Here is a 72089-nt window from a genome sequence, read left to right on the forward strand (position 1 = left end):
CAGAGTTAAACCATACTTATGATTGAGCAGATCTGAACACTCTTTCTGTAGAAAATGCAACTGGACATTTGGAGCGCTAAGAGAGTAGTAGTGGAAAAAGGAATATATTCAAATATAAACTACACAGAAGCATTCTGTGAAACTTCTTTCTGATCTGAGCATTCAGCTAACAGAGTTAAACCATACTTATGATTGTGCAGTTTTGAAACACTCTGTCTGTAGAAAATGCAACTGGACATTTGGAGCGCTAAGAGCGTAGTAGTGGAAAAAGGAATATATGCAAATATAAACTACACAGAAGCATTCTGTGAAACTTCTTTCTGATCTGAGCATACAGCAAACAGAGTTAAACCATACTTTTGATTGAGCAGTTTTGAAACTCTCTGTCTGTAGAAAATGCAACTGGACATTCGTAGCGCTAAGTGGGTAATAGTGGAAAAAGGAATATGTTCAAATATAAACTACACAGAAGCATTGTATGAAACTTCTTTCTGTTCTGTGCATTCAACTAACAGAGTTCAACCTTACTTTTGATTGAGCCGTTCTGAAACACTCTTTCTGTAGAAACTGCAATTGGACATTCTGAGCGCTAAGAGGCCTATATTGGGAAAAAGAATGTCTACAAATAAAAACTACACAGAAGAATTGTGTGAAACTACTTTCTGTTCTGTTTGTTCAACTAAAAGAGTTGAACCTTAGTTTTGATTGAGCCGTTCTGAAACACTCTTTCTGTAGAAAATGCAAGTGGAGATTCGGAGCGCCAAGAGGGTAATAGTGGTAAAAGGAATGTCTCCAAATATAAACTACACAGAATCATTCTGTGAAACTTCTTTCTGATCTGTGCATTCAGCTAACAGAGTTAAACCATACTTATGATTGAGCAGATCTGAACACTCTTTCTGTAGAAAATGCAACTGGACATTTGGAGCGCTAAGAGAGTAGTAGTGGAAAAAGGAATATATTCAAATATAAACTACACAGAAGCATTCTGTGAAACTTCTTTCTGATCTGAGCATTCAGCTAACAGAGTTAAACCATACTTCTGATTGTGCAGTTTTTAAACACTCTGTCTGTAGAAAATGCAACTGGACATTCGTAGCGCTAAGTGGGTAATAGTGGAAAAAAGAATATGTTCAAATATAAACTACACAGAAGCATTGTGTGAAACTTCTTTCTGTTCTGTGCATTCAACTAACAGAGTTGAACCTTACTTTTGATTGAGCCTTTCTGAAACACTCTTTCTGTAGAAACTGCAATTGGACATTCTGAGCGCTAAGAGGCCTATATTGGGAAAAATAATATCTTCAAATAAAAACTACACAGAAGCATTGTGTGAAACTTATTTCTGATATGTTCATTAAGCTAACAGAGTTAAACCATACTTTTGATTGCGCAGTTCTGAACACTCTTTCTGTAGAAAATGCAAGTGGACATTCGGAGCGCTAAGAGGGTAATAGTGGAAAAAGGAATATATTCAAATATAAACTACACAGTAGCATTCTGTGAAAATTCTTTCTGTTCTGTGCATTCAACTAACAGAGTTGAACCTTACTTTTGATTGAGCCGTTCTGAAACACTCTTTGTGTAGAAACTGCAATTGGACATGCTAAGCGCTAAGAGGCCTACATTAGGAAAAAGAATATCTTCAAATAAAAACTACACAGATGCATTCTGTGAAACTTATTTCTGATCTGTAAATTCAGTTAACAGAGATAAAACATATTTTTGATTGAGCAGTTATGAAACACTCTTTTTGTAGAAAATGCAAGTGGAGATTCGGAGCGCTAAGAGGGTAATAGTCGAAAAAGGAATGTTTTCAAATATAAACTACACAGAATCATTCGGTGAAACTTCTTTCTGATCTGTGCATTCAGCTAACAGAGTTAAACCATACTTTTGATTGAGCACATCTGAACACTCTTTCTGTTGAAAATGCAACTGGACATTTGGAGCGCTAAGAGCGTAGTAGTGGAAAAAGGAATATATGCAAATATAAACTACACAGAAGCATTCTGTGAAACTTCTTTCTGATCTGAGCATACAGCTAACAGAGTTAAACCATACTTTTGATTGAGCAGTTTTGAAACTCTCTGTCTGTAGAAAATGCAACTGGACATTCGTAGCGCTAAGTGGGTAATAGTGGAAAAAGGAATATGTTCAAATATAAACTACACAGAAGCATTGTATGAAACTTCTTTCTGTTCTGTGCATTCAACTAACAGAGTTCAACCTTACTTTTGATTGAGCCGTTCTGAAACACTCTTTCTGTAGAAACTGCAATTGGACATTCTGAGCGCTAAGAGGCCTATATTGGGAAAAAGAATGTCTACAAATAAAAACTACACAGAAGAATTGTGTGAAACTACTTTCTGTTCTGTTTGTTCAACTAAAAGAGTTGAACCTTAGTTTTGATTGAGCCGTTCTGAAACACTCTTTCGGTAGAAAATGCAAGTGGAGATTCGGAGCGCCAAGAGGGTAATAGTGGTAAAAGGAATGTCTCCAAATATAAACTACACAGAATCATTCTGTGAAACTTCTTTCTGATCTGTGCATTCAGCTAACAGAGTTAAACCATACTTTTGATTGAGCAGATCTGAACACTCTTTCTGTAGAAAATGCAACTGGACATTTGGAGCGCTAAGAGAGTAGTAGTGGAAAAAGGAATATATTCAAATATAAACTACACAGAAGCATTCTGTGAAACATCTTTCTGATCTGAGCATTCAGCTAACAGAGTTAAACCATACTTATGATTGAGCAGATCTGAACACTCTTTCTGTAGAAAATGCAACTGGACATTTGGAGCGCTAAGAGAGTAGTAGTGGAAAAAGGAATATATTCAAATATAAACTACACAGAAGCATTCTGTGAAACTTCTTTCTGATCTGAGCATTCAGCTAACAGAGTTAAACCATACTTCTGATTGTGCAGTTTTGAAACACTCTGTCTGTAAAAAATGCAACTGGACATTCGTAGCGCTAAGTGGGTAATAGTGGAAAAAAGAATATGTTCAAATATAAACTACACAGAAGCATTGTATGAAACTTCTTTCTGTTCTGTGCATTCAACTAACAGAGTTGAACCTTACTTTTGATTGAGCCTTTCTGAAACACTCTTTCTGTAGAAACTGCAATTGGACATTCTGAGCGCTAAGAGGCCTATATTGGGAAAAAGGATGTCTACAAATAAAAACTACACAGAAGAATTGTGTGAAACTACTTTCTGTTCTGTTTGTTCAACTAAAAGAGTTGAACCTTAGTTTTGATTGAGCCGTTCTGAATCTCTCTTTCTGTAGAAAATGCAAGTGGAGATTCGGAGCGCTAAGAGGGTAATAGTGGAAAAAGGAATGTCTCCAAATATAAACTACACAGAATCATTCTGTGAAACTTCTTTCTGATCTGTGCATTCAGCTAACAGAGTTAAACCATACTTTTGATTGAGCAGATCTGAACGCTCTTTCTGTAGAATATGCAACTGGACATTTGGAGCGCTAAGAGTGTAGTAGTGGAAAAAGGAATATATTCAAATATAAACTACACAGAAGCATTCTGTGAAACTTCTTTCTGATCTGAGCATTCAGCTAACAGATTTAAACCATACTTATGATTGAGAAGTTTTGAAAGACTCTGTCTGTAGAAAATGCAACTGGACATTCGTAGCGCTAAGTGGGTAATAGTGGAAAAAAGAATATTTTCAAATATAAACTACACAGAAGCATTGTATGAAACCTCTTTCTGTTCTGTGCATTCAACTAACAGAGTTGAACCGTACTTTTGATTGAGCCTTTCTGAAACACTCTTTCTGTAGAAACTGCAATTGGACATTCTGAGCGCTAAGAGGCCTATATTGGGAAAAATAATATCTTCAAATAAAAACTACACAGAAGCATTGTGTGAAACTTATTTCTGATATGTTCATTAAGCTAACAGAGTTAAACCATACTTTTGATTGCGCAGTTCTGAACACTCTTTCTGTAGAAAATGCAAGTGGACATTCGGAGCGCTAAGAGGGTAATAGTGGAAAAAGAAATATATTCAAATATAAACTACACAGTAGCATTCTGTGAAAATTCTTTCTGTTCTGTGCATTCAACTAACAGAGTTGAACCTTACTTTTGATTGAGCCGTTCTGACACATTCTTTGTGTAGAAACTGCAATTGGACATGCTAAGCGCTAAGAGGCCTACATTAGGAAAAAGAATATCTTCAAATAAAAACTACACAGATGCATTCTGTGAAACTTATTTCTGATCTGTAAATTCAGTTAACAGAGATAAAACATATTTTTGATTGAGCAGTTATGAAACACTCTTTTTGTAGAAAATGCAAGTGGAGATTCGGAGCGCTAAGGGGGTAATAGTGGAAAAAGGAATGTCTTCAAATATAAACTACACAGAATCATTCGGTGAAATTTCTTTCTGATCTGTGCATTCAGCTAACAGAGTTAAACCATACTTTTGATTGAGCACATCTGAACACTCTTTCTGTTGAAAATGCAACTGGACATTTGGAGCGCTAAGAGCGTAGTAGTGGAAAAAGGAATATATGCAAATATAAACTACACAGAAGCATTCTGTGAAACTTCTTTCTGATCTGAGCATACAGCTAACAGAGTTAAACCATACTTTTGATTGAGCAGTTTTGAAACTCTCTGTCTGTAGAAAATGCAACTGGACATTCGTAGCGCTAAGTGGGTAATAGTGGAAAAAGGAATATGTTGAAATATAAACTACACAGAAGCATTGTATGAAACTTCTTTCTGTTCTGTGCATTCAACTAACAGAGTTCAACCTTACTTTTGATTGAGCCGTTCTGAAACACTCTTTCTGTAGAAACTGCAATTGGACATTCTGAGCGCTAAGAGGCCTATATTGGGAAAAAGAATGTCTACAAATAAAAACTACACAGAAGAATTGTGTGAAACTACTTTCTGTTCTGTTTGTTCAACTAAAAGAGTTGAACCTTAGTTTTGATTGAGCCGTTCTGAAACACTCTTTCTGTAGAAAATGCAAGTGGAGATTCGGAGCGCCAAGAGGGTAATAGTGGTAAAAGGAATGTCTCCAAATATAAACTACACAGAATCATTCTGTGAAACTTCTTTCTGATCTGTGCATTCAGCTAACAGAGTTAAACCATACTTTTGATTGAGCAGATCTGAACACTCTTTCTGTAGAAAATGCAACTGGACATTTGGAGCGCTAAGAGAGTAGTAGTGGAAAAAGGAATATATTCAAATATAAACTACACAGAAGCATTATGTGAAACTTCTTTCTGATCTGAGCATTCAGCTAACAGAGTTAAACCATACTTATGATTGAGCAGATCTGAACACTCTTTCTGTAGAAAATGCAACTGGACATTTGGAGCGCTAAGAGAGTAGTAGTGGAAAAAGGAATATATTCAAATATAAACTACACAGAAGCATTCTGTGAAACTTCTTTCTGATCTGAGCATTCAGCTAACAGAGTTAAACCATACTTATGATTGTGCAGTTTTGAAACACTCTGTCTGTAGAAAATGCAACTGGACATTTGGAGCGCTAAGAGCGTAGTAGTGGAAAAAGGAATATATGCAAATATAAACTACACAGAAGCATTCTGTGAAACTTCTTTCTGATCTGAGCATACAGCAAACAGAGTTAAACCATACTTTTGATTGAGCAGTTTTGAAACTCTCTGTCTGTAGAAAATGCAACTGGACATTCGTAGCGCTAAGTGGGTAATAGTGGAAAAAGGAATATGTTCAAATATAAACTACACAGAAGCATTGTATGAAACTTCTTTCTGTTCTGTGCATTCAACTAACAGAGTTCAACCTTACTTTTGATTGAGCCGTTCTGAAACACTCTTTCTGTAGAAACTGCAATTGGACATTCTGAGCGCTAAGAGGCCTATATTGGGAAAAAGAATGTCTACAAATAAAAACTACACAGAAGAATTGTGTGAAACTACTTTCTGTTCTGTTTGTTCAACTAAAAGAGTTGAACCTTAGTTTTGATTGAGCCGTTCTGAAACACTCTTTCTGTAGAAAATGCAAGTGGAGATTCGGAGCGCCAAGAGGGTAATAGTGGTAAAAGGAATGTCTCCAAATATAAACTACACAGAATCATTCTGTGAAACTTTTTTCTGATCTGTGCATTCAGCTAACAGAGTTAAACCATACTTTTGATTGAGCAGATCTGAACACTCTTTCTGTAGAAAATGCAACTGGACATTTGGAGCGCTAAGAGAGTAGTAGTGGAAAAAGGAATATATTCAAATATAAACTACACAGAAGCATTCTGTGAAACTTCTTTCTGATCTGAGCATTCAGCTAACAGAGTTAAACCATACTTATGATTGAGCAGATCTGAACACTCTTTCTGTAGAAAATGCAACTGGACATTTGGAGCGCTAAGAGAGTAGTAGTGGAAAAAGGAATATATTCAAATATAAACTACACAGAAGCATTCTGTGAAACTTCTTTCTGATCTGAGCATTCAGCTAACAGAGTTAAACCATACTTCTGATTGTGCAGTTTTTAAACACTCTGTCTGTAGAAAATGCAACTGGACATTCGTAGCGCTAAGTGGGTAATAGTGGAAAAAAGAATATGTTCAAATATAAACTACACAGAAGCATTGTGTGAAACTTCTTTCTGTTCTGTGCATTCAACTAACAGAGTTGAACCTTACTTTTGATTGAGCCTTTCTGAAACACTCTTTCTGTAGAAACTGCAATTGGACATTCTGAGCGCTAAGAGGCCTATATTGGGAAAAATAATATCTTCAAATAAAAACTACACAGAAGCATTGTGTGAAACTTACTTCTGATATGTTCATTAAGCTAACAGAGTTAAACCATACTTTTGATTGCGCAGTTCTGAACACTCTTTCTGTAGAAAATGCAAGTGGACATTCGGAGCGCTAAGAGGGTAATAGTGGAAAAAGGAATATATTCAAATATAAACTACACAGTAGCATTCTGTGAAAATTCTTTCTGTTCTGTGCATTCAACTAACAGAGTTGAACCTTACTTTTGATTGAGCCGTTCTGAAACACTCTTTGTGTAGAAACTGCAATTGGACATGCTAAGCGCTAAGAGGCCTACATTAGGAAAAAGAATATCTTCAAATAAAAACTACACAGATGCATTCTGTGAAACTTATTTCTGATCTGTAAATTCAGTTAACAGAGATAAAACATATTTTTGATTGAGCAGTTATGAAACACTCTTTTTGTAGAAAATGCAAGTGGAGATTCGGAGCGCTAAGAGGGTAATAGTCGAAAAAGGAATGTTTTCAAATATAAACTACACAGAATCATTCGGTGAAACTTCTTTCTGATCTGTGCATTCAGCTAACAGAGTTAAACCATACTTTTGATTGAGCACATCTGAACACTCTTTCTGTTGAAAATGCAACTGGACATTTGGAGCGCTAAGAGCGTAGTAGTGGAAAAAGGAATATATGCAAATATAAACTACACAGAAGCATTCTGTGAAACTTCTTTCTGATCTGAGCATACAGCTAACAGAGTTAAACCATACTTTTGATTGAGCAGTTTTGAAACTCTCTGTCTGTAGAAAATGCAACTGGACATTCGTAGTGCTAAGTGGGTAATAGTGGAAAAAGGAATATGTTCAAATATAAACTACACAGAAGCATTGTATGAAACTTCTTTCTGTTCTGTGCATTCAACTAACAGAGTTCAACCTTACTTTTGATTGAGCCGTTCTGAAACACTCTTTCTGTAGAAACTGCAATTGGACATTCTGAGCGCTAAGAGGCCTATATTGGGAAAAAGAATGTCTACAAATAAAAACTACACAGAAGAATTGTGTGAAACTACTTTCTGTTCTGTTTGTTCAACTAAAAGAGTTGAACCTTAGTTTTGATTGAGCCGTTCTGAAACACTCTTTCGGTAGAAAATGCAAGTGGAGATTCGGAGCGCCAAGAGGGTAATAGTGGTAAAAGGAATGTCTCCAAATATAAACTACACAGAATCATTCTGTGAAACTTCTTTCTGATCTGTGCATTCAGCTAACAGAGTTAAACCATACTTTTGATTGAGCAGATCTGAACACTCTTTCTGTAGAAAATGCAACTGGACATTTGGAGCGCTAAGAGAGTAGTAGTGGAAAAAGGAATATATTCAAATATAAACTACACAGAAGCATTCTGTGAAACATCTTTCTGATCTGAGCATTCAGCTAACAGAGTTAAACCATACTTATGATTGAGCAGATCTGAACACTCTTTCTGTAGAAAATGCAACTGGACATTTGGAGCGCTAAGAGAGTAGTAGTGGAAAAAGGAATATATTCAAATATAAACTACACAGAAGCATTCTGTGAAACTTCTTTCTGATCTGAGCATTCAGCTAACAGAGTTAAACCATACTTCTGATTGTGCAGTTTTGAAACACTCTGTCTGTAAAAAATGCAACTGGACATTCGTAGCGCTAAGTGGGTAATAGTGGAAAAAAGAATATGTTCAAATATAAACTACACAGAAGCATTGTATGAAACTTCTTTCTGTTCTGTGCATTCAACTAACAGAGTTGAACCTTACTTTTGATTGAGCCTTTCTGAAACACTCTTTCTGTAGAAACTGCAATTGGACATTCTGAGCGCTAAGAGGCCTATATTGGGAAAAATAATATCTTCAAATAAAAACTACACAGAAGCATTGTGTGAAACTTATTTCTGATATGTTCATTAAGCTAACAGAGTTAAACCATACTTTTGATTGCGCAGTTCTGAACACTCTTTCTGTAGAAAATGCAAGTGGACATTCGGAGCGCTAAGAGGGTAATAGTGGAAAAAGAAATATATTCAAATATAAACTACACAGTAGCATTCTGTGAAAATTCTTTCTGTTCTGTGCATTCAACTAACAGAGTTGAACCTTACTTTTGATTGAGCCGTTCTGAAACACTCTTTGTGTAGAAACTGCAATTGGACATGCTAAGCGCTAAGAGGCCTACATTAGGAAAAAGAATATCTTCAAATAAAAACTACACAGATGCATTCTGTGAAACTTATTTCTGATCTGTAAATTCAGTTAACAGAGATAAAACATATTTTTGATTGAGCAGTTATGAAACACTCTTTTTGTAGAAAATGCAAGTGGAGATTCGGAGCGCTAAGAGGGTACTAGTGGAAAAAGGAATGTCTTCAAATATAAACTACACAGAATCATTCGGTGAAACTTCTTTCTGATCTGTGCATTCAGCTAACAGAGTTAAACCATACTTTTGATTGAGCACATCTGAACACTCTTTCTGTTGAAAATGCAACTGGACATTTGGAGCGCTAAGAGCGTAGTAGTGGAAAAAGGAATATATGCAAATATAAACTACACAGAAGCATTCTGTGAAACTTCTTTCTGATCTGTGCATACAGCTTAAAGAGTTAAACCATACTTTTGATTGAGCAGTTTTGAAACTCTCTGTCTGTAGAAAATGCAACTGGACATTCGTAGCGCTAAGTGGGTAATAGTGGAAAAAAGAATATGTTCAAATATAAACTACACAGAAGCATTGTATGAAACTTCTTTCTGTTCTGTGCATTCAACTAACAGAGTTGAACCTTACTTTTGATTGAGCCGTTCTGAAACACTCTTTCTGTAGAAACTGCAATTGGACATTCTGAGCGCTAAGAGGCCTATATTGGGAAAAAGGATGTCTACAAATAAAAACTACACAGAAGAATTTTGTGAAACTACTTTCTGTTCTGTTTGTTCAACTAAAAGAGTTGAACCTTAGTTTTGATTGAGCCGTTCTGAAACTCTCTTTCTGTAGAAAATGCAAGTGGAGATTCGGAGCGCTAAGAGGGTAATAGTGGAAAAAGGAATGTCTCCAAATATAAACTACACAGAATCATTCTGTGAAACTTCTTTCTGATCTGTGCATTCAGCTAACAGAGTTAAACCATACTTTTGATTGAGCAGATCTGAACACTCTTTCTGTAGAAAATGCAACTGGACATTTGGAGCGCTAAGAGAGTAGTAGTGGAAAAAGGAATATATTCAAATATAAACTACACAGAAGCATTCTGTGAAACTTCTTTCTGATCTGAGCATTCAGCTAACAGAGTTAAACCATACTTATGATTGAGCAGTTTTGAAACACTCTGTCTGTAGAAAATGCAATTGGACATTCGTAGCGCTAAGAGGGTAATAGTGGAAAAAAGAATATGTTCAAATATAAACTACACAGAAGCATTGTATGAAACTTCTTTCTGTTCTGTGCATTCAATTAACAGATTTGAACCTTACTTTTGATTGAGCCTTTCTGAAACACTCTTTCTGTAGAAACTGCAATTGGACATTCTGAGCGCTAAGAGGACTCTATTGGGAAAAATAATATCTTCAAATAAAAACTACACAGAAGCATTGTGTGAAACTTATTTCTGATATGTTCATTAAGCTAACAGAGTTAAACCATACTTTTGATTGCGCAGTTCTCAACACTCTTTCTGTAGAAAATGCAAGTGGACATTCGGAGCGCTACGAGGGTAATAGTGGAAAAAGGAATATATTCAAATATAAACTACACAGTAGCATTCTGTGAAAATTCTTTCTGTTCTGTGCATTCAACTAACAGAGTTGAACCTTACTTTTGATTGAGCCGTTCTGAAACACTCTTTGTGTAGAAACTGCAATTGGACATGCTAAGCGCTAAGAGGCCTACATTAGGAAAAAGAATATCTTCAAATAAAAACTACACAGATGCATTCTGTGAAACTTATTTCTGATCTGTAAATTCAGTTAACAGAGATAAAACATATTTTTGATTGAGCAGTTATGAAACACTCTTTTTGTAGAAAATGCAAGTGGAGATTCGGAGCGCTAAGAGGGTAATAGTGGAAAAAGGAATGTCTTCAAATATAAACTACACAGAATCATTCGGGAAACTTCTTTCTGATCTGTGCATTCAGCTAACAGAGTTAAACCATACTTTTGATTGAGCACATCTGAACACTCTTTCTGTTGAAAATGCAACTGGACATTTGGAGCGCTAAGAGCGTAGTAGTGGAAAAAGGAATATATGCAAATATAAACTACACAGAAGCATTCTGTGAAACTTCTTTCTGATCTGAGCATACAGCTAACAGAGTTAAACCATACTTTTGATTGAGCAGTTTTGAAACTCTCTGTCTGTAGAAAATGCAACTGGACATTCGTAGCGCTAAGTGGGTAATAGTGGAAAAAAGAATATGTTCAAATATAAACTACACAGAAGCATTGTATGAAACTTCTTTCTGTTCTGTGCATTCAACTAACAGAGTTGAACCTTACTTTTGATTGAGCCGTTCTGAAACACTCTTTCTGTAGAAACTGCAATTGGACATTCTGAGCGCTAAGAGGCCTATATTGGGAAAAAGAATGTCTACAAATAAAAACTACACAGAAGAATTGTGTGAAACTTCTTTCTGTTCTGTTTGTTCAACTAAAAGAGTTGAACCTTAGTTTTGATTGAGCCGTTCTGAAACACTCTTTCTGTAGAAAATGCAAGTGGAGATTCGGAGCGCTAAGAGGGTAATAGTGGAAAAAGGAATGTCTCCAAATATAAACTACACAGAATCATTCTGTGAAACTTCTTTCTGATCTGTGCATTCAGCTAACAGAGTTAAACCATACTTTTGATTGAGCAGATCTGAACACTCTTTCTGTAGAAAATGCAACTGGACAGTTGGAGCGCTAAGAGAGTAGTAGTGGAAAAAGGAATATATTCAAATATAAACTACACAGAAGCATTCTGTGAAACTTCTTTCTGATCTGAGCATTCAGCTAACAGAGTTAAACCATACTTATGATTGAGCAGTTTTGAAACACTCTGTCTGTAGAAAATGCAACTGGACATTCGTAGCGCTAAGAGGGTAATAGTGGAAAAAAGAATATGTTCAAATATAAACTACACAGAAGCATTGTATGAAACTTCTTTCTGTTCTGTGCATTCAACTAACAGAGTTGAACCTTACTTTTGATTGAGCCTTTCTGAAACACTCTTTCTGTAGAAACTGCAATTGGACATTCTGAGCGCTAAGAGGCCTATATTGGGAAAAATAATATCTTCAAATAAAAACTACACAGAAGCATTGTGTGAAACTTAGTTCTGATATGTTCATTAAGCTAACAGAGTTAAACCATACTTTTGATTGCGCAGTTCTGAACACTCTTTCTGTAGAAAATGCAAGTGGACATTCGGAGCGCTAAGAGGGTAATATTGGAAAAAGGAATATATTCAAATATAAACTACACAGTAGCATTCTGTGAAAATTCTTTCTGTTCTGTGCATTCAACTAACAGAGTTGAACCTTACTTTTGATTGAGCCGTTCTGACACATTCTTTGTGTAGAAACTGCAATTGGACATGCTAAGCGCTAAGAGGCCTACATTAGGAAAAAGAATATCTTCAAATAAAAACTACACAGATGCATTCTGTGAAACTTATTTCTGATCTGTAAATTCAGTTAACAGAGATAAAACATATTTTTGATTGAGCAGTTATGAAACACTCTTTTTGTAGAAAATGCAAGTGGAGATTCGGAGCGCTAAGAGGGTAATAGTGGAAAAAGGAATGTCTTCAAATATAAACTACACAGAATCATTCGGTGAAACTTCTTTCTGATCTGTGCATTCAGCTAACAGAGTTAAACCATACTTTTGATTGAGCACATCTGAACACTCTTTCTGTTGAAAATGCAACTGGACATTTGGAGCGCTAAGAGCGTAGTAGTGGAAAAAGGAATATATGCAAATATAAACTACACAGAAGCATTCTGTGAAACTTCTTTCTGATCTGAGCATACAGCTAACAGAGTTAAACCATACTTTTGATTGAGCAGTTTTGAAACTCTCTGTCTGTAGAAAATGCAACTGGACATTCGTAGCGCTAAGTGGGTAATAGTGGAAAAAAGAATATGTTCAAATATAAACTACACAGAAGCATTGTATGAAACTTCTTTCTGTTCTGTGCATTCAACTAACAGAGTTGAACCTTACTTTTGATTGAGCCGTTCTGAAACACTCTTTCTGTAGAAACTGCAATTGGACATTCTGAGCGCTAAGAGGCCTATATTGGGAAAAAGGATGTCTACAAATAAAAACTACACAGAAGAATTGTGTGAAACTACTTTCTGTTCTGTTTGTTCAACTAAAAGAGTTGAACCTTAGTTTTGATTGAGCCGTTCTGAATCTCTCTTTCTGTAGAAAATGCAAGTGGAGATTCGGAGCGCTAAGAGGGTAATAGTGGAAAAAGGAATGTCTCCAAATATAAACTACACAGAATCATTCTGTGAAACTTCTTTCTGATCTGTGCATTCAGCTAACAGAGTTAAACCATACTTTTGATTGAGCAGATCTGAACGCTCTTTCTGTAGAATATGCAACTGGACATTTGGAGCGCTAAGAGAGTAGTAGTGGAAAAAGGAATATATTCAAATATAAACTACACAGAAGCATTCTGTGAAACTTCTTTCTGATCTGAGCATTCAGCTAACAGATTTAAACCATACTTATGATTGAGAAGTTTTGAAAGACTCTGTCTGTAGAAAATGCAACTGGACATTCGTAGCGCTAAGTGGGTAATAGTGGAAAAAAGAATATTTTCAAATATAAACTACACAGAAGCATTGTATGAAACCTCTTTCTGTTCTGTGCATTCAACTAACAGAGTTGAACCGTACTTTTGATTGAGCCTTTCTGAAACACTCTTTCTGTAGAAACTGCAATTGGACATTCTGAGCGCTAAGAGGCCTATATTGGGAAAAGTAATATCTTCAAATAAAAACTACACAGAAGCATTGTGTGAAACTTATTTCTGATATGTTCATTAAGCTAACAGAGTTAAACCATACTTTTGATTGCGCAGTTCTGAACACTCTTTCTGTAGAAAATGCAAGTGGACATTCGGAGCGCTAAGAGGGTAATAGTGGAAAAAGAAATATATTCAAATATAAACTACACAGTAGCATTCTGTGAAAATTCTTTCTGTTCTGTGCATTCAACTAACAGAGTTGAACCTTACTTTTGATTGAGCCGTTCTGACACATTCTTTGTGTAGAAACTGCAATTGGACATGCTAAGCGCTAAGAGGCCTACATTAGGAAAAAGAATATCTTCAAATAAAAACTACACAGATGCATTCTGTGAAACTTATTTCTGATCTGTAAATTCAGTTAACAGAGATAAAACATATTTTTGATTGAGCAGTTATGAAACACTCTTTTTGTAGAAAATGCAAGTGGAGATTCGGAGCGCTAAGGGGGTAATAGTGGAAAAAGGAATGTCTTCAAATATAAACTACACAGAATCATTCGGTGAAATTTCTTTCTGATCTGTGCATTCAGCTAACAGAGTTAAACCATACTTTTGATTGAGCACATCTGAACACTCTTTCTGTTGAAAATGCAACTGGACATTTGGAGCGCTAAGAGCGTAGTAGTGGAAAAAGGAATATATGCAAATATAAACTACACAGAAGCATTCTGTGAAACTTCTTTCTGATCTGAGCATACAGCTAACAGAGTTAAACCATACTTTTGATTGAGCAGTTTTGAAACTCTCTGTCTGTAGAAAATGCAACTGGACATTCGTAGCGCTAAGTGGGTAATAGTGGAAAAAGGAATATGTTGAAATATAAACTACACAGAAGCATTGTATGAAACTTCTTTCTGTTCTGTGCATTCAACTAACAGAGTTCAACCTTACTTTTGATTGAGCCGTTCTGAAACACTCTTTCTGTAGAAACTGCAATTGGACATTCTGAGCGCTAAGAGGCCTATATTGGGAAAAAGAATGTCTACAAATAAAAACTACACAGAAGAATTGTGTGAAACTACTTTCTGTTCTGTTTGTTCAACTAAAAGAGTTGAACCTTAGTTTTGATTGAGCCGTTCTGAAACACTCTTTCTGTAGAAAATGCAAGTGGAGATTCGGAGCGCCAAGAGGGTAATAGTGGTAAAAGGAATGTCTCCAAATATAAACTACACAGAATCATTCTGTGAAACTTCTTTCTGATCTGTGCATTCAGCTAACAGAGTTAAACCATACTTTTGATTGAGCAGATCTGAACACTCTTTCTGTAGAAAATGCAACTGGACATTTGGAGCGCTAAGAGAGTAGTAGTGGAAAAAGGAATATATTCAAATATAAACTACACAGAAGCATTATGTGAAACTTCTTTCTGATCTGAGCATTCAGCTAACAGAGTTAAACCATACTTATGATTGAGCAGATCTGAAAACTCTTTCTGTAGAAAATGCAACTGGACATTTGGAGCGCTAAGAGAGTAGTAGTGGAAAAAGGAATATATTCAAATATAAACTACACAGAAGCATTCTGTGAAACTTCTTTCTGATCTGAGCATTCAGCTAACAGAGTTAAACCATACTTATGATTGTGCAGTTTTGAAACACTCTGTCTGTAGAAAATGCAACTGGACATTTGGAGCGCTAAGAGCGTAGTAGTGGAAAAAGGAATATATGCAAATATAAACTACACAGAAGCATTCTGTGAAACTTCTTTCTGATCTGAGCATACAGCAAACAGAGGTAAACCATACTTTTGATTGAGCAGTTTTGAAACTCTCTGTCTGTAGAAAATGCAACTGGACATTCGTAGCGCTAAGTGGGTAATAGTGGAAAAAGGAATATGTTCAAATATAAACTACACAGAAGCATTGTATGAAACTTCTTTCTGTTCTGTGCATTCAACTAACAGAGTTCAACCTTACTTTTGATTGAGCCGTTCTGAAACACTCTTTCTGTAGAAACTGCAATTGGACATTCTGAGCGCTAAGAGGCCTATATTGGGAAAAAGAATGTCTACAAATAAAAACTACACAGAAGAATTGTGTGAAACTACTTTCTGTTCTGTTTGTTCAACTAAAAGAGTTGAACCTTAGTTTTGATTGAGCCGTTATGAAACACTCTTTCTGTAGAAAATGCAAGTGGAGATTCGGAGCGCCAAGAGGGTAATAGTGGTAAAAGGAATGTCTCCAAATATAAACTACACAGAATCATTCTGTGAAACTTCTTTCTGATCTGTGCATTCAGCTAACAGAGTTAAACCATACTTTTGATTGAGCAGATCTGAACACTCTTTCTGTAGAAAATGCAACTGGACATTCGTAGCGCTAAGTGGGTAATAGTGGAAAAAAGAATATGTTCAAATATAAACTACACAGAAGCATTGTGTGAAACTTCTTTCTGTTCTGTGCATTCAACTAACAGAGTTGAACCTTACTTTTGATTGAGCCTTTCTGAAACACTCTTTCTGTAGAAACTGCAATTGGACATTCTGAGCGCTAAGAGGCCTATATTGGGAAAAATAATATCTTCAAATAAAAACTACACAGAAGCATTGTGTGAAACTTATTTCTGATATGTTCATTAAGCTAACAGAGTTAAACCATACTTTTGATTGCGGAGTTCTGAACACTCTTTCTGTAGAAAATGCAAGTGGACATTCGGAGCGCTAAGAGGGTAATAGTGGAAAAAGGAATATATTCAAATATAAACTACACAGTAGCATTCTGTGAAAATTCTTTCTGTTCTGTGCATTCAACTAACAGAGTTGAACCTTACTTTTGATTGAGCCGTTCTGAAACACTCTTTGTGTAGAAACTGCAATTGGACATGCTAAGCGCTAAGAGGCCTACATTAGGAAAAAGAATATCTTCAAATAAAAACTACACAGATGCATTCTGTGAAACTTATTTCTGATCTGTAAATTCAGTTAACAGAGATAAAACATATTTTTGATTGAGCAGTTATGAAACACTCTTTTTGTAGAAAATGCAAGTGGAGATTCGGAGCGCTAAGAGGGTAATAGTCGAAAAAGGAATGTTTTCAAATATAAACTACACAGAATCATTCGGTGAAACTTCTTTCTGATCTGTGCATTCAGCTAACAGAGTTAAACCATACTTTTGATTGAGCACATCTGAACACTCTTTCTGTTGAAAATGCAACTGGACATTTGGAGCGCTAAGAGCGTAGTAGTGGAAAAAGGAATATATTCAAATATAAACTACACAGAAGCATTCTGTGAAACTTCTTTCTGATCTGAGCATTCAGCTAACAGAGTTAAACCATACTTTTGATTGAGCAGTTTTGAAACACTCTGTCTGTAGAAAATGCAACTGGACATTCGTAGCGCAAAGTGGGTAATAGTGGAAAAAAGAATATGTTCAAATATAAACTACACAGAAGCATTGTATGAAACTTCTTTCTGTTCTGTGCATTCAACTAACAGAGTTGAACCTTACTTTTGATTGAGCCGTTCTGAAACACTCTTTCTGTAGAAACTGCAATTGGACATTCTGAGCGCTAAGAGGCCTATATTGGGAAAAAGAATGTCTACAAATAAAAACTACACAGAAGAATTGTGTGAAACTACTTTCTGTTCTGTTTGTTCAACTAAAAGAGTTGAACCTTAGTTTTGATTGAGCCGTTCTGAAACACTCTTTCTGTAGAAAATGCAAGTGGAGATTCGGAGCGCTAAGAGGGTAATAGTGGAAAAAGGAATGTCTCCAAATATAAACTACACAGAATCATTCTGTGAAACTTCTTTCTGATCTGTGCATTCAGCTAACAGAGTTAAACCATACTTTTGATTGAGCAGATCTGAACACTCTTTCTGTAGAAAATGCAACTGGACAGTTGGAGCGCTAAGAGAGTAGTAGTGGAAAAAGGAATATATTCAAATATAAACTACACAGAAGCATTCTGTGAAACTTCTTTCTGATCTGAGCATTCAGCTAACAGAGTTAAACCATACTTATGATTGAGCAGTTTTGAAACACTCTGTCTGTAGAAAATGCAACTGGACATTCGTAGCGCTAAGAGGGTAATAGTGGAAAAAAGAATATGTTCAAATATAAACTACACAGAAGCATTGTATGAAACTTCTTTCTGTTCTGTGCATTCAACTAACAGAGTTGAACCTTACTTTTGATTGAGCCTTTCTGAAACACTCTTTCTGTAGAAACTGCAATTGGACATTCTGAGCGCTAAGAGGCCTATATTGGGAAAAATAATATCTTCAAATAAAAACTACACAGAAGCATTGTGTGAAACTTAGTTCTGATATGTTCATTAAGCTAACAGAGTTAAACCATACTTTTGATTGCGCAGTTCTGAACACTCTTTCTGTAGAAAATGCAAGTGGACATTCGGAGCGCTAAGAGGGTAATAGTGGAAAAAGGAATATATTCAAATATAAACTACACAGTAGCATTCTGTGAAAATTCTTTCTGTTCTGTGCATTCAACTAACAGAGTTGAACCTTACTTTTGATTGAGCCGTTCTGACACATTCTTTGTGTAGAAACTGCAATTGGACATGCTAAGCGCTAAGAGGCCTACATTAGGAAAAAGAATATCTTCAAATAAAAACTACACAGATGCATTCTGTGAAACTTATTTCTGATCTGTAAATTCAGTTAACAGAGATAAAACATATTTTTGATTGAGCAGTTATGAAACACTCTTTTTGTAGAAAATGCAAGTGGAGATTCGGAGCGCTAAGAGGGTAATAGTGGAAAAAGGAATGTCTTCAAATATAAACTACACAGAATCATTCGGTGAAACTTCTTTCTGATCTGTGCATTCAGCTAACAGAGTTAAACCATACTTTTGATTGAGCACATCTGAACACTCTTTCTGTTGAAAATGCAACTGGACATTTGGAGCGCTAAGAGCGTAGTAGTGGAAAAAGGAATATATGCAAATATAAACTACACAGAAGCATTCTGTGAAACTTCTTTCTGATCTGAGCATACAGCTAACAGAGTTAAACCATACTTTTGATTGAGCAGTTTTGAAACTCTCTGTCTGTAGAAAATGCAACTGGACATTCGTAGCGCTAAGTGGGTAATAGTGGAAAAAAGAATATGTTCAAATATAAACTACACAGAAGCATTGTATGAAACTTCTTTCTGTTCTGTGCATTCAACTAACAGAGTTGAACCTTACTTTTGATTGAGCCGTTCTGAAACACTCTTTCTGTAGAAACTGCAATTGGACATTCTGAGCGCTAAGAGGCCTATATTGGGAAAAAGGATGTCTACAAATAAAAACTACACAGAAGAATTGTGTGAAACTACTTTCTGTTCTGTTTGTTCAACTAAAAGAGTTGAACCTTAGTTTTGATTGAGCCGTTCTGAATCTCTCTTTCTGTAGAAAATGCAAGTGGAGATTCGGAGCGCTAAGAGGGTAATAGTGGAAAAAGGAATGTCTCCAAATATAAACTACACAGAATCATTCTGTGAAACTTCTTTCTGATCTGTGCATTCAGCTAACAGAGTTAAACCATACTTTTGATTGAGCAGATCTGAACGCTCTTTCTGTAGAATATGCAACTGGACATTTGGAGCGCTAAGAGTGTAGTAGTGGAAAAAGGAATATATTCAAATATAAACTACACAGAAGCATTCTGTGAAACTTCTTTCTGATCTGAGCATTCAGCTAACAGAGTTAAACCATACTTATGATTGAGAAGTTTTGAAAGACTCTGTCTGTAGAAAATGCAACTGGACATTCGTAGCGCTAAGTGGGTAATAGTGGAAAAAAGAATATTTTCAAATATAAACTACACAGAAGCATTGTATGAAACCTCTTTCTGTTCTGTGCATTCAACTAACAGAGTTGAACCGTACTTTTGATTGAGCCTTTCTGAAACACTCTTTCTGTAGAAACTGCAATTGGACATTCTGAGCGCTAAGAGGCCTATATTGGGAAAAATAATATCTTCAAATAAAAACTACACAGAAGCATTGTGTGAAACTTATTTCTGATATGTTCATTAAGCTAACAGAGTTAAACCATACTTTTGATTGCGCAGTTCTGAACACTCTTTCTGTAGAAAATGCAAGTGGACATTCGGAGCGCTAAGAGGGTAATAGTGGAAAAAGAAATATATTCAAATATAAACTACACAGTAGCATTCTGTGAAAATTCTTTCTGTTCTGTGCATTCAACTAACAGAGTTGAACCTTACTTTTGATTGAGCCGTTCTGACACATTCTTTGTGTAGAAACTGCAATTGGACATGCTAAGCGCTAAGAGGCCTACATTAGGAAAAAGAATATCTTCAAATAAAAACTACACAGATGCATTCTGTGAAACTTATTTCTGATCTGTAAATTCAGTTAACAGAGATAAAACATATTTTTGATTGAGCAGTTATGAAACACTCTTTTTGTAGAAAATGCAAGTGGAGATTCGGAGCGCTAAGGGGGTAATAGTGGAAAAAGGAATGTCTTCAAATATAAACTACACAGAATCATTCGGTGAAATTTCTTTCTGATCTGTGCATTCAGCTAACAGAGTTAAACCATACTTTTGATTGAGCACATCTGAACACTCTTTCTGTTGAAAATGCAACTGGACATTTGGAGCGCTAAGAGCGTAGTAGTGGAAAAAGGAATATATGCAAATATAAACTACACAGAAGCATTCTGTGAAACTTCTTTCTGATCTGAGCATACAGCTAACAGAGTTAAACCATACTTTTGATTGAGCAGTTTTGAAACTCTCTGTCTGTAGAAAATGCAACTGGACATTCGTAGCGCTAAGTGGGTAATAGTGGAAAAAGGAATATGTTGAAATATAAACTACACAGAAGCATTGTATGAAACTTCTTTCTGTTCTGTGCATTCAACTAACAGAGTTCAACCTTACTTTTGATTGAGCCGTTCTGAAACACTCTTTCTGTAGAAACTGCAATTGGACATTCTGAGCGCTAAGAGGCCTATATTGGGAAAAAGAATGTCTACAAATAAAAACTACACAGAAGAATTGTGTGAAACTACTTTCTGTTCTGTTTGTTCAACTAAAAGAGTTGAACCTTAGTTTTGATTGAGCCGTTCTGAAACACTCTTTCTGTAGAAAATGCAAGTGGAGATTCGGAGCGCCAAGAGGGTAATAGTGGTAAAAGGAATGTCTCCAAATATAAACTACACAGAATCATTCTGTGAAACTTCTTTCTGATCTGTGCATTCAGCTAACAGAGTTAAACCATACTTTTGATTGAGCAGATCTGAACACTCTTTCTGTAGATAATGCAACTGGACATTTGGAGCGCTAAGAGAGTAGTAGTGGAAAAAGGAATATATTCAAATATAAACTACACAGAAGCATTATGTGAAACTTCTTTCTGATCTGAGCATTCAGCTAACAGAGTTAAACCATACTTATGATTGAGCAGATCTGAACACTCTTTCTGTAGAAAATGCAACTGGACATTTGGAGCGCTAAGAGAGTAGTAGTGGAAAAAGGAATATATTCAAATATAAACTACACAGAAGCATTCTGTGAAACTTCTTTCTGATCTGAGCATTCAGCTAACAGAGTTAAACCATACTTATGATTGTGCAGTTTTGAAACACTCTGTCTGTAGAAAATGCAACTGGACATTTGGAGCGCTAAGAGCGTAGTAGTGGAAAAAGGAATATATGCAAATATAAACTACACAGAAGCATTCTGTGAAACTTCTTTCTGATCTGAGCATACAGCAAACAGAGTTAAACCATACTTTTGATTGAGCAGTTTTGAAACTCTCTGTCTGTAGAAAATGCAACTGGACATTCGTAGCGCTAAGTGGGTAATAGTGGAAAAAGGAATATGTTCAAATATAAACTACACAGAAGCATTGTATGAAACTTCTTTCTGTTCTGTGCATTCAACTAACAGAGTTCAACCTTACTTTTGATTGAGCCGTTCTGAAACACTCTTTCTGTAGAAACTGCAATTGGACATTCTGAGCGCTAAGAGGCCTATATTGGGAAAAAGAATGTCTACAAATAAAAACTACACAGAAGAATTGTGTGAAACTACTTTCTGTTCTGTTTGTTCAACTAAAAGAGTTGAACCTTAGTTTTGATTGAGCCGTTATGAAACACTCTTTCTGTAGAAAATGCAAGTGGAGATTCGGAGCGCCAAGAGGGTAATAGTGGTAAAAGGAATGTCTCCAAATATAAACTACACAGAATCATTCTGTGAAACTTCTTTCTGATCTGTGCATTCAGCTAACAGAGTTAAACCATACTTTTGATTGAGCAGATCTGAACACTCTTTCTGTAGAAAATGCAACTGGACATTTGGAGCGCTAAGAGAGTAGTAGTGGAAAAAGGAATATATTCAAATATAAACTACACAGAAGCATTCTGTGAAACTTCTTTCTGATCTGAGCATTCAGCTAACAGAGTTAAACCATACTTATGATTGAGCAGATCTGAACACTCTTTCTGTAGAAAATGCAACTGGACATTTGGAGCGCTAAGAGAGTAGTAGTGGAAAAAGGAATATATTCAAATATAAACTACACAGAAGCATTCTGTGAAACTTCTTTCTGATCTGAGCATTCAGCTAACAGAGTTAAACCATACTTCTGATTGTGCAGTTTTTAAACACTCTGTCTGTAGAAAATGCAACTGGACATTCGTAGCGCTAAGTGGGTAATAGTGGAAAAAAGAATATGTTCAAATATAAACTACACAGAAGCATTGTGTGAAACTTCTTTCTGTTCTGTGCATTCAACTAACAGAGTTGAACCTTACTTTTGATTGAGCCTTTCTGAAACACTCTTTCTGTAGAAACTGCAATTGGACATTCTGAGCGCTAAGAGGCCTATATTGGGAAAAATAATATCTTCAAATAAAAACTACACAGAAGCATTGTGTGAAACTTATTTCTGATATGTTCATTAAGCTAACAGAGTTAAACCATACTTTTGATTGCGCAGTTCTGAACACTCTTTCTGTAGAAAATGCAAGTGGACATTCGGAGCGCTAAGAGGGTAATAGTGGAAAAAGGAATATATTCAAATATAAACTACACAGTAGCATTCTGTGAAAATTCTTTCTGTTCTGTGCATTCAACTAACAGAGTTGAACCTTACTTTTGATTGAGCCGTTCTGAAACACTCTTTGTGTAGAAACTGCAATTGGACATGCTAAGCGCTAAGAGGCCTACATTAGGAAAAAGAATATCTTCAAATAAAAACTACACAGATGCATTCTGTGAAACTTATTTCTGATCTGTAAATTCAGTTAACAGAGATAAAACATATTTTTGATTGAGCAGTTATGAAACACTCTTTTTGTAGAAAATGCAAGTGGAGATTCGGAGCGCTAAGAGGGTAATAGTCGAAAAAGGAATGTTTTCAAATATAAACTACACAGAATCATTCGGTGAAACTTCTTTCTGATCTGTGCATTCAGCTAACAGAGTTAAACCATACTTTTGATTGAGCACATCTGAACACTCTTTCTGTTGAAAATGCAACTGGACATTTGGAGCGCTAAGAGCGTAGTAGTGGAAAAAGGAATATATGCAAATATAAACTACACAGAAGCATTCTGTGAAACTTCTTTCTGATCTGAGCATACAGCTAACAGAGTTAAACCATACTTTTGATTGAGCAGTTTTGAAACTCTCTGTCTGTAGAAAATGCAACTGGACATTCGTAGCGCTAAGTGGGTAATAGTGGAAAAAGGAATATGTTCAAATATAAACTACACAGAAGCATTGTATGAAACTTCTTTCTGTTCTGTGCATTCAACTAACAGAGTTCAACCTTACTTTTGATTGAGCCGTTCTGAAACACTCTTTCTGTAGAAACTGCAATTGGACATTCTGAGCGCTAAGAGGCCTATATTGGGAAAAAGAATGTCTACAAATAAAAACTACACAGAAGAATTGTGTGAAACTACTTTCTGTTCTGTTTGTTCAACTAAAAGAGTTGAACCTTAGTTTTGATTGAGCCGTTCTGAAACACTCTTTCGGTAGAAAATGCAAGTGGAGATTCGGAGCGCCAAGAGGGTAATAGTGGTAAAAGGAATGTCTCCAAATATAAACTACACAGAATCATTCTGTGAAACTTCTTTCTGATCTGTGCATTCAGCTAACAGAGTTAAACCATACTTTTGATTGAGCAGATCTGAACACTCTTTCTGTAGAAAATGCAACTGGACATTTGGAGCGCTAAGAGAGTAGTAGTGGAAAAAGGAATATATTCAAATATAAACTACACAGAAGCATTCTGTGAAACATCTTTCTGATCTGAGCATTCAGCTAACAGAGTTAAACCATACTTATGATTGAGCAGATCTGAACACTCTTTCTGTAGAAAATGCAACTGGACATTTGGAGCGCTAAGAGAGTAGTAGTGGAAAAAGGAATATATTCAAATATAAACTACACAGAAGCATTCTGTGAAACTTCTTTCTGATCTGAGCATTCAGCTAACAGAGTTAAACCATACTTCTGATTGTGCAGTTTTGAAACACTCTGTCTGTAAAAAATGCAACTGGACATTCGTAGCGCTAAGTGGGTAATAGTGGAAAAAAGAATATGTTCAAATATAAACTACACAGAAGCATTGTATGAAACTTCTTTCTGTTCTGTGCATTCAACTAACAGAGTTGAACCTTACTTTTGATTGAGCCTTTCTGAAACACTCTTTCTGTAGAAACTGCAATTGGACATTCTGAGCGCTAAGAGGCCTATATTGGGAAAAATAATATCTTCAAATAAAAACTACACAGAAGCATTGTGTGAAACTTATTTCTGATATGTTCATTAAGCTAACAGAGTTAAACCATACTTTTGATTGCGCAGTTCTGAACACTCTTTCTGTAGAAAATGCAAGTGGACATTCGGAGCGCTAAGAGGGTAATAGTGGAAAAAGAAATATATTCAAATATAAACTACACAGTAGCATTCTGTGAAAATTCTTTCTGTTCTGTGCATTCAACTAACAGAGTTGAACCTTACTTTTGATTGAGCCGTTCTGAAACACTCTTTGTGTAGAAACTGCAATTGGACATGCTAAGCGCTAAGAGGCCTACATTAGGAAAAAGAATATCTTCAAATAAAAACTACACAGATGCATTCTGTGAAACTTATTTCTGATCTGTAAATTCAGTTAACAGAGATAAAACATATTTTTGATTGAGCAGTTATGAAACACTCTTTTTGTAGAAAATGCAAGTGGAGATTCGGAGCGCTAAGAGGGTAATAGTGGAAAAAGGAATGTCTTCAAATATAAACTACACAGAATCATTCGGTGAAGCTTCTTTCTGATCTGTGCATTCAGCTAACAGAGTTAAACCATACTTTTGATTGAGCACATCTGAACACTCTTTCTGTTGAAAATGCAACTGGACATTTGGAGCGCTAAGAGCGTAGTAGTGGAAAAAGGAATATATGCAAATATAAACTACACAGAAGCATTCTGTGAAACTTCTTTCTGATCTGTGCATACAGCTTAAAGAGTTAAACCATACTTTTGATTGAGCAGTTTTGAAACTCTCTGTCTGTAGAAAATGCAACTGGACATTCGTAGCGCTAAGTGGGTAATAGTGGAAAAAAGAATATGTTCAAATATAAACTACACAGAAGCATTGTATGAAACTTCTTTCTGTTCTGTGCATTCAACTAACAGAGTTGAACCTTACTTTTGATTGAGCCGTTCTGAAACACTCTTTCTGTAGAAACTGCAATTGGACATTCTGAGCGCTAAGAGGCCTATATTGGGAAAAAGGATGTCTACAAATAAAAACTACACAGAAGAATTTTGTGAAACTACTTTCTGTTCTGTTTGTTCAACTAAAAGAGTTGAACCTTAGTTTTGATTGAGCCGTTCTGAAACACTCTTTCTGTAGAAAATGCAAGTGGAGATTCGGAGCGCTAAGAGGGTAATAGTGGAAAAAGGAATGTCTCCAAATATAAACTACACAGAATCATTCTGTGAAACTTCTTTCTGATCTGTGCATTCAGCTAACAGAGTTAAACCATACTTTTGATTGAGCAGATCTGAACACTCTTTCTGTAGAAAATGCAACTGGACATTTGGAGCGCTAAGAGAGTAGTAGTGGAAAAAGGAATATATTCAAATATAAACTACACAGAAGCATTCTGTGAAACTTCTTTCTGATCTGAGCATTCAGCTAACAGAGTTAAACCATACTTATGATTGAGCAGTTTTGAAACACTCTGTCTGTAGAAAATGCAACTGGACATTCGTAGCGCTAAGTGGGTAATAGTGGAAAAAAGAATATTTTCAAATATAAACTACACAGAAGCATTGTATGAAACTTCTTTCTGTTCTGTGCATTCAACTAACAGAGTTGAACCTTACTTTTGATTGAGCCTTTCTGAAAAACTCTTTCTGTAGAAACTGCAATTGGACATTCTGAGCGCTAAGAGGCCTATATTGGGAAAAATAATATCTTCAAATAAAAACTACACAGAAGCATTGTGTGAAACTTATTTCTGATATGTTCATTAACCTAACAGAGTTAAACCATACTTTTGATTGCGCAGTTCTGAACACTCTTTCTGTAGAAAATGCAAGTGGACATTCGGAGCGCTAAGAGGGTAATAGTTGAAAAAGGAATATATTCAAATATAAACTACACAGTAGCATTCTGTGAAAATTCTTTCTGTTCTGTGCATTCAACTAACAGAGTTGAACCTTACTTTTGATTGAGCCGTTCTGAAACACTCTTTGTGTAGAAACTGCAATTGGACATGCTAAGCGCTAAGAGGCCTACATTAGGAAAAAGAATATCTTCAAATAAAAACTACACAGATGCATTCTGTGAAACTTATTTTTGATCTGTAAATTCAGTTAACAGAGATGAATCATATTTTTGATTGAGCAGTTATGAAACACTCTTTTTGTAGAAAATGCAAGTGGAGATTCGGAGCGCTAAGAGGGTAATAGTGGAAAAAGGAATGTCTTCAAATATAAACTACACAGAATCATTCGGTGAAACTTCTTTCTGATCTGTGCATTCAGCTAACAGAGTTAAACCATACTTTTGATTGAGCACATCTGAACACTCTTTCTGTTGAAAATGCAACTGGACATTTGGAGCGCTAAGAGCGTAGTAGTGGAAAAATTAATATATGCAAATATAAACTACACAGAAGCATTCTGTGAAACTTCTTTCTGATCTGAGCATACAGCTAACAGAGTTAAACCATACTTTTGATTGAGCAGTTTTGAAACTCTCTGTCTGTAGAAAATGCAACTGGACATTCGTAGCGCTAAGTGGGTAATAGTGGAAAAAAGAATATGTTCAAATATAAACTACACAGAAGCATTGTATGAAACTTCTTTCTGTTCTGTGCATTCAACTAACAGAGTTGAACCTTACTTTTGATTTAGCCGTTCTGAAACACTCTTTCAGTAGAAACTGCAATTGGACATTCTGAGCGCTAAGAGGCCTATATTGGGAAAAAGAATATCTACAAATAAAAACTACACAGAAGAATTGTGTGAAACTACCTTCTGCTCTGTTTGTTCAACTAAAAGAGTTGAACCTTAGTTGTGATTGAGCCGTTCTGAAACACTCTTTCTGTAGAAAATGCAAGTGGAGATTCGGAGCGCTAAGAGGGTAATAGTGGAAAAATTAATGTCTCCAAATATAAACTACACAGAATCATTCTGTGAAACTTCTTTCTGATCTGTGCATTCAGCTAACAGAGTTAAACCATACTTTTGATTGAGCAGATCTGAACACTCTTTCTGTAGAAAATGCAACTGGACATTTGGAGCGCTAAGAGAGTAGTAGTGGAAAAAGGAATATATTCAAATATAAACTACACAGAAGCATTCTGTGAAACTTCTTTCTGATCTGAGCATTCAGCTAACAGAGTTAAACCATACTTATGATTGAGCAGTTTTGAAACACTCTGTCTGTAGAAAATGCAACTGGACATTCGTAGCGCTAAGTGGGTAATAGTGGAAAAAAGAATATTTTCAAATATAAACTACACAGAAGCATTGTATGAAACTTCTTTCTGTTCTGTGCATTCAACTAACAGAGTTGAATCTTACTTTTGATTGAGCCTTTCTGAAACACTCTTTCTGTAGAAACTGCAATTGGACATTCTGAGCGCTAAGAGGCCTCTATTGGGAAAAATAATATCTTCAAATAAAAACTACACAGAAGCATTGTGTGAAACTTATTTCTGATATGTTCATTAAGCTAACAGAGTTAAACCATACTTTTGATTGCGCAGTTCTGAACACTCTTTCTGAAGAAAATGCAAGTGGACATTCGGAGCGCTAAGAGGGTAATAGTGGAAAAAGGCATATATTCAAATATAAACTACACAGTAGCATTCTGTGAAAATTCTTTCTGTTCTGTGCATTCAACTAACAGAGTTGAACCTTACTTTTGATTGAGCCGTTCTGAAACACTCTTTCTGTAGAAACTGCAATTGGATATGCTAAGCGCTAAGAGGCCTACATTGGGAAAAAGAATATCTTCAAATAAAAACAACACAGATGCATTCTGTGAAACTTATTTCTGAAATGTAAATTCAGTTAACAGAGATAAAACATATTTTTGATTGAGCAGTTATGAAACACTCTTTTTGTAGAAAATGCAAGTGGAGATTCGGAGCGCTAAGAGGGTAATAGTGGAAAAAGGAATGTCTTCAAATATAAACTACACAGAATCATTCGGTGAAACTTCTTTCTGATCTGTGCATTCAGCTAACAGAGTTAAACCATACTTTTGATTGAGCACATCTGAACACTCTTTCTGTTGAAAATGCAACTGGACATTTGGAGCGCTAAGAGCGTAGTAGTGGAAAAAGGAATATATGCAAATATAAACTACACAGAAGCATTCTGTGAAACTTCTTTCTGATCTGAGCATACAGCTAACAGAGTTAAACCATACTTTTGATTGAGCAGTTTTGAAACTCTCTGTCTGTAGAAAATGCAACTGGACATTCGTAGCGCTAAGTGGGTAATAGTGGAAAAAAGTATATGTTCAAATATAAACTACACAGAAGCATTGTATGAAACTTCTTTCTGTTCTGTGCATTCAACTAACAGAGTTGAACCTTACTTTTGATTGAGCCGTTCTGAAACACTCTTTCAGTAGAAACTGCAATTGGACATTCTGAGCGCTAAGAGGCCTATATTGGGAAAAAGAATGTCTACAAATAAAAACTACACAGAAGAATTGTGTGAAACTACCTTCTGTTCTGTTTGTTCAACTAAAAGAGTTGAACCTTAGTTTTGATTGAGCCGTTCTGAAACACTCTTTCTGTAGAAAATGCAAGTGGAGATTCGGAGCGCTAAGAGGGTAATAGTGGAAAAAGGAATATATTCAAATATAAACTACACAGTAGCATTCTGTGAAAATTCTTTCTGTTCTGTGCATTCAACTAACGGAGTTGAACCTTACTTTTGATTGAGCCGTTCTGAAACACTCTTTCTGTAGAAACTGCAATTGGACATTCTGAGCGTTAAGAGGCCTATATTGGGAAAAAGAATGTCTACAAATAAAAACTACACAGAAGAATTGTGTGAAACTTCTTTCTGTTCTGTTTGTTCAACTAAAAGAGTTGAACCTTAGTTTTGATTGAGCCGTTCTGAAACACTCTTTCTGTAGAAAATGCAAGTGGAGATTCGGAGCGCTAAGAGGGTAATAGTGGAAAAAGGAATGTCTCCAAATATAAACTACACAGAATCATTCTGTGAAACTTCTTTCTGATCTGTGCATTCAGCTAACAGAGTTAAACCATACTTTTGATTGAGCAGATCTGAACACTCTTTCTGTAGAAAATGCAACTGGACATTTGGAGCGCTAAGAGAGTAGTAGTGGAAAAAGGAATATATTCAAATATAAACTACACAGAAGCATTCTGTGAAACTTCTTTCTGATCTGAGCATTCAGCTAACAGAGTTAAACCATAATTTGATTGAGCAGTTTTGAAACACTCTGTCTGTAGTAAATGCAACTGGACATTCGTAGCGCTAAGTGGGTAATAGTGGAAAAAAGAATATGTTCAAATATAAACTACACAGAAGCATTGTATGAAACTTCTTTCTGTTCTGTGCATTCAACTAACAGAGTTGAACCTTACTTTTGATTGAGCCTTTCTGAAACACTCTTTCTGTAGAAACTGCAATTGGACATTCTGAGCGCTAAGAGGCCTATATTGGGAAAAAAAATATCTTCAAATAAAAACTACACAGAAGCATTGTGTGAAACTTATTTCTGATATGTTCATTAAGCTAACAGAGTTAAACCATACTTTTGATTGCGCAGTTCTGAACACTCTTTCTGTAGAAAATGCAAGTGGACATTCGGAGCGCTAAGAGGGTAATAGTGGAAAAAGGAATATATTCAAATATAAACTACACAGTAGCATTCTGTGAAAATTCTTTCTGTTCTGTGCATTCAACTAACAGAGTTGAACCTTACTTTTGATTGAGCCGTTCTGAAACACTCCTTCTGTAGAAACTGCAATTGGACATGCTAAGCGCTAAGAGGCCTACATTGGGAAAAAGAATATCTTCAAATAAAAACTACACGGATGCATTCTGTGAAACTTATTTCTGATCTCTAATTTCAGTTAACAGAGATAAAACATATTTTTGATTGAGCAGTTATGAAACACTCTTTTTGTAGAAAATGCAAGTGGAGATTCGGAGCGCTAAGAGGGTAATAGTGGAAAAAGGAATGTCTTCAAATATAAACTACACAGAATCATTCGGTGAAACTTTTTTCTGATCTGTGCATTCAGCTAACAGAGTTAAACCATACTTTTTATTGAGCAGATCTGAACACTCTTTCTGTAGAAAATGCAACTGGACATTTGGAGCGCTAAGAGAGTAGTAGAGGAAAAAGGAATATATTCAAATATAAACTACACAGAAGCATTCTGTGAAACTTCTTTCTGATCTGAGCATTCAGCTAACAGAGTTAAACCATACTTATGATTGAGCAGTTTTGAAACACTCTGTCTGTAGAAAATGCAACTGGACATTCGTAGCGCTAAGTGGGTAATAGTGGAAAAAAGAATATTTTCAAATATAAACTACACAGAAGCATTGTATGAAACTTCTTTCTGTTCTGTGCATTCAACTAACAGAGTTGAACCTTACTTTTGATTGAGCCTTTCTGAAACACTCTTTCTGTAGAAACTGCAAGTGGACATTCTGAGCGCTAAGAGGCCTATATTGGGAAAAATAATATCTTCAAATAAAAACTACACAGAAGCATTGTGTGAAACTTATTTCTGATATGTTCATTAAGCTAACAGAGTTAAACCATACTTTTGATTGCGCAGTTCTGAACACTCTTTCTGTAGAAAATGCAAGTGGACATTCGGAGCGCTAAGAGGTTAATAGTGGAAAAAGGAATATATTCAAATATAAACAACACAGTAGCATTCTGTGAAAATTCTTTCTGTTCTGTGCATTCAACTAACAGAGTTGAACCTTACTTTTGATTGAGCCATTCTGAAACACTGTTTCTGTAGAAACTGCAATTGGACATGCTAAGCGCTAAGAGGCCTACATTGGGAAAAAGAATATCTTCAAATAAAAACTACACAGATGCATTCTGTGAAACTTATTTCTGATCTGTAAATTCAGTTAACAGAGATAAAACATATTTTTGATTGAGCAGTTATGAAACACTCTTTTTGTAGAAAATGCAAGTGGAGATTCAGAGCGCTAAGTGGGTAATAGTGGAAAAAGGAATGTCTTCAAATATAAACTACACAGAATCATTCGGTGAAACTTTTTTCTGATCTGTGCATTCAGCTAACAGAGTTAAACCATACTTTTGATTGAGCAGATCTGAACACTCTTTCTGTTGAAAATGCAACTGGACATTTGGAGCGCTAAGAGCGTAGTAGTGGAAATAGGAATATATTCAAATATAAACTACACAGAAGCATTCTGTGAAACTTCTTTCTGATCTGAGCATACAGCTAACAGAGTTAAACCATACTTTTGATTGTGCAGTTTTGAAACACTCTGTCTGTAGAAAATGCAACTGGACATTCGTAGCGCTAAGTGGGTAATAGTGGAAAAAAGAATATGTTCAAATATAAACTACACAGAAGCATTGTATGAAACTTCTTTCTGTTCTGTGCATTCAACTAACAGAATTGAACCTTACTTTTGATTGAGCCGTTCTGAAACACTCTTTCTGTAGAAACTGCAATTGGACATTCTGAGCGTTAAGAGGCCTATATTGGGAAAAAGAATGTCTACAAATAAAAACTACACAGAAGAATTGTGTGAAACTTCTTTCTGTTCTGTTTGTTCAACTAAAAGAGTTGAACCTTAGTTTTGATTGAGCCGTTCTGAAACACTCTTTCTGTAGAAAATGCAAGTGGAGATTCGGAGCGCTAAGAGGGTAATAGTGGAAAAAGGAATGTCTCCAAATATAAACTACACAGAATCATTCTGTGAAACTTCTTTCTGATCTGTGCATTCAGCTAACAGAGTTAAACCATACTTTTGATTGAGCAGATCTGAACACTCTTTCTGTAGAAAATGCAACTGGACATTTGGAGCGCTAAGAGAGTAGTAGTGGAAAAAGGAATATATTCAAATATAAACTACACAGAAGCATTCTGTGAAACTTCTTTCTGATCTGAGCATTCAGCTAACAGAGTTAAACCATACTTTTGATTGAGCAGTTTTGAAACACTCTGTCTGTAGAAATTGCAACTGGACATTCGTAGCGCTAAGTGGGTAATAGTGGAAAAAAGAATATGTTCAAATATAAACTACACAGAAGCATTGTATGAAACTTCTTTCTGTTCTGTGCATTCAACTAACAGAGTTGAACCTTACTTTTGATTGAGCCTTTCTGAAACACTCTTTCTGTAGAAACTGCAATTGGACATTCTGAGCGCTAAGAGGCCTATATTGGGAAAAATAATATCTTCAAATAAAAACTACACAGAAGCATTGTGTGAAACTTATTTCTGATATGTTCATTAAGCTAACAGAGTTAAACCATACTTTTGATTGCGCAGTTCTGAACACTCTTTCTGTAGAAAATGCAAGTGGACATTCGGAGCGCTAAGAGGGTAATAGTGGAAAAAGGAATATATTCAAATATAAACTACACAGTAGCATTCTGTGAAAATTCTTTCTGTTCTGTGCATTCAACTAACAGAGTTGAACCTTACTTTTGATTGAGCCGTTCTGAAACACTCCTTCTGTAGAAACTGCAGTTGGACATGCTAAGCGCTAAGAGGCCTACATTGGGAAAAAGAATATCTTCAAATAAAAACTACACAGATGCATTCTGTGAAACTTATTTCTGATCTCTAATTTCAGTTAACAGAGATAAAACATATTTTTGATTGAGCAGTTATGAAACACTCTTTTTGTAGAAAATGCAAGTGGAGATTCGGAGCGCTAAGAGGGTAATAGTGGAAAAAGGAATGTCTTCAAATATAAACTACACAGAATCATTCGGTGAAACTTTTTTCTGATCTGTGCATTCAGCTAACAGAGTTAAACCATACTTTTGATTGAGCAGATCTGAACACTCTTTCTGTAGAAAATGCAACTGGACATTTGGAGCGCTAAGAGAGTAGTAGAGGAAAAAGGAATATATTCAAATATAAACTACACAGAAGCATTCTGTGAAACTTCTTTCTGATCTGAGCATTCAGCTAACAGAGTTAAACCATACTTATGATTGAGCAGTTTTGAAACACTCTGTCTGTAGAAAATGCAACTGGACATTCGTAGCGCTAAGTGGGTAATAGTGGAAAAAAGAATATTTTCAAATATAAACTACACAGAAGCATTGTATGAAACTTCTTTCTGTTCTGTGCATTCAACTAACAGAGTTGAACCTTACTTTTGATTGAGCCTTTCTGAAACACTCTTTCTGTAGAAACTGCAATTGGACATTCTGAGCGCTAAGAGGCCTATATTGGGAAAAATAATATCTTCAAATAAAAACTACACAGAAGCATTGTGTGAAACTTATTTCTGATATGTTCATTAAGCTAACACAGTTAAACCATACTTTTGATTGCGCAGTTCTGAACACTCTTTCTGTAGAAAATGCAAGTGGACATTAGGAGCGCTAAGAGGGTAATAGTGGAAAAAGGAATATATTCAAATATAAACTACACAGTAGCATTCTGTGAAAATTCTTTCTGTTCTGTGCATTCAACTAACAGAGTTGAACCTTACTTTTGATTGAGCCGTTCTGAAACACTCTTTCTGTAGAAACTGCAATTGGACATGCTAAGCGCTAAGAGGCCTACATTGGGAAAAAGAATATCTTCAAATAAAAACTACACAGATGCATTCTGTGAAACATATTTCTGATCTGTAAATTCAGTTAACAGAGATAAAACATATTTTTGATTGAGCAGTTATGAAACACTCTTTTTGTAGAAAATGCAAGTGGAGATTCGGAGCGCTAAGAGGGTAATAGTGGAAAAAGGAATGTCTTCAAATATAAACTACACAGAATCATTCGGTGAAACTTCTTTCTGATCTGTGCATTCAGCTAACAGAGTTAAACCATACTTTTGATTGAGCAGATCTGAACACTCTTTCTGTTGAAAATGCAACTGGACATATGGAGCGCTAAGAGCGTAGTAGTGGAAAAAGGAATATATTCAAATATAAACTACACAGAAGCATTCTGTGAAACTTCTTTCTGATCTGAGCATACAGCTAACAGAGTTAAACCATACTTTTGATTGAGCAGTTTTGAAACACTCTGTCTGTAGAAAATGCAAATGGACATTCGTAGCGCTAAGTGGGTAATAGTGGAAAAAAGAATATGTTCAAATATAAACTACACAGAAGCATTGTATGAAACTTCTTTCTGTTCTGTGCATTCAACTAACAGAGTTGAACCTTACTTTTGATTGAGCCATTCTGAAACACTCTTTCTGTAGAAACTGCAATTGGACATTATGAGGGTTAAGAGGCCTATATTGGGAAAAAGAATGTCTACAAATAAAAACTACACAGTAGAATTATGTGAAACTTCTTTCTGTTCTGTTTGTTCAACTAAAAGAGTTGAACGTTAGTTTTGATTGAGCCGTTCTGAAACACTCTTTCTGTAGAAAATGCAAGTGGAGATTCGGAGCGCTAAGAGGGTAATAGTGGAAAAAGGAATGTCTCCAAATATAAACTACACAGAATCATTCTGTGAAACTTCTTTCTGATCTGTGCATTCAGCTAACAGAGTTAAACCATACTTTTGATTGAGCAGATCTGAACACTCTTTCTGTAGAAAATGCAACTGGACATTTGGAGCGCTAAGAGAGTAGTAGTGGAAAAAGGAATATATTCAAATATAAACTACACAGAAGCATTCTGTGAAACTTCTTTCTGATCTGAGCATTCAGCTAAGAGAGTTAAACCATACTTTTGATTGAGCAGTTTTGAAACACTCTGTCTGTAGAAAATGCAACTGGACATTCGTAGCGCTAAGTGTGTAATAGTGGAAAAAAGAATATGTTCAAATATAAACTACACAGAATCATTGTATGAAACTTCTTTCTGTTCTGTGCATTCAACTAACAGAGTTGAACCTTACTTTTGATTGAGCCTTTCTGAAACACTCTTTCTGTAGAAACTGCAATTGGACATTCTGAGCGCTAAGAGGCCTCTATTGGGAAAAATAATATCTTCAAATAAAAACTACACAGAAGCATTGTGTGAAACTTATTTCTGATATGTTCATTAAGCTAACAGAGTTAAACCATACTTTTGATTGCGCAGTTCTGAACACTCTTTCTGTAGAAAATGCAAGTGGACATTCGGAGCGCTAAGAGGGTAATAGTGGAAAAAGGAATATATTCAAATATAAACTACACAGTAGCATTCTGTGAAAATTCTTTCTGTTCTGTGCATTCAACTAACAGAGTTGAACCTTACTTTTGATTGAGCCGTTCTGAAACACTCTTTCTGTAGAAACTGCAATTGGACATGCTAAGCGCTAAGAGGCCTACATTGGGAAAAAGAATATCTTCAAATAAAAACTACAGAGATGCATTCTGTGAAACTTATTTCTGATCTGTAATTGCAGTAAACAGAGATAAAACATATTTTTGATTGAGCAGTTATGAAACACTCTTTTTGTAGAAAATGCAAGGGGAGATTCGGAGCGCTAAGAGGGTAATAGTAGAAAAAGGAATGTCTTCAAATATAAACTACACAGAATCATTCGGTGAAACTTCTTTCTGATCTGTGCATTCAGTTAACAGAGGTAAACCATACTTTTGATTGAGCAGATCTGAACACTCTTTCTGTAGAAAATGCAACTGGACATTTGGAGCGCTAAGAGAGTAGTAGTGGAAAAAGGAATATATTCAAATATAAACTACACAGAAGCATTCTGTGAAACTTCTTTCTGATCTGAGCATTCAGCTAACAGAGTTAAACCATACTTATGATTGAGCAGTTTTGAAACACTCTGTCTGTAGAAAATGCAACTGGACATTCGTAGCGCTCAGTGGGTAATAGTGGAAAAAAGAATATTTTCAAATATAAACTACACAGAAGCATTGTATGAAACTTCTTTCTGTTCTGTGCATTCAACTAACAGAGTTGAACCTTACTTTTGATTGAGCCTTTCTGAAACACTCTTTCTGTAGAAACTGCAATTGGATATTCTGAGCGCTAAGAGGCTTTTATTGGGAAAAATAATATCTTCAAATAAAAACTACACAGAAGCATTGTGTGAAACTTATTTCTGATATGTTCATTAAGCTAACAGAGTTAAACCATACTTTTGATTGCGCAGTTCTGAACACTCTTTCTGTAGAAAATGCAAGTGGACATTCGGAGCGCTAAGAGGGTAATAGTGGAAAAAGGAATATATTCAAATATAAACTACACAGTAGCATTCTGTGAAAATTCTTTCTGTTCTGTGCATTCAACTAACAGAGTTGAACCTTACTTTTGATTGAGCCGTTCTGAAACACTCTTTCTGTAGAAACTGCAATTGGACATGCTAAGCGCTAAGGGGCCTACATTGGGAAAAAGAATATCTTCAAATAAAAACTACACAGATGCATTCTGTGAAACTTATTTCTGATCTGTAAATTCAGTTAACAGAGATAAAACATATTTTTGATTGAGCAGTTATGAAACACTCTTTTTGTAGAAAATGCAAGTGGAGATTCGGAGCGCTAAGAGGGTAATAGTGGAAAAAGGAATGTCTTCAAATATAAACTACACAGAATCATTCGGTGAAACTTTTTTCTGATCTGTGCATTCAGCTAACAGAGTTAAACCATACTTTTGATTGAGCAGATCTGAACACTCTTTCTGTAGAAAATGCAACTGGACATTTGGAGCGCTAAGAGAGTAGTAGAGGAAAAAGGAATATATTCAAATATAAACTACACAGAAGCATTCTGTGAAACTTCTTTCTGATCTGAGCATTCAGCTAACAGAGTTAAACCATACTTATGATTGAGCAGTTTTGAAACACTCTGTCTGTAGAAAATGCAACTGGACATTCGTAGCGCTAAGTGGGTAATAGTGGAAAAAAGAATATTTTCAAATATAAACTACACAGAAGCATTGTATGAAACTTCTTTCTGTTCTGTGCATTCAACTAACAGAGTTGAACCTTACTTTTGATTGAGCCTTTCTGAAACACTCTTTCTGTAGAAACTGCAATTGGACATTCTGAGCGCTAAGAGGCCTATATTGGGAAAAATAATATCTTCAAATAAAAACTACACAGAAGCATTGTGTGAAACTTATTTCTGATATGTTCATTAAGCTAACACAGTTAAACCATACTTTTGATTGCGCAGTTCTGAACACTCTTTCTGTAGAAAATGCAAGTGGACATTCGGAGCGCTATGAGGGTAATAGTGGAAAAAGGAACATATTCAAATATAAACTACACAGTAGCATTCTGTGAAAATTCTTTCTGTTCTGTGCATTCAACTAACAGAGTTGAACCTTACTTTTGATTGAGCCGTTCTGAAACACTCTTTCTGTAGAAACTGCAATTGGACATGCTAAGCGCTAAGAGGCCTACATTGGGAAAAAGAATATCTTCAAATAAAAACTACACAGATGCATTCTGTGAAACATATTTCTGATCTGTAAATTCAGTTAACAGAGATAAAACATATTTTTGATTGAGCAGTTATGAAACACTCTTTTTGTAGAAAATGCAAGTGGAGATTCGGAGCGCTAAGAGGGTAATTGTGGAAAAAGGAATGTCTTCAAATATAAACTACACAGAATCATTCGGTGAAACTTCTTTCTGATCTGTGCATTCAGCTAACAGAGTTAAACCATACTTTTGATTGAGCAGATCTGAACACTCTTTCTGTTGAAAATGCAACTGGACATATGGAGCGCTAAGAGCGTAGTAGTGGAAAAAGGAATATATTCAAATATAAACTACACAGAAGCATTCTGTGAAACTTCTTTCGGATCTGAGCATACAGCTAACAGAGTTAAACCATACTTTTGATTGAGCAGTTTTGAAACACTCTGTCTGTAGAAAATGCAACTGGACATTCGTAGCGCTAAGTGGGTAATAGTGGAAAAAAGAATATGTTCAAATATAAACTACACAGAAGCATTGTATGAAACTTCTTTCTGTTCTGTGCATTCAACTAACAGAGTTGAACCTTACTTTTGATTGAGCCATTCTGAAACACTCTTTCTGTAGAAACTGCAATTGGACATTATGAGGGTTAAGAGGCCTATATTGGGAAAAAGAATGTCTACAAATAAAAACTACACCGTAGAATTATGTGAAACTTCTTTCTGTTCTGTTTGTTCAACTAAAAGAGTTGAACGTTAGTTTTGATTGAGCCGTTCTGAAACACTCTTTCTGTAGAAAATGCAAGTGGAGATTCGGAGCGCTAAGAGGGTAATAGTGGAAAAAGGAATGTCTCCAAATATAAACTACACAGAATCATTCTGTGAAACTTCTTTCTGATCTGTGCATTCAGCTAACAGAGTTAAACCATACTTTTGATTGAGCAGATCTGAACACTCTTTCTGTAGAAAATGCAACTGGACATTTGGAGCGCTAAGAGAGTAGTAGTGGAAAAAGGAATATATTCAAATATAAACTACACAGAAGCATTCTGTGAAACTTCTTTCTGATCTGAGCATTCAGCTAAGAGAGTTAAACCATACTTTTGATTGAGCAGTTTTGAAACACTCTGTCTGTAGAAAATGCAACTGGACATTCGTAGCGCTAAGTGTGTAATAGTGGAAAAAAGAATATGTTCAAATATAAACTACACAGAATCATTGTATGAAACTTCTTTCTGTTCTGTGCATTCAACTAACAGAGTTGAACCTTACTTTTGATTGAGCCTTTCTGAAACACTCTTTCTGTAGAAACTGCAATTGGACATTCTGAGCGCTAAGAGGCCTCTATTGGGAAAAATAATATCTTCAAATAAAAACTACACAGAAGCATTGTGTGAAACTTATTTCTGATATGTTCATTAAGCTAACAGAGTTAAACCATACTTTTGATTGCGCAGTTCTGAACACTCTTTCTGTAGAAAATGCAAGTGGACATTCGGAGCGCTAAGAGGGTAATAGTGGAAAAAGGAATATATTCAAATATAAACTACACAGTAGCATTCTGTGAAAATTCTTTCTGTTCTGTGCATTCAACTAACAGAGTTGAACCTTACTTTTGATTGAGCCGTTCTGAAACACTCTTTCTGTAGAAACTGCAATTGGACATGCTAAGCGCTAAGAGGCCTACATTGGGAAAAAGAATATCTTCAAATAAAAACTACAGAGATGCATTCTGTGAAACTTATTTCTGATCTGTAATTGCAGTAAACAGAGATAAAACATATTTTTGATTGAGCAGTTATGAAACACTCTTTTTGTAGAAAATGCAAGGGGAGATTCGGAGCGCTAAGAGGGTAATAGTAGAAAAAGGAATGTCTTCAAATATAAACTACACAGAATCATTCGGTGAAACTTCTTTCTGATCTGTGCATTCAGTTAACAGAGGTAAACCATACTTTTGATTGAGCAGATCTGAACACTCTTTCTGTAGAAAATGCAACTGGACATTTGGAGCGCTAAGAGAGTAGTAGTGGAAAAAGGAATATATTCAAATATAAACTACACAGAAGCATTCTGTGAAACTTCTTTCTGATCTGAGCATTCAGCTAACAGAGTTAAACCATACTTATGATTGAGCAGTTTTGAAACACTCTGTCTGTAGAAAATGCAACTGGACATTCGTAGCGCTCAGTGGGTAATAGTGGAAAAAAGAATATTTTCAAATATAAACTACACAGAAGCATTGTATGAAACTTCTTTCTGTTCTGTGCATTCAACTAACAGAGTTGAACCTTACTTTTGATTGAGCCTTTCTGAAACACTCTTTCTGTAGAAACTGCAATTGGATATTCTGAGCGCTAAGAGGCTTTTATTGGGAAAAATAATATCTTCAAATAAAAACTACACAGAAGCATTGTGTGAAACTTATTTCTGATATGTTCATTAAGCTAACAGAGTTAAACCATACTTTTGATTGCGCAGTTCTGAACACTCTTTCTGTAGAAAATGCAAGTGGACATTCGGAGCGCTAAGAGGGTAATAGTGGAAAAAGGAATATATTCAAATATAAACTACACAGTAGCATTCTGTGAAAATTCTTTCTGTTCTGTGCATTCAACTAACAGAGTTGAACCTTACTTTTGATTGAGCCGTTCTGAAACACTCTTTCTGTAGAAACTGCAATTGGACATGCTAAGCGCTAAGGGGCCTACATTGGGAAAAAGAATATCTTCAAATAAAAACTACACAGATGCATTCTGTGAAACTTATTTCTGATCTGTAAATTCAGTTAACAGAGATAAAACATATTTTTGATTGAGCAGTTATGAAACACTCTTTTTGTAGAAAATGCAAGTGGAGATTCGGAGCGCTAAGAGGGTAATAGTGGAAAAAGGAATGTCTTCAAATATAAACTACACAGAATCATTCGGTGAAACTTTTTTCTGATCTGTGCATTCAGCTAACAGAGTTAAACCATACTTTTGATTGAGCAGATCTGAACACTCTTTCTGTAGAAAATGCAACTGGACATTTGGAGCGCTAAAAGAGTAGTAGAGGAAAAAGGAATATATTCAAATATAAACTACACAGAAGCATTCTGTGAAACTTCTTTCTGATCTGAGCATTCAGCTAACAGAGTTAAACCATACTTATGATTGAGCAGTTTTGAAACACTCTGTCTGTAGAAAATGCAACTGGACATTCGTAGCGCTAAGTGGGTAATAGTGGAAAAAAGAATATTTTCAAATATAAACTACACAGAAGCATTGTATGAAACTTCTTTCTGTTCTGTGCATTCAACTAACAGAGTTGAACCTTACTTTTGATTGAGCCTTTCTGAAACACTCTTTCTGTAGAAACTGCAATTGGACATTCTGAGCGCTAAGAGGCCTATATTGGGAAAAATAATATCTTCAAATAAAAACTACACAGAAGCATTGTGTGAAACTTATTTCTGATATGTTCATTAAGCTAACACAGTTAAACCATACTTTTGATTGCGCAGTTCTGAACACTCTTTCTGTAGAAAATGCAAGTGGACATTCGGAGCGCTATGAGGGTAATAGTGGAAAAAGGAATATATTCAAATATAAACTACACAGTAGCATTCTGTGAAAATTCTTTCTGTTCTGTGCATTCAACTAACAGAGTTGAACCTTACTTTTGATTGAGCCGTTCTGAAACACTCTTTCTGTAGAAACTGCAATTGGACATGCTAAGCGCTAAGAGGCCTACATTGGGAAAAAGAATATCTTCAAATAAAAACTACACAGATGCATTCTGTGAAACATATTTCTGATCTGTAAATTCAGTTAACAGAGATAAAACATATTTTTGATTGAGCAGTTATGAAACACTCTTTTTGTAGAAAATGCAAGTGGAGATTCGGAGCGCTAAGAGGGTAATAGTGGAAAAAGGAATGTCTTCAAATATAAACTACACAGAATCATTCGGTGAAACTTCTTTCTGATCTGTGCATTCAGCTAACAGAGTTAAACCATACTTTTGATTGAGCAGATCTGAACACTCTTTCTGTTGAAAATGCAACTGGACATATGGAGCGCTAAGAGCGTAGTAGTGGAAAAAGGAATATATTCAAATATAAACTACACAGAAGCATTCTGTGAAACTTCTTTCTGATCTGAGCATACAGCTAACAGAGTTAAACCATACTTTTGATTGAGCAGTTTTGAAACACTCTGTCTGTAGAAAATGCAACTGGACATTCGTAGCGATAAGTGGGTAATAGTGGAAAAAAGAATATGTTCAAATATAAACTACACAGAAGCATTGTGTGAAACTTCTTTCTGTTCTGTGCATTCAACTAACAGAGTTGAACCTTACTTTTGATTGAGCCATTCTGAAACACTCTTTCTGTAGAAACTGCAATTGGACATTATGAGGGTTAAGAGGCCTATATTGGGAAAAAGAATGTCTACAAATAAAAACTACACAGTAGAATTATGTGAAACTTCTTTCTGTTCTGTTTGTTCAACTAAAAGAGTTGAACGTTAGTTTTGATTGAGCCGTTCTGAAACACTCTTTCTGTAGAAAATGCAAGTGGAGATTCGGAGCGCTAAGAGGGTAATAGTGGAAAAAGGAATGTCTCCAAATATAAACTACACAGAATCATTCTGTGAAACTTCTTTCTGATCTGTGCATTCAGCTAACAGAGTTAAACCATACTTTTGATTGAGCAGATCTGAACACTCTTTCTGTAGAAAATGCAACTGGACATTTGGAGCGCTAAGAGAGTAGTAGTGGAAAAAGGAATATATTCAAATATAAACTACACAGAAGCATTCTGTGAAACTTCTTTCTGATCTGAGCATTCAGCTAAGAGAGTTAAACCATACTTTTGATTGAGCAGTTTTGAAACACTCTGTCTGTAGAAAATGCAACTGGACATTCGTAGCGCTAAGTGTGTAATAGTGGAAAAAAGAATATGTTCAAATATAAACTACACAGAATCATTGTATGAAACTTCTTTCTGTTCTGTGCATTCAACTAACAGAGTTGAACCTTACTTTTGATTGAGCCTTTCTGAAACACTCTTTCTGTAGAAACTGCAATTGGACATTCTGAGCGCTAAGAGGCCTCTATTGGGAAAAATAATATCTTCAAATAAAAACTACACAGAAGCATTGTGTGAAACTTATTTCTGATATGTTCATTAAGCTAACAGAGTTAAACCATACTTTTGATTGCGCAGTTCTGAACACTCTTTCTGTAGAAAATGCAAGTGGACATTCGGAGCGCTAAGAGGGTAATAGTGGAAAAAGGAATATATTCAAATATAAACTACACAGTAGCATTCTGTGAAAATTCTTTCTGTTCTGTGCATTCAACTAACAGAGTTGAACCTTACTTTTGATTGAGCCGTTCTGAAACACTCTTTCTGTAGAAACTGCAATTGGACATGCTAAGCGCTAAGAGGCCTACATTGGGAAAAAGAATATCTTCAAATAAAAACTACAGAGATGCATTCTGTGAAACTTATTTCTGATCTGTAATTGCAGTAAACAGAGATAAAACATATTTTTGATTGAGCAGTTATGAAACACTCTTTTTGTAGAAAATGCAAGGGGAGATTCGGAGCGCTAAGAGGGTAATAGTAGAAAAAGGAATGTCTTCAAATATAAACTACACAGAATCATTCGGTGAAACTTCTTTCTGATCTGTGCATTCAGTTAACAGAGGTAAACCATACTTTTGATTGAGCAGATCTGAACACTCTTTCTGTAGAAAATGCAACTGGACATTTGGAGCGCTAAGAGAGTAGTAGTGGAAAAAGGAATATATTCAAATATAAACTACACAGAAGCATTCTGTGAAACTTCTTTCTGATCTGAGCATTCAGCTAACAGAGTTAAACCATACTTATGATTGAGCAGTTTTGAAACACTCTGTCTGTAGAAAATGCAACTGGACATTCGTAGCGCTCAGTGGGTAATAGTGGAAAAAAGAATATTTTCAAATATAAACTACACAGAAGCATTGTATGAAACTTCTTTCTGTTCTGTGCATTCAACTAACAGAGTTGAACCTTACTTTTGATTGAGCCTTTCTGAAACACTCTTTCTGTAGAAACTGCAATTGGATATTCTGAGCGCTAAGAGGCTTTTATTGGGAAAAATAATATCTTCAAATAAAAACTACACAGAAGCATTGTGTGAAACTTATTTCTGATATGTTCATTAAGCTAACAGAGTTAAACCATACTTTTGATTGCGCAGTTCTGAACACTCTTTCTGTAGAAAATGCAAGTGGACATTCGGAGCGCTAAGAGGGTAATAGTGGAAAAAGGAATATATTCAAATATAAACTACACAGTAGCATTCTGTGAAAATTCTTTCTGTTCTGTGCATTCAACTAACAGAGTTGAACCTTACTTTTGATTGAGCCGTTCTGAAACACTCTTTCTGTAGAAACTGCAATTGGACATGCTAAGCGCTAAGGGGCCTACATTGGGAAAAAGAATATCTTCAAATAAAAACTACACAGATGCATTCTGTGAAACTTATTTCTGATCTGTAAATTCAGTTAACAGAGATAAAACATATTTTTGATTGAGCAGTTATGAAACACTCTTTTTGTAGAAAATGCAAGTGGAGATTCGGAGCGCTAAGAGGGTAATAGTGGAAAAATTAATGTCTTCAAATATAAACTACACAGAATCATTCGGTGAAACTTCTTTCTGATCTGTGCATTCAGCTAACAGAGTTAAACCATACTTTTGATTGAGCAGATCTGAACACTCTTTCTGTTGAAAATGCAACTGGACATTTGGAGCGCTAAGAGCGTAGTAGTGGAAAAAGGAATATATTCATATATAAACTACACAGAAGCATTCTGTGAAACTTCTTTCTGATCTGAGCATTCAGCTAACAGAGTTAAACCATACTTATGATTGAGCAGTTTTGAAACACTCTGTCTGTAGAAAATGCAACTGGACATTCGTAGCGCTAAGTGTGTAATAGTGGAAAAAAGAATATTTTCAAATATAAACTACACAGAAGCATTGTATGAAACTTCTTTCTGTTCTGTGCATTCAACTAACAGAGTTGAACCTTACTTTTGATTGAGCCTTTCTGAAACACTCTTTCTGTAGAAACTGCAATTGGACATTCTGAGCGCTAAGAGGCCTATATTGGGAAAAATAATATCTTCAAATAAAAACTACACAGAAGCATTGTGTGAACCTTATTTCTGATATGTTCATTAAGCTAACAGAGTTAAACCATACTTTTGATTGCGCAGTTCTGAACACTCTTTCTGTAGAAAATGCAAGTGGACATTCGGAGCGCTAAGAGGGTAATAGTGGAAAAAGGAATGTCTGCAAATATAAACTACACAGAATCATTCTGTGAAACTTCTTTCTGATCTGTGCATTCAGCTAACAGAGTTAAACCATACTTTTGATTGAGCAGATCTGAACACTCTTTCTGTAGAAAATGCAACTGGACATTTGGAGCGCTAAGAGAGTAGTAGTGGAAAAAGGAATATATTCAAATATAAACTACACAGAAGCATTCTGTGAAATTTCTTTCTGATCTGAGCATTCAGCTAAGAGACTTAAAACATACTTTTGATTGAGCAGTTTTGTAACACTCTGTCTGTAGAAAATGCAACTGGACATTCGTAGAGCTAAGTGGGTAATAGTGGAAAAAAGAATATTTTCAAATATAAACTACACAGAAGCATTGTATGAAACTTCTTTCTGTTCTGTGCATTCAACTAACTGAGTTGAACCTTACTTTTGATTGAGCCTTTCTGAAACACTCTTTCTGTAGAAACTGCAATTGGACATTCTGAGCGCTAAGAGGCCTATATTGGGAAAAATAATATCTTCAAATAAAAACTACACAGAAGCATTGTGTGAAACTTATTTCTGCTATGTTCATTAAGCTAACAGAGTTAAACCATACTTTTGATTGCGCTGTTCTGAACACTCTTTCTGTAGAAAATGCAAGTGGACATTCGGAGCGCTAAGAGGGTAATAGTGGAAAAAGGAATATATTCAAATATAAACTACACAGTAGCATTCTGTGAAAATTCTTTCTGTTCTGTGCATTCAACTAACAGAGTTAAACCTTACTTTTGATTGAGCCGTTCTGAAACCCTCCTTCTGTAGAAACTGCAATTGGACATGCTAAGCGCTAAGAGGCCTACATTGGGAAAAATAATATCTTCAAATAAAAACTACACAGATGCATTCTGTGAAACTTATTTCTGATCTGTAATTTCAGTTAACAGAGATAAAACATATTTTTGATTGAGCAGTTATGAAACACTCTTTTTGTAGAAAATGCAAGTGGAGATTCGGAGCGCTAAGAGGGTAATAGTGGAAAAAGGAATGTCTTCAAATATAAACTACACAGAATCATTCGGTGAAACTTCTTTCTGATCTGTGCATTCAGCTAACAGAGTTAAACCATACTTTTGATTGAGCAGATCTGAACACTCTTTCTGTAGAAAATGCAACTGGACATTTGGAGCGCTAAGAGAGTAGTAGTGGAAAAAGGAATATATTCAAATATAAACTACACAGAAGCATTCTGTGAAACTTCTTTCTGATCTGAGCATTCAGCTAAGAGAGTTAAACCATACATTTGATTGAGCAGTTTTGAAACACTCTGTCTGTAGAAAATGCAACTGGACATTCGTAGCGCCAAGTGGGTAATAGTGGAAAAAAGAATATGTTCAAATATAAACTACACAGAAGCATTGTATGAAACTTCTTTCTGTTCTGTGCATTCAACTAACAGAGTTGAACCTTACTTTTGATTGAGCCTTTCTGAAACACTCTTTCTGTAGAAACTGCAATTGGACATTCTGAGCGCTAAGAAGCCTATATTGGGAAAAATAATATCTTCAAATAAAAACTACACAGAAGCATTGTGTGAAACTTATTTCTGATATGTTCATTAAGCTAACAGAGTTAAACCATACTTTTGATTGCGCAGTTCTGAACACTCTTTCTGTAGAAAATGCAAGTGGACATTCGGAGCGCTAAGAGGGTAATAGTGGAAAAAGGAATATATTCAAATATAAACTACACAGTAGCATTCTGTGAAAATTCTTTCTGTTCTGTGCATTCAACTAACAGAGTTGAACCTTACTTTTGATTGAGCCGTTCTGAAACACTCCTTCTGTAGAAACTGCAATTGGACATGCTAAGCGCTAAGAGGCCTACATTGGGAAAAAGAATATCTTCAAATAAAAACTACACAGATGCATTCTGTGAAACTTATTTCTGATCTGTAATTTCAGTTAACAGAGATAAAACATATTTTTGATTGAGCAGTTATGAAACAATCTTTTTGTAGAAAATGCAAGTGGAGATTCGGAGCGCTAAGAGGGTAATAGTGGAAAAAGGAATGTCTTCAAATATAAACTACACAGAATCATTCGGTGAAACATTTTTCTGATCTGTGCATTCAGCTAACAGAGTTAAACCATACTTTTGATTGAGCAGATCTGAACACTCTTTCTGTAGAAAATGCAACTGGACATTTGGAGCGCTAAGAGAGTAGTAGAGGAAAAAGGAATATATTCAAATATAAACTACACAGAAGCATTCTGTGAAACTTCTTTCTGATCTGAGCATTCAGCTAACAGAGTTAAACCATTCTTATGATTGAGCAGTTTTGAAACACTCTGTCTGTAGAAAATGCAACTGGACATTCGTAGCGCTAAGTGGGTAATAGTGGAAAAAAGAATATGTTCAAATATAAACTACACAGAAGCATTGTATGAAACTTCTTTCTGTTCTGTGCATTCAACTAACAGAGTTGAACCTTACTTTTGATTGAGCCGTTCTGAAACACTCTTTCTGTAGAAACTGCAATTGGACATTCTGAGCGCTAAGAGGCCTATATTGGGAAAAAGAATGTCTACAAATAAAAACTACACAGAAGAATTGTGTGAAACTTCTTTCTGTTCTGTTTGTTCAACTAAAAGAGTTGAACCTTAGTTTTGATTGAGCCGTTCTGAAACACTCTTTCTGTAGAAAATGCAAGTGGAGATTCGGAGCGCTAAGAGGGTAATAGTGGAAAAAGGAATGTCTCCAAATATAAACTACACAGAATCATTCTGTGAAACTTCTTTCTGATCTGTGCATTCAGCTAACAGAGTTAAACCATACTTTTGATTGAGCAGATCTGAACACTCTTTCTGTAGACAATGCAACTGGACATTTGGAGCGCTAAGAGAGTAGTAGTGGAAAAAGGAATATATTCAAATATAAACTACACAGAAGCATTCTGTGAAACTTCTTTCTGATCTGAGCATTCAGCTAACAGAGTTAAACCATACTTTTGATTGAGCAGTTTTGAAACACTCTGTCTGTAGAAAATGCAACTGGACATTCGTAGCGCTAAGTGGGTAATAGTGGAAAAAAGAATATGTTCAAATATAAACTACACAGAAGCATTGTATGAAACTTCTTTCTGTTCTGTGCATTCAACTAACAGAGTTGAACCTTACTTTTGATTGAGCCTTTCTGAAACACTCTTTCTGTAGAAACTGCAATTGGACATTCTGAGCGCTAAGAGGCCTATATTGGGAAAAATAATATCTTCAAATAAAAACTACACAGAAGCATTGTGTGAAACTTATTTCTGATATGTTCATTAAGCTAACAGAGTTAAACCATACTTTTGATTGCGCAGTTCTGAACACTCTTTCTGTAGAAAATGCAAGTGGACATTCGGAGCGCTAAGAGGGTAATAGTGGAAAAAGGAATATATTCAAATATAAACTACACAGTAGCATTCTGTGAAAATTCTTTCTGTTCTGTGCATTCAACAAACAGAGTTGAACCTTACTTTTGATTGAGCCGTTCTGAAACACTCTTTCTGTAGAAACTGCAATTGGACATGCTAAGCGCTAAGAGGCCTACATTGGGAAAAAGAATATCTTCAAATAAAAACTACACAGATGCATTCTGTGAAACTTATTTCTGATCTGTAAATTCAGTTAACAGATATAAAACATATTTTTGATTGAGCAGTTATGAAACACTCTTTTTGTAGAAAATGCAAGTGGAGATTCGGAGCGCTAAGAGGGTAACAGTGGAAAAAGGAATGTCTTCAAATATAAACTACACAGAATCATTCGGTGAAACTTCTTTCTGATCTGTGCATTCAGCTAACAGAGTTAAACCATACTTTTGATTGAGCAGATCTGAACACTCTTTCTGTAGAAAATGCAACTGGACATTTGGAGCGCTAAGAGCGTAGTAGTGGAAAAAGGAATATATTCAAATATAAACTACACAGAAGCATTCTGTGAAACTTCTTTCTGATCTGAGCATTCAGCTAACAGAGTTAAACCATACTTTTGATTGAGCAGTTTTGAAACACTCTGTCTGTAGAAAATGCAACTGGACATTCGTAGCGCTAAGTGGGTAATAGTGGAAAAAAGAATATGTTCAAATATAAACTACACAGAAGCATTGTATGAAACTTCTTTCTGTTCTGTGCATTCAACTAACAGAGTTGAACCTTACTTTTGATTGAGCCGTTCTGAAACACTCTTTCTGTAGAAACTGCAATTGGACATTCTGAGCGCTAAGAGGCCTATATTGGGAAAAAGAATGTCTACAAATAAAAACTACACAGAAGAATTGTGTGAAACTACTTTCTGTTCTGTTTGTTCAACTAAAAGAGTTGAACCTTAGTTTTGATTGAGCCGTTCTGAAACACTCTTTCTGTAGAAAATGCAAGTGGAGATTCGGAGCGCTAAGAGGGTAATAGTGGAAAAAGGAATGTCTTCAAATATAAACTACACAGAATCATTCGGTGAAACTTCTTTCTGATCTGTGCATTCAGCTAACAGAGTTAAACCATACTTTTCATTGAGCAGATCTGAACACTCTGTTGAAAATGCAACTGGACATTTGGAGCGCTAAGAGCGTAGTAGTGGAAAAAGGAATATATTCAAATATAAACTACACAGAAGCATTCTGTGAAACTTCTTTCTGATCTGAGCATTCAGCTAACAGAGTTAAACCATACTTTTGATTGAGCAGTTTTGAAACACTCTGTCTGTAGAAAATGCAACTGGACATTCGTAGCGCTAAGTGGGTAATAGTGGAAAAAAGAATATGTTCAAATATAAACTACACAGAAGCATTGTATGAAACTTCTTTCTGTTCTGTGCATTCAACTAACAGATTTGAACCTTACTTTTGATTGAGCCGTTCTGAAACAATCTTTCTGTAGAAACTGCAATTGGACATTCTGAGCGATAAGGGGCCTATATTGGGAAAAAGAATGTCTACAAATAAAAACTACACAGAAGAATTGTGTGAAACTTCTTTCTGTTCTGTTTGTTCAACTAAAAGAGTTGAACCTTAGTTTTGATTGAGCCGTTCTGAAACACTCTTTCTGTAGAAAATGCAAGTGGAGATTCGGAGCGCTAAGAGGGTAATAGTGGAAAAAGGAATGTCTCCAAATATAAACTACACAGAATCATTCTGTGAAACTTCTTTCTGATCTGTGCATTCAGCTAACAGAGTTAAACCATACTTTTGATTGAGCAGATCTGAACACTCTTTCTGTAGAAAATGCAACTGGACATTTGGAGCGCTAAGAGAGTAGTAGTGGAAAAAGGAATATATTCAAATATAAACTACACAGAAGCATTCTGTGAAACTTCTTTCTGATCTGAGCATTCAGCTAACAGAGTTAAACCATACTTTTGATTGAGCAGTTTTGAAAAACTCTGTCTGTAGAAAATGCAACTGGACATTCGTAGCGCTAAGTGGGTAATAGTGGAAAAAAGAATATGTTCAAATATAAACTACACAGAAGCATTGTATGAAACTTCTTTCTGTTCTGTGCATTCAACTAACAGAGTTGAACCTTACATTTGATTGAGCCTTTCTGAAACACTCTTTCTGTAGAAACTGCAATTGGACATTCTGAGCGCTAAGAGGCCTCTATTGGGAAAAATAATATCTTCAAATAAAAACTACACAGAAGCATTGTGTGAAACTTATTTCTGATATGTTCATTAAGCTAACAGAGTTAAACCATACTTTTGATTGCGCAGTTCTGAACACTCTTTCTGTAGAAAATGCAAGTGGACATTCGGAGCGCTAAGAGGGTAATAGTGGAAAAAGGAATATATTCAAATATAAACTACACAGTAGCATTCTGTGAAAATTCTTTCTGTTCTGTGCATTCAACTAACAGAGTTGAACCTTACTTTTGATTGAGCCGTTCTGAAACACTCTTTCTGTAGAAACTGCAATTGGACATGCTAAGCGCTAAGAGGCCTACATTGGGAAAAAGAATATCTTCAAATAAAAACTACACAGATGCATTCTGTGAAACTTATTTCTGATCTGTAATTGCAGTTAACAGAGATAAAACATATTTTTGATTGAGCAGTTATGAAACACTCTTTTTGTAGAAAATGCAAGGGGAGATTGGGAGCGCTAAGAGGGTAATAGTGGAAAAAGGAATGTCTTCAAATATAAACTACACAGAAGCATTCTGTGAAACTTCTTTCTGATCTGAGCATTCAGCTAACAGAGTTAAACCATACTTATGATTGAGCAGTTTTGAAACACTCTGTCTGTAGAAAATGCAACTGGACATTCGTAGAGCTAAGTGGGTAATAGTGGAAAAAAGAATATTTTCAAATATAAACTACACAGAAGCATTGTATGAAACTTCTTTCTGTTCTGTGCATTCAACTAACAGAGTTGAACCTTACTTTTGATTGAGCCTTTCTGAAACACTCTTTCTGTAGAAACTGCAATTGGACATTCTGAGCGCTAAGAGGCCTATATTGGGAAAAATAATATCTTCAAATAAAAACTACATAGAAGCATTGTGTGAAACTTATTTCTGATATGTTCATTAAGCTAACAGAGTTAAACCATACTTTTGATTGCGCAGTTCTGAACACTCTTTCTGTAGAAAATGCAAGTGGACATTCGGAGCGCTAAGAAGGTAATAGTGGAAAAAGGAATATATTCAAATATAAACTACACAGTAGCATTCTGTGAAAATACTTTCTGTTCTGTGCATTCAACTAACAGAGTTAAACCTTACTTTTGATTGAGCCGTTCTGAAACCCTCCTTCTGTAGAAACTGCAATTGGACATGCTAAGCGCTAAGAGGCCTACATTGGGAAAAAGAATATCTTCAAATAAAAATTACACAGATGCATTCTGTGAAACTTATTTCTGATCTGTAAATTCAGTTAACAGATATAAAACATATTTTTGATTGAGCAGTTATGAAACACTCTTTTTGTAGAAAATGCAAGTGGAGATTCGGAGCGCTAAGGGGGTAACAGTGGAAAAAGGAATGTCTTCAAATATAAACTACACAGAATCATTCGGTGAAACTTCTTTCTGATCTGTGCATTCAGCTAACAGAGTTAAACCATACTTTTGATTGAGCAGATCTGAACACTCTTTCTGTAGAAAATGCAACTGGACATTTGGAGCGCTAAGAGCGTAGTAGTGGAAAAAGGAATATATTCAAATATAAACTACACAGAAGCATTCTGTGAAACTTCTTTCTGATCTGAGCATTCAGCTAACAGATTTAAACCATACTTTTGATTGAGCAGTTTTGAAACACTCTGTCTGTAGAAAATGCAACTGGACATTCGTAGCGCTAAGTGGGTAATAGTGGAAAAAAGAATATGTTCAAATATAAACTACACAGAAGCATTGAATGAAACTTCTTTCTGTTCTGTGCATTCAACTAACAGAGTTGAACCTTACTTTTGATTGAGCCGTTCTGAAACACTCTTTCTGTAGAAACTGCAATTGGACATTCTGAGCGCTAAGAGGCCTATATTGGGAAAAAGAATGTCTACAAATAAAAACTACACAGAAGAATTGTGTGAAACTTCTTTCTGTTCTGTTTGTTCAACTAAAAGAGTTGAACCTTAGTTTTGATTGAGCCGTTCTGAAACACTCTTTCTGTAGAAAATGCAAGTGGAGATTCGGAGCGCTAAGAGGGTAATAGTGGAAAAAGGAATGTCTTCAAATATAAACTACACAGAATCATTCGGTGAAACTTCTTTCTGATCTGTGCATTCAGCTAACAGAGTTAAACCATACTTTTGATTGAGCAGATCTGAACACTCTTTCTGTTGAAAATGCAACTGGACATTTGGAGCGCTAAGAGCGTAGTAGTGGAAAAAGGAATATATCCAAATATAAACTACACAGAAGCATTCTGTGAAACTTCTTTCTGATCTGAGCATTCAGCTAACACAGTTAAACCATACTTTTGATTGAGCAGTTTTGAAATACTCTGTCTGTAGAAAATGCAACTGGACATTCGTAGCGCTAAGTGGGTAATAGTGGAAAAAAGAATATGTTCAAATATAAACTACACAGAAGCATTGTATGAAACTTCTTTCTGTTCTGTGCATTCAACTAACAGAGTTGAACCTTACTTTTGATTGAGCCGTTCTGAAACACTCTTTCTGTAGAAACTGCAATTGGACATTCTGAGCGCTAAGAGGCCTATATTGGGAAAAAGAATGTCTACAAATAAAAACTACACAGAAGAATTGTGTGAAACTTCTTTCTGTTCTGTTTGTTCAACTAAAAGAGTTGAACCTTAGTTTTGATTGAGCCGTTCTGACACACTCTTTCTGTAGAAAATGCAAGTGGAGATTCGGAGCGCTAAGAGGGTAATAGTGGAAAAAGGAATGTCTCCAAATATAAACTACACAGAATCATTCGGTGAAACTTCTTTCTGATCTGTGCATTCAGCTAACAGAGTTAAACCATACTTTTGATTGAGCAGATCTGAACACTCTTTCTGTAGAAAATGCAACTGGACATTTGGAGCGCTAAGAGCGTAGTAGTGGAAAAAGTAATATATTCAAATATAAACTACACAGAAGCATTCTGTGAAACTTCTTTCTGATCTGAGCATTCAGCTAACAGAGTTAAACCATACTTTTGATTGAGCAGTTTTGAAACACTCTGTCTGTAGAAAATGCAACTGGACATTCGTAGCGCTAAGTGTGTAATAGTGGAAAAAAGAATATGTTCAAATATAAACTACACAGAAGCATTGTATGAAACTTCTTTCTGTTCTGTGCATTCAACTAACAGAGTTGAACCTTACTTTTGATTGAGCCGTTCTGAAACACTCTTTCTGTAGAAACTGCAATTGGACTTTCTGAGCGCTAAGAGGCCTATATTGGGAAAAAGAATGTCTACAAATAAAAACTACACAGAAGAATTGTGTGAAACTTCTTTCTGTTCTGTTTGTTCAACTAAAAGAGTTGAACCTTAGTTTTGATTGAGCCATTCTGAAACACTCTTTCTGTAGAAAATGCAAGTGGAGATTCGGAGCGCTAAGAGGGTAATAGTGGAAAAAGGAATGTCTCCAAATATAAACTACACAGAATCATTCTCTGAAACTTCTTTCTGATCTGTGCATTCAGCTAACAGAGTTAAACCATACTTTTGATTGAGCAGATCTGAACACTCTTTCTGTAGAAAATGCAACTGGACATTTGGAGCGCTAAGAGAGTAGTAGTGGAAAAAGGAATATATTCAAATATAAACTACACAGAATCATTCTGTGAAACTTCTTTCTGATCTGAGCATTCAGCTAACAGAGTTAAACCATACTTTTGATTGAGCAGTTTTGAAACACTCTGTCTGAAGAAAATGCAACTGGACATTCGTAGCGCTAAGTGGGTAATAGTGGAAAAAAGAATATGTTCAAATATAAACTACACAGAAGCATTGTATGAAACTTCTTTCTGTTCTGTGCATTCAACTAACAGAGTTGAACCTTACATTTGATTGAGCCTTTCTGAAACACTCTTTCTGTAGAAACTGCAATTGGACATTCTGAGCGCTAAGAGGCCTCTATTGGGAAAAATAATATCTTCAAATAAAAACTACACAGAAGCATTGTGTGAAACTTATTTCTGATATGTTCATTAAGCTAACAGAGTTAAACCATACTTTTGATTGCGCAGTTCTGAACACTCTTTCTGTAGAAAATGCAAGTGGACATTCGGAGCGCTAAGAGGGTAATAGTGGAAAAAGGAATATATTCAAATATAAACTACACAGTAGCATTCTGTGAAAATTCTTTCTGTTCTGTGCATTCAACTAACAGAGTTGAACCTTACTTTTGATTGAGCCGTTCTGAAACACTCTTTCTGTAGAAACTGCAATTGGACATGCTAAGCGCTAAGAGGCCTACATTGGGAAAAAGAATATCTTCAAATAAAAACTACACAGATGCATTCTGTGAAACTTATTTCTGATCTGTAATTGCAGTTAACAGAGATAAAACATATTTTTGATTGAGCAGTTATGAAACACTCTTTTTGTAGAAAATGCAAGGGGAGATTCGGAGCGCTAAGAGGGTAATAGTGGAAAAAGGAATGTCTTCAAATATAAACTACACAGAAGCATTCTGTGAAACTTCTTTCTGATCTGAGCATTCAGCTAACAGAGTTAAACCATACTTATGATTGAGCAGTTTTGAAACACTCTGTCTGTAGAAAATGCAACTGGACATTCGTAGAGCTAAGTGGGTAATAGTGGAAAAAAGAATATTTTCAAATATAAACTACACAGAAGCATTGTATGAAACTTCTTTCTGTTCTGTGCATTCAACTAACAGAGTTGAACCTTACTTTTGATTGAGCCTTTCTGAAACACTCTTTCTGTAGAAACTGCAATTGGACATTCTGAGCGCTAAGAGGCCTATATTGGGAAAAATAATATCTTCAAATAAAAACTACACAGAAGCATTGTGTGAAACTTATTTCTGATATGTTCATTAAGCTAACAGAGTTAAACCATACTTTTGATTGCGCAGTTCTGAACACTCTTTCTGTAGAAAATGCAAGTGGACATTCGGAGCGCTAAGAGGGTAATAGTGGAAAAAGGAATATATTCAAATATAAACTACACAGTAGCATTCTGTGAAAATTCTTTCTGTTCTGTGCATTCAACTAACAGAGTTAAACCTTACTTTTGATTGAGCCGTTCTGAAACCCTCCTTCTGTAGAAACTGCAATTGGACATGCTAAGCGCTAAGAGGCCTACATTGGGAAAAATAATATCTTCAAATAAAAACTACACAGATGCATTCTGTGAAACTTATTTCTGATCTGTAAATTCAGTTAACAGATATAAAACATATTTTTGATTGAGCAGTTATGAAACACTCTTTTTGTAGAAAATGCAAGTGGAGATTCGGAGCGCTAAGAGGGTAACAGTGGAAAAAGGAATGTCTTCAAATATAAACTACACAGAATCATTCGGTGAAACTTCTTTCTGATCTGTGCATTCAGCTAACAGAGTTAAACCATACTTTTGATTGAGCAGATCTGAACACTCTTTCTGTAGAAAATGCAACTGGACATTTGGAGCGCTAAGAGCGTAGTAGTGGAAAAAGGAATATATTCAAATATAAACTACACAGAAGCATTCTGTGAAACTTCTTTCTGATCTGAGCATTCAGCTAACCGAGTTAAACCATACTTTTGATTGAGCAGTTTTGAAACACTCTGTCTGTAGAAAATGCAACTGGACATTCGTAGCGCTAAGTGGGTAATAGTGGAAAAAAGAATATGTTCAAATATAAACTACACAGAAGCATTGAATGAAACTTCTTTCTGTTCTGTGCATTCAACTAACAGAGTTGAACCTTACTTTTGATTGAGCCGTTCTGAAACACTCTTTCTGTAGAAACTGCAATTGGACATTCTGAGCGCTAAGAGGCCTATATTGGGAAAAAGAATGTCTACAAATAAAAACTACACAGAAGAATTGTGTGAAACTTCTTTCTGTTCTGTTTGTTCAACTAAAAGAGTTGAACCTTAGTTTTGATTGAGCCGTTCTGAAACACTCTTTCTGTAGAAAATGCAAGTGGAGATTCGGAGCGCTAAGAGGGTAATAGTGGAAAAAGGAATGTCTTCAAATATAAACTACACAGAATCATTCGGTGAAACTTCTTTCTGATCTGTGCATTCAGCTAACAGAGTTAAACCATACTTTTGATTGAGCAGATCTGAACACTCTTTCTGTTGAAAATGCAACTGGACATTTGGAGCGCTAAGAGCGTAGTAGTGGAAAAAGGAATATATTCAAATATAAACTACACAGAAGCATTCTGTGAAACTTCTTTCTGATCTGAGCATTCAGCTAACAGAGGTAAACCATACTTTTGATTGAGCAGTTTTGAAACACTCTGTCTGTAGAAAATGCAACTGGACATTCGTAGCGCTAAGTGGGTAATAGTGGAAAAAAGAATATGTTCAAATATAAACTACACAGAAGCATTGTATGAAACTTCTTTCTGTTCTGTGCATTCAACTAACAGAGTTGAACCTTACTTTTGATTGAGCCGTTCTGAAACACTCTTTCTGTAGAAACTGCAATTGGACATTCTGAGCGCTAAGAGGCCTATATTGGGAAAAAGAATGTCTACAAATAAAAACTACACAGAAGAATTGTGTGAAACTTCTTTCTGTTCTGTTTGTTCAACTAAAAGAGTTGAACCTTAGTTTTGATTGAGCCGTTCTGACACACTCTTTCTGTAGAAAATGCAAGTGGAGATTCGGAGCGCTAAGAGGGTAATAGTGGAAAAAGGAATGTCTCCAAATATAAACTACACAGAATCATTCGGTGAAACTTCTTTCTGATCTGTGCATTCAGCTAACAGAGTTAAACCATACTTTTGATTGAGCAGATCTGAACACTCTTTCTGTAGAAAATGCAACTGGACATTTGGAGCGCTAAGAGCGTAGTAGTGGAAAAAGGAATATATTCAAATATAAACTACACAGAAGCATTCTGTGAAACTTCTTTCTGATCTGAGCATTCAGCTAACAGAGTTAAACCATACTTTTGATTGAGCAGTTTTGAAACACTCTGTCTGTAGAAAATGCAACTGGACATTCGTAGCGCTAAGTGGGTAATAGTGGAAAAAAGAATATGTTCAAATATAAACTACACAGAAGCATTGTATGAAACTTCTTTCTGTTCTGTGCATTCAACTAACAGAGTTGAACCTTACTTTTGATTGAGCCGTTCTGAAACACTCTTTCTGTAGAAACTGCAATTGGACATTCTGAGCGCTAAGAGGCCTATATTGGGAAAAAGAATGTCTACAAATAAAAACTACACAGAAGAATTGTGTGAAACTTCTTTCTGTTCTGTTTGTTCAACTAAAAGAGTTGAACATTCGTTTTGATTGAGCCGTTCTGAAACACTCTTTCTGTAGAAAATGCAAGTGGAGATTCGGAGCGCTAAGAGGGTAATAGTGGAAAAAGGAATGTCTCCAAATATAAACTACACAGAATCATTCTGTGAAACTTCTTTCTGATCTGTGCATTCAGCTAACAGAGTTAAACCATACTTTTGATTGAGCAGATCTGAACACTCTTTCTGTAGAAAATGCAACTGGACATTTGGAGCGCTAAGAGGGTAACAGTGGAAAAAGGAATGTCTTCAAATATAAACTACACAGAATCATTCGGTGAAACTTCTTTCTGATCTGTGCCTTCAGCTAACTGAGTTAAACCATACTTTTGATTGAGCAGATCTGAACACTCTGTCTGTAGAAAATGCAACTGGACATTCGTAGCGCTAAGTGGGTAATAGTGGAAAAATGAATATGTTCAAATATAAACTACACAGAAGCATTGTATGAAACTTCTTTCTGTTCTGTGCATTCAACTAACAGAGTTGAACCTTACTTTTGATTGAGCCTTTCTGAAACACTCTTTCTGTAGAAACTGCAATTGGACATTCTGAGCGCTAAGAGGCCTATATTGGGAAAAATAATATCTTCAAATAAAAACTACACAGAAGCATTGTGTGAAACTTATTTCTGATATGTTCATTAAGCTAACAGAGTTAAACCATACTTTTGATTGCGCAGTTCTGAACACTCTTTCTGTAGAAAATGCAAGTGGACATTCGGAGCGCTATGAGGGTAATAGTGGAAAAAGGAATATATTCAAATATAAACTACACAGTAGCATTCTGTGAAAATTCTTTCTGTTCTGTGCATTCAACTAACAGAGTTGAACCTTACTTTTGATTGAGCCGTTCTGAAACACTCTTTCTGTAGTAACTGCAATTGGACATGCTAAGCGCTAAGAGGCCTACATTGGGAAAAAGAATATCTTCAAATAAAAACTACACAGATGCATTCTGTGAAACTTATTTCTGATCTGTAAATTCAGTTAACAGATATAAAACATATTTTTGATTGAGCAGTTATGAAACACTCTTTTTGTAGAAAATGCAAGTGGAGATTCGGAGCGCTAAGAGGGTAACAGTGGAAAAAGGAATGTCTTCAAATATAAACTACACAGAATCATTCGGTGAAACTTCTTTCTGATCTGTGCATTCAGCTAACAGAGTTAAACCATACTTTTGATTGAGCAGATCTGAACACTCTTTCTGTAGAAAATGCAACTGGACATTTGGAGCGCTAAGAGCGTAGTAGTGGAAAAAGAATATATTCAAATATAAACTACACAGAAGCATTCTGTGAAACTTCTTTCTGATCTGAGCATTCAGCTAACAGAGTTAAACCATACTTTTGATTGAGCAGTTTTGAAACACTCTGTCTGTAGAAAATGCAACTGGACATTCGTAGCGCTAAGTGGGTAATAGTGGAAAAAAGAATATGTTCAAATATAAACTACACAGAAGCATTGTATGAAACTTCTTTCTGTTCTGTGCATTCAACTAACAGAGTTGAACCTTACTTTTGATTGAGCCGTTCTGAAACACTCTTTCTGTAGAAACTGCAATTGGACATTCTGAGCGCTAAGAGGCCTATATTGGGAAAAGGAATGTCTACAAATAAAAACTACACAGAAGAATTGTGTGAAACTTCTTTCTGTTCTGTTTGTTCAACTAAAAGAGTTGAACATTCGTTTTGATTGAGCCGTTCTGAAACACTCTTTCTGTAGAAAATGCAAGTGGAGATTCGGAGCGCTAAGAGGGTAATAGTGGAAAAAGGAATGTCTCCAAATATAAACTACACAGAATCATTCTGTGAAACTTCTTTCTGATCTGTGCATTCAGCTAACAGAGTTAAACCATACTTTTGATTGAGCAGATCTGAACACTCTTTCTGTAGAAAATGCAACTGGACATTTGGAGCGCTAAGAGAGTAGTAGTGGAAAAAGGAATATATTCAAATATAAACTACACAGAAGCATTCTGTGAAACTTCTTTCTGATCTGAGCATTCAGCTAACAGAGTTAAACCATACTTTTGATTGAGCAGTTTTGAAACACTCTGTCTGTAGAAAATGCAACTGGACATTCGTAGCGCTAAGTGGGTAATAGTGGAAAAAAGAATATGTTCAAATATAAACTACACAGAAGCATTGTATGAAACTTCTTTCTGTTCTGTGCATTCAACTAAAAGAGTTGAACCTTACTTTTGATTGAGCCTTTCTGAAACACTCTTTCTGTAGAAACTGCAATTGGACATTCTGAGCGCTAATAGGCCTCTATTGGGAAAAATAATATCTTCAAATAAAAACTACACAGAAGCATTGTGTGAAACTTATTTCTGATATGTTCATTAAGCTAACAGAGTTAAACCATACTTTTGATTGCGCAGTTCTGAACACTCTTTCTGTAGAAAATGCAAGTGGACATTCGGAGCGCTAAGAGGGTAATAGTGGAAAAAGGAATATATTCAAATATAAACTACACAGTAGCATTCTGTGAAAATTCTTTCTGTTCTGTGCATTCAACTAACAGAGTTGAACCTTACTTTTGATTGAGCCGTTCTGAAACACTCTTTCTTTAGTAACTGCAATTGGACATGCTAAGCGCTAAGAGGCCTACATTGGGAAAAAGAATATCTTCAAATAAAAACTACACAGATGCATTCTGTGAAACTTATTTCTGATCTGTAAATTCAGTTAACAGATATAAAACATATTTTTGATTGAGCAGTTATGAAACACTCTTTTTGTAGAAAATGCAAGTGGAGATTCGGAGCGCTAAGAGGGTAACAGTGGAAAAAGGAATGTCTTCAAATATAAACTACACAGAATCATTCGGTGAAACTTCTTTCTGATCTGTGCATTCAGCTAACAGAGTTAAACCATACTTTTGATTGAGCAGATCTGAACACTCTTTCTGTAGAAAATGCAACTGGACATTTGGAGCGCTAAGAGCGTAGTAGTGGAAAAAGGAATATATTCAAATATAAACTACACAGAAGCATTCTGTGAAACTTCTTTCTGATCTGAGCATTCAGCTAACAGAGTTAAACCATACTTTTGATTGAGCAGTTTTGAAACACTCTGTCTGTAGAAAATGCAACTGGACATTCGTAGCGCTAAGTGGGTAATAGTGGAAAAAAGAATATGTTCAAATATAAACTACACAGAAGCATTGTATGAAACTTCTTTCTGTTCTGTGCATTCAACTAACAGAGTTGAACCTTACTTTTGATTGAGCCGTTCTGAAACACTCTTTCTGTAGAAACTGCAATTGGACATTCTGAGCGCTAAGAGGCCTATATTGGGAAAAAGAATGTCTACAAATAAAAACTACACAGAAGAATTGTGTGAAACTTCTTTCTGTTCTGTTTGTTCAACTAAAAGAGTTGAACCTTAATTTTGATTGAGCCGTTCTGAAACACTCTTTCTGTAGAAAATGCAAGTGGAGATTCGGAGCGCTAAGAGGGTAACAGTGGAAAAAGGAATGTCTTCAAATATAAACTACACAGAATCATTCGGTGAAACTTCTTTCTGATCTGTGCATTCAGCTAACAGAGTTAAACCATACTTTTGATTGAGCAGATCTGAACACTCTTTCTGTAGAAAATGCAACTGGACATTTGGAGCGCTAAGAGCGTAGTAGTGGAAAAAGGAATATATTCAAATATAAACTACACAGAAGCATTCTGTGAAACTTCTTTCTGATCTGAGCATTCAGCTAACAGAGTTAAACCATACTTATGATTGAGCAGTTTGAAACACTCTGTCTGTAGAAAATGCAACTGGACATTCGTAGCGCTAAGTGGGTAATAGTGGAAAAAAGAATATGTTCAAATATAAACTACACAGAAGCATTGTATGAAACTTCTTTCTGTTCTGTGCTTTCAACTAACAGAGTTGAACCTTACTTTTGATTGAGCCGTTCTGAAACACTCTTTCTGTAGAAACTGCAATTGGACATTCTGAGCGCTAAGAGGCCTCTATTGGGAAAAATAATATCTTCAAATAAAAACTACACAGAAGCATTGTGTGAAACTTATTTCTGATATGTTCATTAAGCTAACAGAGTTAAACCATACTTTTGATTGCGCAGTTCTGAACACTCTTTCTGTAGAAAATGCAAGTGGACATTCGGAGCGCTAAGAGGGTAATAGTGGAAAAAGGAATATATTCAAATATAAACTACACAGTAGCATTCTGTGAAAATTCTTTCTGTTCTGTGCATTCAACTAACAGAGTTGAACCTTACTTTTGATTGAGCCGTTCTGAAACACTCTTTCTTTAGTAACTGCAATTGGACATGCTAAGCGCTAAGAGGCCTACATTGGGAAAAAGAATATCTTCAAATAAAAACTACACAGATGCATTCTGTGAAACTTATTTCTGATCTGTAAATTCAGTTAACAGATATAAAACATATTTTTGATTGAGCAGTTATGAAACACTCTTTTTGTAGAAAATGCAAGTGGAGATTCGGAGCGCTAAGAGGGTAACAGTGGAAAAAGGAATGTCTTCAAATATAAACTACACAGAATCATTCGGTGAAACTTCTTTCTGATCTGTGCATTCAGCTAACAGAGTTAAACCATACTTTTGATTGAGCAGATCTGAACACTCTTTCTGTAGAAAATGCAACTGGACATTTGGAGCGCTAAGAGCGTAGTAGTGGAAAAAGGAATATATTCAAATATAAACTACACAGAAGCATTCTGTGAAACTTCTTTCTGATCTGAGCATTCAGCTAACAGAGTTAAACCATACTTTTGATTGAGCAGTTTTGAAACACTCTGTCTGTAGAAAATGCAACTGGACATTCGTAGCGCTAAGTGGGTAATAGTGGAAAAAAGAATATGTTCAAATATAAACTACACAGAAGCATTGTATGAAACTTCTTTCTGTTCTGTGCATTCAACTAACAGAGTTGAACCTTACTTTTGATTGAGCCGTTCTGAAACACTCTTTCTGTAGAAACTGCAATTGGACATTCTGAGCGCTAAGAGGCCTATATTGGGAAAAAGAATGTCTACAAATAAAAACTACACAGAAGAATTGTGTGAAACTTCTTTCTGTTCTGTTTGTTCAACTAAAAGAGTTGAACCTTAATTTTGATTGAGCCGTTCTGAAACACTCTTTCTGTAGAAAATGCAAGTGGAGATTCGGAGCGCTAAGAGGGTAACAGTGGAAAAAGGAATGTCTTCAAATATAAACTACACAGAATCATTCGGTGAAACTTCTTTCTGATCTGTGCATTCAGCTAACAGAGTTAAACCATTCTTTTGATTGAGCAGATCTGAACACTCTTTCTGTAGAAAATGCAACTGGACATTTGGAGCGCTAAGAGCGTAGTAGTGGAAAAAGGAATATATTCAAATATAAACTACACAGAAGCATTCTGTGAAACTTCTTTCTGATCTGAGCATTCAGCTAACAGAGTTAAACCATACTTATGATTGAGCAGTTTGAAACACTCTGTCTGTAGAAAATGCAACTGGACATTCGTAGCGCTAAGTGGGTAATAGTGGAAAAAAGAATATGTTCAAATATAAACTACACAGAAGCATTGTATGAAACTTCTTTCTGTTCTGTGCTTTCAACTAACAGAGTTGAACCTTACTTTTGATTGAGCCGTTCTGAAACACTCTTTCTGTAGAAACTGCAATTGGACATTCTGAGCGCTAAGAGGCCTATATTGGGAAAAAGAATGTCTACAAATAAAAACTACACAGAAGAATTGTGTGAAACTTCTTTCTGTTCTGTTTGTTCAACTAAAAGAGTTGAACCTTAGTTTTGATTGAGCCGTTCTGACACACTCTTTCTGTAGAAAATGCAAGTGGAGATTCGGAGCGCTAAGAGGGTAATAGTGGAAAAAGGAATGTCTCCAAATATAAACTACACAGAATCATTCTGTGAAACTTCTTTCTGATCTGTGCATTCAGCTAACAGAGTTAAACCATACTTTTGATTGAGCAGATCTGAACACTCTTTCTGTAGAAAATGCAACTGGGCATTTGGAGCGCTAAGAGAGTAGTAGTGGAAAAAGGAATATATTCAAATATAAACTACACAGAAGCATTCTGTGAAACTTCTTTCTGATCTGAGCATTCAGCTAACAGAGTTAAACCATACTTTTGATTGAGCAGTTTTGAAACACTCTGTCTGTAGAAAATGCAACTGGACATTCGTAGCGCTAAGTGGGTAATAGTGGAAAAAAGAATATGTTCAAATATAAACTACACAGAAGCATTGTATGAAACTTCTTTCTGTTCTGTGCATTCAACTAACAGAGTTGAACCTTACTTTTGATTGAGCCTTTCGGAAACACTCTTTCTGTAGAAACTGCAATTGGACATTCTGAGCGCTAAGAGGCCTCTATTGGGAAAATTAATATCTTCAAATAAAAACTACACAGAAGCATTGTGTGAAACTTATTTCTGATATGTTCATTAAGCTAACAGAGTTAAACCATACTTTTGATTGCGCATTTCTGAACACTCTTTCTGTAGAAAATGCAAGTGGACATTCGGAGCGCTAAGAGGGTAATAGTGGAAAAAGGAATATATTCAAATATAAACTACACAGTAGCATTCTGTGAAAATTCTTTCTGTTCTGTGCATTCAACTAACAGAGTTGAACCTTACTTTTGATTGAGCCGTTCTGAAACACTCTTTCTGTAGTAACTGCAATTGGACATGCTAAGCGCTAAGAGGCCTACATTGGGAAAAAGAATATCTTCAAATAAAAACTACACAGATGCATTCTGTGAAACTTATTTCTGATCTGTAAATTCAGTTAACAGATATAAAACATATTTTTGATTGAGCAGTTATGAAACACTCTTTTTATAGAAAATGCAAGTGGAGATTCGGAGCGCTAAGAGGGTAACAGTGGAAAAAGGAATGTCTTCAAATATAAACTACACAGAATCATTCGGTGAAACTTCTTTCTGATCTGTGCATTCAGCTAACAGAGTTAAACCATACTTTTGATTGAGCAGATCTGAACACTCTTTCTGTAGAAAATGCAACTGGACATTTGGAGCGCTAAGAGCGTAGTAGTGGAAAAAGGAATATATTCAAATATAAACTACACAGAAGCATTCTGTGAAACTTCTTTCTGATCTGAGCATTCAGCTAACAGAGTTAAACCATACTTTTGATTGAGCAGTTTTGAAACACTCTGTCTGTAGAAAATGCAACTGGACATTCGTAGCGCTAAGTGGGTAATAGTGGAAAAAAGAATATTTTCAAATATAAACTACACAGAAGCATTGTATGAAACTTCTTTCTGTTCTGTGCATTCAACTAACAGAGTTGAACCTTACTTTTGATTGAGCCGTTCTGAAACACTCTTTCTGTAGAAACTGCAATTGGACATTCTGAGCGCTAAGAGGCCTATATTGGGAAAAAGAATGTCTACAAATAAAAACTACACAGAAGAATTGTGTGAAACTTCTTTCTGTTCTGTTTGTTCAACTAAAAGAGTTGAACCTTAGTTTTGATTGAGCCGTTCTGACACACTCTTTCTGTAGAAAATGCAAGTGGAGATTCGGAGCGCTAAGAGGGTAATAGTGGAAAAAGGAATGTCTCCAAATATAAACTACACAGAATCATTCTGTGAAACTTCTTTCTGATCTGTGCATTCAGCTAACAGAGTTAAACCATACTTTTGATTGAGCAGATCTGAACACTCTTTCTGTAGAAAATGCAACTGGACATTGGGAGCGCTAAGAGAGTAGTAGTGGAAAAAGGAATATATTCAAATATAAACTACACAGAAGCATTCTGTGAAACTTCTTTCTGATCTGAGCATTCTGCTAACAGAGTTAAACCATACTTTTGATTGAGCAGTTTTGAAACACTCTGTCTGTAGAAAATGCAACTGGACATTCGTAGCGCTAAGTGGGTAATAGTGGAAAAAAGAATATGTTCAAATATAAACTACACAGAAGCATTGTATGAAACTTCTTTCTGTTCTGTGCATTCAACTAACAGAGTTGAACCTTACATTTGATTGAGCCTTTCTGAAACACTCTTTATGTAGAAACTGCAATTGGACATTCTGAGCGCTAAGAGGCCTCTATTGGGAAAAATAATATCTTCAAATAAAAACTACACAGAAGCATTGTGTGAAACTTATTTCTGATATGTTCATTAAGCTAACAGAGTTAAACCATACTTTTGATTGCGCAGTTCTGAACACTCTTTCTGTAGAAAATGCAAGTGGACATTCGGAGCGCTAAGAGGGTAATAGTGGAAAAATGAATATATTCAAATATAAACTACACAGTAGCATTCTGTGAAAATTCTTTCTGTTCTGTGCATTCAACTAACAGAGTTGAACCTTACTTTTGATTGAGCCGTTCTGAAACACTCTTTCTGTAGTAACTGCAATTGGACATGCTAAGCGCCAAGAGGCCTACATTGGGAAAAAGATTATCTTCAAATAAAAACTACACAGATGCATTCTGTGAAACTTATTTCTGATCTGTAAATTCAGTTAACAGATATAAAACATATTTTTGATTGAGCAGTTATGAAACACTCTTTTTGTAGAAAATGCAAGTGGAGATTCGGAGCGCTAAGAATGTAACAGTGGAAAAAGGAATGTCTTCAAATATAAACTACACAGAATCATTCGGTGAAACTTCTTTCTGATCTGTGCATTCAGCTAACAGAGTTAAACCATACTTTTGATTGAGCAGATCTGAACACTCTTTCTGTAGAAAATGCAACTGGACATTTGGAGCGCTAAGAGCGTAGTAGTGGAAAAAGGAATATATTCAAATATAAACTACACAGAAGCATTCTGTGAAACTTCTTTCTGATCTGAGCATTCAGCTAACAGAGTTAAACCATACTTTTGATTGAGCAGTTTTGAAACACTCTGTCTGTAGAAAATGCAACTGGACATTCGTAGCGCTAAGTGGGTAATAGTGGAAAAAAGAATATGTTCAAATATAAACTACACAGAAGCATTGTATGAAACTTCTTTCTGTTCTGTGCATTCAACTAACAGAGTTGAACCTTACTTTTGATTGAGTCGTTCTGAAACACTCTTTCTGTAGAAACTGCAATTGGACATTCTGAGCGCTAAGAGGCCTATATTGGGAAAAAGAATGTCTACAAATAAAAACTACACAGAAGAATTGTGTGAAACTTCTTTCTGTTCTGTTTGTTCAACTAAAAGAGTTGAACCTTAGTTTTGATTGAGCCGTTCTGACACACTCTTTCTGTAGAAAATGCAAGTGGAGATTCGGAGCGCTAAGAGGGTAATAGTGGAAAAAGGAATGTCTCCAAATATAAACTACACAGAATCATTCTGTGAAACTTCTTTCTGATCTGTGCATTCAGCTAACAGAGTTAAACCATACTTTTGATTGAGCAGATCTGAACACTCTTTCTGTAGAAAATGCAACTGGACATTCGTAGCGCTAAGTGGGTAATAGTGGAAAAAAGAATATGTTCAAATATAAACTACACAGAAGCATTGTATGAAACTTCTTTCTGTTCTGTGCATTCAACTAACAGAGTTGAACCTTACATTTGATTGAGCCTTTCTGATACACTCTTTATGTAGAAACTGCAATTGGACATTCTGAGCGCTAAGAGGCCTCTATTGGGAAAAATAATATCTTCAAATAAAAACTACACAGAAGCATTGTGTGAAACTTATTTCTGATATGTTCATTAAGCTAACAGAGTTAAACCATACTTTTGATTGCGCAGTTCTGAACACTCTTTCTGTAGAAAATGCAAGTGGACATTCGGAGCGCTAAGAGGGTAATAGTGGAAAAAGGAATATATTCAAATATAAACTACACAGTAGCATTCTGTGAAAATTCTTTCTGTTCTGTGCATTCAACTAACAGAGTTGAACCTTACTTTTGATTGAGCCGTTCTGAAACACTCTTTCTGTAGTAACTGCAATTGGACATGCTAAGCGCCAAGAGGCCTACATTGGGAAAAAGATTATCTTCAAATAAAAACTACACAGATGCATTCTGTGAAACTTATTTCTGATCTGTAAATTCAGTTAACAGATATAAAACATATTTTTGATTGAGCAGTTATGAAACACTCTTTTTGTAGAAAATGCAAGTGGAGATTCGGAGCGCTAAGAGGGTAACAGTGGAAAAAGGAATGTCTTCAAATATAAACTACACAGAATCATTCGGTGAAACTTCTTTCTGATCTGTGCATTCAGCTAACAGAGTTAAACCATACTTTTGATTGAGCAGATCTGAACACTCTTTCTGTAGAAAATGCAACTGGACATTTGGAGCGCTAAGAGCGTAGTAGTGCAAAAAGGAATATATTCAAATATAAACTACACAGAAGCATTCTGTGAAACTTCTTTCTGATCTGAGCATTCAGCTAACAGAGTTAAACCATACTTTTGATTGAGCAGTTTTGAAACACTCTGTCTGTAGAAAATGCAACTGGACATTCGTAGCGCTAAGTGGGTAATAGTGGAAAAAAGAATATGTTCAAATATAAACTACACAGAAACATTGTATGAAACTTCTTTCTGTTCTGTGCATTCAACTAACAGAGTTGAACCTTACTTTTGATTGAGCCGTTCTGAAACACTCTTTCTGTAGAAACTGCAATTGGACATTCTGAGCGCTAAGAGGCCTATATTGGGAAAAAGAATGTCTACAAATAAAAACTACACAGAAGAATTGTGTGAAACTTCTTTCTGTTCTGTTTGTTCAACTAAAAGAGTTGAACCTTAGTTTTGATTGAGCCGTTCTGAAACACTCTTTCTGTAGAAAATGCAAGTGGAGATTCGGAGCGCTAAGAGGGTAATAGTGGAAAAAGTAATGTCTCCAAATATAAACTACACAGAATCATTCTGTGAAACTTCTTTCTGATCTGTGCATTCAGCTAACAGAGTTAAACCATACTTTTGATTGAGCAGATCTGAACACTCTTTCTGTAGAAAATGCAACTGGACATTTGGAGCGCTAAGAGAGTAGTAGTGGAAAAAGGAATATATTCAAATATAAACTACACAGAAGCATTCTGTGAAACTTCTTTCTGATCTGAGCATTCAGCTAACAGAGTTAAACCATACTTTTGATTGAGCAGTTTTGAAACACTCTGTCTGTAGAAAATGCAACTGGACATTCGTAGCGCTAAGTGGGTAATAGTGGAAAAAAGAATATGTTCAAATATAAACTACACAGAAGCATTGTATGAAACTTCTTTCTGTTCTGTGCATTCAACTAACAGAGTTGAAACTTACTTTTGATTGAGCCGTTCTGAAATACTCTTTCTGTAGAAACTGCAATTGGACATTCTGAGCGCTAAGAGGCCTATATTGGGAAAATGAATGTCTACAAATAAAAACTACACAGAAGAATTGTGTGAAACTTCTTTCTGTTCTGTTTGTTCAACTAAAAGAGTTGAACCTTAGTTTTGATTGAGCCGTTCTGACACACTCTTTCTGTAGAAAATGCAAGTGGAGATTCGGAGCGCTAAGAGGGTAATAGTGGAAAAAGGAATGTCTCCAAATATAAACTACACAGAATCATTCTGTGAAACTTCTTTCTGATCTGTGCATTCAGCTAAGAGAGTTAAACCATACTTTTGATTGAGCAGATCTGAACACTCTTTCTGTAGAAAATGCAACTGGACATTTGGAGCGCTAAGAGAGTAGTAGTGGAAAAAGGAATACATTCAAATATAAACTACACAGAAGCATTCTGTGAAACTTCTTTCTGATCTGAGCATTCAGCTAACAGAGTTAAACCATACTTTTGATTGAGCAGTTTTGAAACACTCTGTCTGTAGAAAATGCAACTGGACATTCGTAGCGCTAAGTGGGTAATAGTGGAAAAAAGAATATGTTCAAATATAAACTACACAGAAGCATTGTATGAAACTTCTTTCTGTTCTGTGCATTCAACTAACAGAGTTGAACCTTATATTTGATTGAGCCTTTCTGAAACACTCTTTCTGTAGAAACTGCAATTGGACATTCTGAGTGCTAAGAGGCCTCTATTGGGAAAAATAATATCTTCAAATAAAAACTACACAGAAGCATTGTGTGAAACTTATTTCTGATATGTTCATTAAGCTAACAGAGTTAAACCATACTTTTGATTGCGCAGTTCTGAACACTCTTTCTGTAGAAAATGCAAGTGGACATTCGGAGCGCTAAGAGGGTAATAGTGGAACAAGGAATATATTCAAATATAAACTACACAGTAGCATTCTGTGAAAATTCTTTCTGTTCTGTGCATTCAACTAACAGATTTGAACCTTACTTTTGATTGAGCCGTTCTGAAACACTCTTTCTGTAGTAACTGCAATTGGACATGCTAAGCGCCAAGAGGCCTACATTGGGAAAAAGAATATCTTCAAATAAAAACTACACAGATGCATTCTGTGAAACTTATTTCTGATCTGTAAATTCAGTTAACAGATATAAAACATATTTTTGATTGAGCAGTTATGAAACACTCTTTTTGTAGAAAATGCAAGTGGAGATTCGGAGCGCTAAGAGGGTAACAGTGGAAAAAGGAATGTCTTCAAATATAAACTACACAGAATCATTCGGTGAAACTTCTTTCTGATCTGTGCATTCAGCTAACAGAGTTAAACCATACTTTTGATTGAGCAGATCTGAACACTCTTTCTGTAGAAAATGCAACTGGACATTTGGAGCGCTAAGAGCGTAGTAGTGGAAAAAGGAATATATTCAAATATAAACTACACAGAAGCATTCTGTGAAACTTCTTTCTGATCTGAGCATTCAGCTAACAGAGTTAAACCATACTTTTGATTGAGCAGTTTTGAAACACTCTGTCTGTAGAAAATGCAACTGGACATTCGTAGCGCTAAATGGGTAATAGTGGAAAAAAGAATATGTTCAAATATAAACTACACAGAAACATTGTATGAAACTTCTTTCTGTTCTGTGCATTCACCTAACAGAGTTGAACCTTACTTTTGATTGAGCCGTTCTGAAACACTCTTTCTGTAGAAACTGCAATTGGACATTCTGAGCGCTAAGAGGCCTATATTGGGAAAAAGAATGTCTACATATAAAAACTACACAGAAGAATTGTGTGAAACTTCTTTCTGTTCTGTTTGTTCAACTAAAAGAGTTGAACCTTAGTTTTGATTGAGCCGTTCTGAAACACTCTTTCTGTAGAAAATGCAAGTGGAGATCCGGAGCGCTAAGAGGGTAATAGTGGAAAAAGGAATGTCTCCAAATATAAACTACACAGAATCATTCTGTGAAACTTCTTTCTGATCTGTGCATTCAGCTAACAGAGTTAAACCATACTTTTGATTGAGCAGATCTGAACACTCTTTCTGTAGAAAATGCAACTGGACATTTGGAGCGCTAAGAGAGTAGTAGAGGAAAAAGGAATATATTCAAATATAAACTATAGAGAAGCATTCTGTGAAACTTCTTTCTGATCTGAGCATTCAGCTAACAGAGTTAAACCATACTTTTGATTGAGCAGTTTTGAAACACTCTGTCTGTAGAAAATGCAACTGGACATTCGTAGCGCCAAGTGGGTAATAGTGGAAAAAAGAATATGTTCAAATATAAACTACACAGAAGCATTGTATGAAACTTCTTTCTGTTCTGTGCATTCAACTAACAGAGTTGAACCTTACATTTGATTGAGCCTTTCTGAAACACTCTTTCTGTAGAAACTGCAATTGGACATTCTGAGCGCTAAGGGGCCTCTATTGGGAAAATTAATATCTTCAAATAAAAACTACACAGAAGCATTGTGTGAAACTTATTTCTGATATGTTCATTAAGCTAACAGAGTTAAACCATACTTTTGATTGCGCAGTTCTGAACACTCTTTCTGTAGAAAATGCAAGTGGACATTCGGAGCGCTAAGAGGTTAATAGTGGAAAAAGGAATATATTCAAATATAAACTACACAGTAGCATTCTGTGAAAATTCTTTCTGTTCTGTGCATTCAACTAACAGAGTTGAACCTTACTTTTGATTGAGCCGTTCTGAAACACTCTTTCTGTAGTAACTGCAATTGGACA

This window comes from Symphalangus syndactylus, chromosome 11 (assembly GCF_028878055.3).
Source record: "Symphalangus syndactylus isolate Jambi chromosome 11, NHGRI_mSymSyn1-v2.1_pri, whole genome shotgun sequence".
Taxonomy (NCBI): domain Eukaryota; kingdom Metazoa; phylum Chordata; class Mammalia; order Primates; family Hylobatidae; genus Symphalangus; species Symphalangus syndactylus.